This window comes from Lolium perenne, chromosome 4 (assembly GCF_019359855.2).
Source record: "Lolium perenne isolate Kyuss_39 chromosome 4, Kyuss_2.0, whole genome shotgun sequence".
Lineage (NCBI taxonomy): Eukaryota > Viridiplantae > Streptophyta > Magnoliopsida > Poales > Poaceae > Lolium > Lolium perenne.
The window spans coordinates 31,012,741-31,084,829 of NC_067247.2; the positions used below are offsets into that span (position 1 = coordinate 31,012,741).

The following is a 72,089-nucleotide window of genomic DNA, read 5'->3' on the forward strand; positions in this document are numbered from 1 at the left end:
ATGCACACTTTATGTCATATTCGTGCATTTTCTGGAACTAACCTATTAACAAGATGCCGAAGTGCCGATTCTTGTTTCTGCTGTTTTTGGTTTCAGAAATCCTAGTAACGAAATATTCTCGGAATCGGACGAAATCAACGCCTAGGTTCCTATTTTGCCCGGAAGCATCCAGAACACCCGAGAGCCGCCAGAGGGAAGCCCTGGGGGCCCCACACCACACCCTGGCGCGGCCAGAGGGGGGGCCGCGCCGCCCTATGGTATGGTGGCCCCAGGCCCCCTCCGAGGCTGCCCTTCCGCCTATTTAAAGCCTCCGTCGCGAAAACCCTGAGACGTTGGACGAAACCCACAGAAACCTTCCAGAGCCGCCGCCACCGCGACGCCAAGATCTGGGGGACAGGAGTCTCTGTTCCGGCACGCCGCCGGAACGGGGAAGTGCCCCCGGAAGGCTTCTCCATCGACACCGCTGCCATCTCCACCGCCATCTTCATCACCGCTGCTGCTCCCATGAGGAGGGAGTAGTTCTCCATCGAGGCTCGGGGCTGTACCGGTAGCTATGTGGTTCATCTCTCTCCTATGTACTTCAATACAATAATCTCATGAGCTGCCTTACATGATTGAGATTCATATGATGATGCTTGTAATCTAGATGTCGTTATGCTAGTCAAGTGAATTTTAATTATGTGATCTCCGGAGACTCCTTGTCCCACGTGTGTAAAGGTGACAGTGTGTGCACCGTGTGGGTCTCTTAGGCTATATTTCACAGAATACTTATTCACTGTTGAATGGCATAGTGAAGTGCTTATTTATATCTCTTTATGATTGCAATGTGTTTGTATCACAATTTATCTATGTGCTACTCTAGTGATGTTATTAAAGTAGTTTTACTCCTCCTGCACGGTGTAATGGTGACAGTGTGTGCATCCGTGTTAGTACTTGGAGTAGGCTATGATTATGATCTCTTGTAGATTATGAAGTTAACTATTGCTATGATAGTATTGATGTGATCTATGCCTCCTCTCTTAGCATGAAGGTGACAGTGTGCATGCTACGTTAGTACTTGGTTTAGTTGTGTTGATCTATCTTACACTCTAAGGTTATTTAAATATGAACATTGAATTGTGGAGCTTGTTAACTCCGGCATTGAGGGTTCGTGTAATCCTACGCAATGTGTTCATCATCCAACAAGAGTGTAGAGTATGCATTTATCTATTCTGTTATGTGATCAATGTTGAGAGTGTCCAATAGTGAAAGTGTAATCCCTAGGCCTTGTTCCTAAATACTGCTATCACTGCTTGTTTACTGTTTTACTGCGTTACTACTGCTGCAATACTACCACCATCAACTACACGCCAGCAAGTTATTTTCTGGCACCGTTGCTACTGCTTATTCATACCACCTGTATTTCACTATCTCTTCGCCGAACTAGTGCACCTCTTAGGTGTGTTGGGGACACAAGAGACTTCTTGCTTTGTGGTTGCAGGGTTGCATGAGAGGGATATCTTTGACCTCTTCCTCCCTGAGTTCGATAAACCTTGGGTGATCCACTTAAGGGAAAACTTGCTGCTGTTCTACAAACCTCTGCTCTTGGAGGCCCAACACTGTCTACAGGAAAAGGAGGGGGGCGTAGACATCAATGATCACCATGTGGTCCACCAGTTAAGGTTGGGATATAAGCCTAGGTTTGCTTATTAGTTAACTCCCTATAATTTCATGTGGTGAATGATATCTACTTATCTTATTAAGGTTTAACTTATCCTTACATATCTCCAAAGCATGATCATATATTATATATGATCATCTTGTTCTTAATACCTTAACCTCAAGTTCTTTAGGGTTTATGATCATTACACAATTTATAATGATCAAGGTTGGACTTCCTAAGGTATCATTGATGAATTTGGTTTCTCACTTCCAAGATTAAGTGTTGTCTTGATCCACTAAATATAGACTTTCCTTATAGTTTCTTGAATAGACATAGTTATGGTTGACTCAATAATTTATATCCCAGGAGAATGCCTGAGATATTATGTTAGGGTTCTACTTAATTAATGATGATATAATCATCTGGTTGTATATATAGTTCTCTCCCTTAAATTCAAGTGTTGCCTCAACTAACTTGAGTGTAACACCATAGCTTGAGCTCTCTTATATAGGAATAGTTATTATATGGTGTATTCCTAATATCTCCTTAGGTATCTAGGCTAAGGTTCCATTTGTCTAGCTTAGTTGGGTTTGTCTCTTACTTACCTTATCAATTCATGGATATGGTATTATACCATGTGATAATGGGTTATCTCACCACTCCCAAATGAAATGGTTTAACTCCTAATACTTTAGTTCAATGGTGTCCTTGATTCTTAAGTAGATAAAGCTAAGGTTAGCATGAATGGTCTATCTCATTTGGGAAGGAATTCAATGATAACCTAAGGTTAGGCTCCCTAGAGGTTGATGGGATCATCAATATCTAGGTTTAACATAATTAGGTTCTCTCTCTAGGAATTGTCTTGGATAATATCCTAGTGTTTCTCTTAGAGATGATGATTTGAATACTTGGATGTATATCCAAGGTTTAGCTCAAGGTTTGTTATTGCTTCCCTAATAATTATAATGGAACTCTCACCTCTCTAGGTTTGATGCTTAAAAGATTTGGAATAGAGAAGAATATATATTTTTAGAGTTGATCTCCATGTCATGTTTCCAAGAATGAGGTAAATAAATACCATGAGGTTCATGGTAGGTTCATGGATTAGTTTAAGACATGGAAAAGATAAGTCAAGAATGGTTTCTCCATTTATTGTTACTTGATTTCCAAATGGATGTATGTTCATATGTTATTAAGGATTACCATATTATAATCTTGTATCAGATCAAGCATTTGATCATTGAGTAAGGTGTTGTTGTGTTGATTATTAGTTCCATTTGATCTAACCCCCTTAGATCAAATCATCTCTGCCCAAAACAAGGTTTTAGCAAAGTCACATTGAGGTTTATAGCGCTTGTCTTGATGAGCTACTTCAATTCCACCAAGGTCAAGTGAAACTTCAGTTACTGTGACTGTTTTACTTTAAAGCGCGAAAATTCCCCAGATTTTCTATGCATGAATGCAATGCACACATCTGTTTCCTCTATTTTTGTAACCCCATTACCTGGGATATTGCGGTGACCCAGCATACCACTGCATGTTGTAGTATACAAGTCGTTGATATGATCTTTGTGAAGGGGCTTCCTCACAAATTGCCATATCCCTCAGAGTGGTACAACAGAAACATTGCAGGTCATAACACTCCATACTTTATTACAAACATTGTCTTAACAAGTTGGTATTCTCACAGGTCCTATGAGAACACCCTAAGATACTACTTAAGTACGATTACAACTCATAACAAATATAAAGAGCTCAACAACTTATTTAGGTAAGTTCTACGTTGCTCGGCTCTATGATACTAGGGTATGTCACTACTCCTCCACCTCCGTGTCATCTGGTCCGTAGACTATCCCATAGTCTACGCCTTCCACTCCGCCGGTAAGATCAGGTTCATCGTAGACCAACTCGTAGCCTCCTTCTGGTGCTCCATCGTTGATAGCCTCCACTTCAGGATCACAGTCTAGCAAGGGTGTCGAAAGAAAGTGAGTACAGAGGTACTCAGCAAGTTCTAAAAGAATAAAAGGTGTTTGATGCACTAGCTACGACCATTGATCAGGAAATCGCGGGTCAATGCATGTTTTGAAAACATTTCTTCAAAAGGTTGCTTTTATTATGAAAACTATGCCCGTCAGTCTTCACAGGTTGACTAGAACTTCGTGGAGTTCCTTTCCTGCCGCGTTCGCAGTTCCCTTCCCGGAACAAGGAGTGACAGCCACAATTTGATACACTCTGCAGAGGTGCGTTACTTTTCCCACAAGAGATCCCACCCTTTTTGCCATCCGCAGGGACTTGCCCCCGTTCACACTTCCTTTGGTGTGAGGCCAGGTATAAAGATCCAAGCCCACACCGCCTTCTCCGCGACTGCAAACCCACCCTTTTGTCCACCCGCACACCTCCAGTAGACTTTCCCCCGATAATACGGCTTTACTCATGGTGTACTTTGGACAATCCTTCATAGATCGGAAGAGATTAACATCACCAATGGATGGGGATTTAAAAGGATTTCCCAACCTATTGTGGCAGTGCCTCCAGCACCCCACCGTCTCTCCGATCCGTTGGCGTGCAGAAGGGAAAAGATACAGCTGGCTTTTCCAGAGCCATTATAGATCTCATGGTCAACGCGGTTTGTACGGCGCTAGAATCACTGGACGGCATTGGTAATTAATCCTAGGGTGATATAACCCATTGCAATGGAACCTCCACCATATCAACACACACCATGGTTCCATTGCCATCCACATAGTCATATTCATAGTTGGAAAATAATATTTCATTTGCGATGCAGGAATGATAAGTATATAGTTTTGCATTAAAGTAATAGAAAATAATCAAGTTGACATGAGCAAGGGTGAACTTGCCTGTGGACTCGAGATAGTGCAGTTCAATGCGCTTGATGGAACCTGGACCTCGGGTTCTGTAAGAAGCATCATTGTCCGGTAAGGGCAATGTTATAAAAATCCAAATAATGCAATCATGGATGTATTATTTTATGTTGAATCCCTTTACCCCATTGAGTTATTACAAGTTAGGGTTGTATTTAAGATTTATGTCTTTGACGGTAATTTACAATTGATTTAAAAGTGTTAATCATGGTAATTCACACAAAGTACAACAATTTTCAAAGTAAAATGATTTTACTTGATAATTACCTTAGTCATTCCAAAATAATTTGAAATTATAGAGTTACCTCTATAGTTTTTGGAATAAAAAGAAATATAGTAGTTTTCTGGGAAAAATTCCCTTGTTCAAATGAAATGACTTGGAATAATAGAATCCCATTTTGAAATGTTGGAAAATAAGTATTTGAACTTATTTGAGATTTTCCTTGAATTTTAAATACAAGGAAATAATAATTTAAAATTCCAAGTTATTATTTAAATTCTAAAAATTCATGATTTTGAATTTGTTCCATAATTTCATTTCATATTTTATTCTGGTTAAGATTTATTTTTTCATTTATAAATCCAATTTTTATTGGATTTTTAGAGTTGTTTATGATTTATAAAAATTTGATAAAGTTTTGGTCTTTTATTAATTGTAAAATGACCAAAATACCCCCTCGACCCTTATTGGGCCCAGCCCAATTAAACTAACCTGTGGACGGCCCAAATAGGCTGGCCCCCTTTTGGGTTCGGTGGCGCCGAAGCAGCCCACCTCACTCACTCTCACTCGGCCCTCTCCTCACTTGTCTAACCCTAGCCTCTGGCGATCCCGTGGCGATGGCGTCGCCGCCATGGCCGCCGCTCTGCTCCGGCCATCACCGGCCTCCTCCGCCGTAGCCACCTACCGATCTAGAACCGCTCGAGCAGATCTATCGATCTGTCCGAGCAGTTTTCCTCTCTTCGTCTTCTCCAGGCGGATCGCCTCGATCTGGATCCACTGGAGAATCGCCACGGGCGATTGTGAAGTTCCGACGAGCTCTCGCCCTCGCCAACGACGCGAGCGCCACCGAGACCGACCCGGCGCGGTGCCGCTCGCAGCCGCCCGTGCCGTCGTCTCCGTGTCGTGCCGGCCGTGGTGGTGTTCGTCGGCGTAACGCCGGCGACTACCCCGCTTTGCAGCCGCTATGGCCGCGCGGGCACCGCCTCGCCATGCCATAGCTTCGCCTCCAGCGCGGGTAAGGTTCTCTCGTTCCTCCTCCTACTCTCTCGTGCGCCTCCCCTTGTTACCGTGCTTCTTCCTCCTCATGCTATGTCACTCTCTCGGTGATCTTGTGATCATCTAGAGTCATGCTATCGCCGCGCAATCTTGTCGTGCTTCGGTTTCATCGCAAGCTTATGGTCGATTACCGCTATTGGTACCGGCACATGTCGATTTGCTTGCCGTTCATGTTATGCTTGCTTCTCTCGCTACTCCTAGCTTGCTCTATACTTGCCATGCCATGCCGTGCTTGCTTATGGCTTGATATACCCCGCTGTTCATGCTTATAGGCTTGCTATGCTTACCGGTTTATTCATACTTGCTTGTCTAGGTGCACTTGTGATGCATCCGTGACACTTGTGTGTGTGCCAGGGGTGCCCGTGATATAATTCAAGATTAATTCTCGCAAGCCAATGATCCATTGGATCATTTCTTGCTTGTTGGCTAATCCCTCCGTGTAGCTTGGCTTGCTATGATTGATCAATTTGATCAATAGCTTGTCGCTGATTGCTTATCGGCTAATTCTGTGGCTATATGAATCAATTATCTAGTGATGCCGATGCTCAAGCATCACCGTGTGGTTGCTTACTTGTGCTGTTGCTTATTTCTAGCTATCTAGAGTTGCTCTAGTGGCTATGAATTAAGTTGTCTTGCTTAACAAAGATGTCTGCTGTCATGTTTAGCATGGATCTGTAATAAATTCATGCTTGGATTATTTAATTAGGATGAATCGCTTATGCAAAGTGATGATTTAAATGTCTTGCTTGTATATGAGTTTGCTGTTCATGATTCTTTTACAAGCGCTAAAATCTGAATCCATTTCTGGATAGTGATGTGATCTATTTGGCTTTCTTTTAATTGGTGCTAAGTGTGATGTGACCTCGCAGCTTGCTACTGATTGGTTGCTCACATGATTGATTTGATCTTGTTGGCTACTCACTTTGCTTGCATATTTGGGGATCATATTAAGTATGAATGCCAATATGCTTGCCTCGTGAAGAAATCTAGGGTTTCGATGGTTGCTTGCTTAGGATCTTCTCGTGTAGTCTTAGCTGCTAATCTATGCTATCTACTGGTGCTATCTCGTGCATGTGATCTTGCTAGTGTGCATCTGCTCATGCTTTCTAGCCTCTGTGCACATGATCTCGTATCCGGATAGTGTCTATCTTAGTAGCCTTTGATCGCAGTAATCCTTGGTGAAAACCAAGTGATGATCTACCCATATGAGCATCTGCTCATCCCATGCTTATGCATATGATGGATTAGATCCATTGGATCTCTTCCAGGAACTAGGTATACCTTGTTCCAGCTCCTAGAAAGTAATGCTTTGTTGATGCAGTCTTGTGGTTTGTGCAAAGCCCTTCACCTCCAGATCTTGGATGATCTTCTCAGGTCACCATGATTTCTGATGGCTGAGGTTTTGTGTGTTTGTGCTGTTCTTAAGCAAGAACAGGATGAACTATGTGTTGCTCAAACTTCACCCTTACCTGGTGATTCTTATCCTGGTCGACCGTGCACCGGTTCTAGGGTTTGTGATCCTTTTATACCATCTCTTCTTTTACTCGACCATGACACACAAGGCCTGGTCACTTTGTGACTCATCCCTTGCATTGCCTTGTTGTTGCTGCCAAAGACACTTGAGCTGTGTGCTCTCATATGCCGAAACTTGAGCCTACCGCAGCCGCTCGGTTTTGGTCTGCTCGATCCTATCTTGTGTCAGTCCTTGGCTTTGGACAAGCACAAGTGTGTTGTGACTTGGTTCTGTCCAAACTGAATATTGTGTCATTTGCTAACTCTAACATTTTGGCTAGTTTGATTCTTTGTTTTGCAGGTTTATGAAGTTGGACATGGCCAGAAGATATTCTCCAAGTCATATCGTCTAGGTTTTAGATTAGGAATAAACTTGTAATCTTCATTTTCATTTCTGTTTCTTATTTATCAATTCTTGTATCAAGAATATTGTAAAGACTTTGTAATCTGTGTTGTTATCAATAAAGCCCAAGTTTTTGTTTATGAGCTTTTGATGATGTGATATTTATATTCTAGGATAAATATTGTATTTGTGATTCACTTTGAAATTCAAAGTTGTTTGAATTCATAAGTTGTTTGAATTATGAATTCCATTCATATTGTTCATTGTTTATTGTTTAATGTATTGACACTTGTCAAATGAAATCAATTCCCCAAATCAAGCAAGATACAAAAGAGATCATGTCGAAATTTCCCTAACTCACATTGCCTAACCCTAAGTGCAAAATGAGAGAGAACCTCGATCCCTCTTAGGTTTAGTTGCAATAAGGCGCGAAAATTTCCCCGTTTTGCGATGAAATGCACATCCCATTTCTAAATCTACCCTTCGTTGTTCCTATGTTCGGGTTATTACAGCCTCTCCCCTTAACGAAACTTCGTCCCGAAGTTAAGATTGGTACCTGAACATCTCGGGGTAAGACTTCCTGAGTTCTTCTTCCGTCTCCCAAGTGGCTTCTCGCTCAGGGTGATGTTGCCATTGCACTTTACAATATTTGATTGCCCTGTTTCTTAACTTCTTCCATTGTACTTCTAAGATCTTCTCAGGCCTTTCCACATAGGTTAGATCAGATTGCAATTCAATTTCTTCATATGTGATAGGATCATCCCAAGTGCCTTCAAACACTTTCTCGAGTTGTGATACATGAAATACATTATGAATTTGACTTAGTTGTGCCGGTAATTCCAACTCAAAAGCTGTTCCTCGATTCTGACTGAGTATCTTAAATGGTCCGATATATCGAGGGCTTAACTTTCCTTTCACTCCGAACCTCTTAAGTCCTTTCATTGGGCTAACCTTCAGATAAACCATGTCTCCCACTTTTGGTTCCCAATCTCTTCTCTTTAAGTCGGCGTAACTCTTCTGACGACTCTGAGCTATCTTGAGTCTATCCCGGATCACCTCGATGACGTCTTGTCTCTCCTTGATGTAGTCTGGTGTAAACTCCTTGTTTTCTCCGGTTTCAAACCAACAAATTGGTGATCTACACTTCCTTCCGTACATGCTGCTTCGTACGGTGCCATCTCGAATGCTACTCTGATAACTATTGTTATATGAGAACTCCGCTAAAGGTAAATGATCTTCCCATGAGCCTCCAAAGTTCGAGCACAAGCTCTAAGCATGTCCTCAAGTATCTGATTGGTTCTTTCGGTTTGTCCTCCGGTTTGTGGATGATATGTCAGACCGAAATCCAACTTGGATCCCAAAGATTCTTGTAGTTGTTTCCTGCATGCTGATGTGAAAATCGAACCTCTATCCGAGACTATCTTCTTTGGTACTCCATGCTTACTCACAATTTCCTTCACATATATATCCACAAGCTTTTCTGCATTATCTTTTGTGTTTACGGCTATGAAATGAGCACTCTTGGTGAGTCTATCCACTATTACCCATATCATATCCTTCTTCTTATTAGTCATTGGTAAACCAGTAACAAAATTCATTCCTATTTCATCCCATTTCCATTCCGGTATCTCTAGTGGTTTGAGTAATCCCGCAGGACTCTGATGCTCTGCCTTCACTCGTTGACATGTATGACATTCCGAGACATATTGTGCTATTTCTCTCTTCATGTTGTTCCACCCGAACATCTCCTTCAAATCCATATACATCTTCGTACTTCCGGGTGTATGGAATAAGGGGTTTCATGTGCTTCTTTTAATATGATTGACTTCACTTCTTGATCATCGTGTACACAGATCCTTTTCTGGAAGTATAATGAATCAAAATCCCCTAGATGGAATTCCGATGGTCTTCCTTCGCCAATCCTTTTTATCTCCTCTTGGATGAACAAATCATCCGCTTGCTTTCGGATAATCTCATATTTCAAGTCTGAGTACATCTCATCCATTATCCTCATGGTTGCTAAACTTCCTTTGACATCACCTTGAATAAACAAGATCTGAGCATCTTCTAACTCTTTCCAAAGTTCCTTTGGAATTTCCCATTCCGTAGGTTGATTCTCCGTACTCTTCCTACTTAAAGCATCTGCTACTACATTAGCTTTGCCTGGGGTATAGTTGATCTTAAGGTCGTAATCCTTAATCAACTCCAACCATCTCTTCTGTCTCATGTTTAATTCTTTCTGAGTGAAGAAATATTTCAAGCTTTTGTGATCGGTGTATAACTCACACTTGGATCCATATAGAAATTGTCTCCAACTTTTCAAAGCATACACAACTGCCGCTAACTCGAGATCATGTACTGGATAGTTGTGTTCATGTGGTTTCAACTGTCTTGATCCATAAGCTATTACCTTCCGATCTTGCATAAGAACACATCCAAGTCCATTCTTGGAAGCATCACAATACACCGTATAATCCTTTCTAGGTTCAGAACCGCCAATACCGGTGCCGTGGTTAACTTATCTTTGAGTGTTTGGAAGCTGGCTTCACACTCATCACCCACACAAATGGAGCATTTTTCTTGAGTAACTTGGTCATTGGTCCTGCAATCTTCGAAAATCCCTCTATGAATCTTCTATAGTAGCCTCGCCATACCAAGAAATCCTCGTATCTCCTTCGCATTTTTAGGTGATTTCCATTCCAATACGGACTGAACCTTATTTGGATTCACCGCTATGCCTTCTTTGGTTATCACATGTCCAAGAAATTCAACACTATCTAACCAAAACTTGCACTTGCCGAACTTCGCATATAGCTGATGTTCCCTCAAAGTTTGCGTAACTATCTTCAAATGTTTGGCATGTTCTTCTTTATCTTTGGAATAGATTAGAATATCATCTATGAACACTATCACAAACTTGTCCAAGTACTTCATGAATATCTTGTTCATCAAATTCATGAAAATTGCTGGTGCATTTGTTAGTCCAAATGGTACAACCAAGTATTCATGGTGTCCATACCTTGATACGAATGCTGTTTTTGGTACATCTTCCTTCTTGATCTTGATTTGATGGTATCCTCGACCTTAAATCTATCTTTGAGAAGACTCCTGCTCCTTGAACTTGATCAAAAAGATCTTGAATTCTAGGTAAAGGATACTTGTTCTTGATAGTTACATTGTTCAAATTTCTGTAATCTCCACACATTCTCTTTCCTCCATCTCTTTTATCCACAAAAATAACTGGTGTACCCCATGGTGACACACTTTCTTGAATAAATCCCTTCTGTTCCAGTTCATCTATCTGAGCTTTTAGTTCCACTAACTCCTTTGGCCCCATCTTATATGGTGGTTGTGCTATTGGTGCCAGTGCTCGGAATTAGATCGATTGTGAATTCTATCTCTCTATCGGGTGGCATCCCCGGTAGTTCCTTAGGAAATACATCCTTAAACTCATTTACTACAGGAATATCTTCAATTCTCACTTCCTTCAGGCTGTTGAGTTCCAATCCAATCTCCAACTCACTGTACCTATCACCTTGGAACACTATTCTACCTCCGATGGAGTTGCGAAGTGACACTGTTTTGTCTCCACGCTAATCACCGCTCCATTTTCTCGTCAACCAATCCATCCCTAAGATGACCGATATGTCCTTCATGGGTATGATGAATAGGTCCGCGAAATACACACAGTCACATATGGTTAGGACTTGTGCTTCTTTCACGTGGGTTACTAAGATCGTTCCCGCGGATAGGACAGGTTATAGGGGTTTCTAACTTAGAACATCGAGGCCCGAATTTTTCCACACTCTCCAATGCAAGCAATGAGGTGGTTGCTCACGAATCACATACTACTTTGCCAGGATGAGTAAGAATGCTTAGCGTACCTAAGACTGTTTGATCCGACTCTTCCGCTTGTTCCAAAGATGTGCAATTCAGCTTTCCATAAGGCTTTCCCTTCTTGTTGTTGTAGTTGTAGTTGCGGTTGTTGTTGTTGTTGCGGTTGTTGTTGTTGTTGTTGTTGTTTCCACCTCGTCCTCCGTAGCTCGTCCGCTCCAAGATGACTTGTTCGGACACTCCGGCTTGATGTGTCCTTCCTTCCCACAACCATAGCAAGATGATTCTCGGGTTTCGACGATTCCTTCGCAAATGCCCTCTCGTGCCACAACCGTTGCAGATGATCCGGTTAATTGGGTTCGACTCGACCTCCCGGTTATATTGATTACCGTAGTAGGTCGATATCTGGGTTTGAAACTCCGATCAGGTATTGGTTTACTGATTGGGTACTTCCTTGGCTCTATACGAGCTCTCTTCCTCCTGTCCTCCTGGACTTGCCTGTAGTCATCCTCGAAAGTGATTGCCGAGTCAATCAGTTCTTGGAATTCGGCAGTCCGTGCCAACCTCAGTTGCATCTTCATGTATGGATTCATGCCTTTCATGAACCGCTTCTTCCGCTTCTCCTCGGTATCTACATCCTCAGGTGCATACCTGGATAACCTATTGAAATCCCGAACATACCGCATAATTGGTGCGATTCTGTCTTAGTTCTTCAAACTCCCTCTTCTTCAACTCCACCACGCTGTCCGGAACATGAGCATCCCGAAACTTCTTCTTGAACTCCTCCTGTGTGAATACCTTATCCGGAGGGTGTACTGCTACAAGGTTCTCCCACCATGATGCTGCTGGTCCTGACAACAGATACGTGGTGTATCTAATCTTCTCCTCATCGTTGCATCCAACAGTCTTCAACTTCCGTTCCGTATCCATGAGCCAATCTTCAGCGTCCATTGGTTCTGGAGCTGATGTAAATGGTAATGGTCTTGCATTTTGGAAGTCCGATAGTGTTACTCCCTTGCCTTCATTACCCCTATCATTAATGACATGGGTAAAGAAATCCTGCATATTCTTGCTCGCTTTCCGGTAACGCCTCCTATCTTCCTCCATTGACCTCATATATTGTTGGAAGTCTGGGTGCAACATTGGGTGTGGTGGTGGTGGTGCGTTTTCTGCTCTAGCTGCTGCATCTGCTTCCTCTTTCTCTCTGGCTTCCCGCTCTCTGCGAGCCTCTTCGCTTCTACTAACGCCATTTCCCCTAGTCCTGTAACAAAGAGCGATTACTCATAATTACACCATGCAAATGCTTTCTGAGCTCAACTCAATGCCCAGAACTAGTCACACAATGAAATCAAGAAGCAAATCCAAAACAAACATTTATTATGTATATACACCGTATAATACATAACACACTCACAAACTTATATTACATGTGGTACATATAAACCACTTATTTGGCTCAAAGCCCAAGCCAACGGAAATTTAAAATACGTTCTATTACAATACCACCTAGATTACTTTATTCTTCATTGGAACTCTACTCCTCATCGTCTTCATTCGCCTCCGCGTACATCCCCGGGGTCCATCCGCATAACGGTCTGTCCTCCGAAGACCGTCCGGAATGAAAGTTCTTCCCGTAGGTATGTAGTCTGAATCGGACGAAGTGCCGAGACAGAGATCCGTCATGCCAAAGTAACTAGATAAAGACTCGTACATATCCCCAGTGGAATACATCTCCTCTTCCCCAGTCATCCATGGAGGATTCCTATTAACTTGACCCCTCATCTTCTTCTTCTTCTTTTTCTTGGTTCCAGAACTCTCACCTACAACGTACTGGGATGTTTTGGGTAATCCCATCTCCAAATCCAAAGAAATGGAGTTGGTGTCTTTCTCTTTCTGCTCAAAGCTTTGGTTAACATTCGGGTTAACCGCATCACTCTCATCTCCGGTATCACATGGAATTGGCTCCTCCTCATCACCGAAAGGTTCCCCGAAACGCCAACCCGTCGAGTTTTCAATCGGTGACTCCGAGCAATTTATGTTCCATGAGTGGTCTTCCCCATATCCAGTATCATATGATGCTGACACGTGTGGATAGTGCGGGACAAAGTTAGGTGTAAGTGGATCTCTTGTAGGTAGATTTCTCTTGAACCACTGGTCACTCAAATCTACATCACTATCTGGGTTAAAGAAGGGTGTAGTATGTTGTGGTTGTGCCCTCAAATCACGCATCCGAGTTTGGACTTTATCAGGGTCCGTGAACTCAGCTAGCATGTGGTCAATCTCACCTCTCATCTTCATGTGTAAAAGGTACATCGTGGTCAATAAAGACTTACAACTATCCATGTCTTTGTCTTTGCAGCCTTCAGACTTCTGTGTGCTAACACCAAATGATTCAGAGTGGGATCCTCATCTTCCTCGGCATGAGGTATATGAGAAAACTCTGAACATAGCAGTTCTACTGACTTGTGCTGCCTTATCTCAAGGATTGCCTTGAATAGACCCATATGGTAGGCTGTGGTGATAGTTTTGGCTTCTCCGTATGGCATTATACGACTCATCAGCAGCTTTTCCGGTAGTTGGACCGATACTCTGCACTTGGCTAGGATTTCCCCATCATAGTAAGTATACTTGATAACAGGTATCCGTGGATCGCAATGAAGTTCCTTCAAAGATCCCACACAGAGAGCTGTTATTGGTCCATCATAATCACCGAGCCAACCCTCAACTTTCCTCAAAGTCCTCTTAGGAAAAGTGTTCGCCATTATGGCTGTATACAAAAGCAGAATATTAGTGATGATAATGCATCATAATAGCTATAATAAAGAATTATCGCACTAAAATATATGGTTTTGCTATTCTCAAGTGAATAATCACCATACTTCTAGAGAATCCTTTACTATTTCTACTAGACTCCTACGGTTCCTTCCCTATACTAGGTTTTTCCAACCTAAGGTCGCAACATTTGCTCGATACCAGTGCGGTGACCCGACATACCACTGCATGTTGTAGTATACAAGTCGTTGATATGATCTTTGTGAAGGGGCTTCCTCACAAATTGCCATATCCCTCAGAGTGGTACAACAGAAACATTGCAGGTCATAACACTCCATACTTTATTACAAACATTGTCTTAACAAGTTGGTATTCTCACAGGTCCTATGAGAACACCCTAAGATACTACTTAAGTACGATTACAACTCATAACAAATATAAAGAGCTCAACAACTTATTTAGGTAAGTTCTACGTTGCTCGGCTCTATGATACTAGGGTATGTCACTACTCCTCCACCTCCGTGTCATCTGGTCCGTAGACTATCCCATAGTCTACGCCTTCCACTCCGCCGGTAAGATCAGGTTCATCGTAGACCAACTCGTAGCCTCCTTCTGGTGCTCCATCGTTGATAGCCTCCACTTCGGGATCACGGTCTAGCAAGGGTGTCGAAAGAAAGTGAGTACAGAGGTACTCGGCAAGTTCTAAAAGAATAAAAGGTGTTTGATGCACTAGCTACGACCATTGATCAGAAATCGCGGGTCAATGCATGTTTTGAAAACATTTCTTCAAAAGGTTGCTTTTATTATGAAAACTATGCCCGTCGGTCTTCACGGGTTGACTAGAACTTCGTGGAGTTCCTTTCTGCGCGTTCGCAGTTCCCTTCCCGGAACAAGGAGTGACAGCCACAATTTGATACACTCTGCAGAGGTGCGTTACTTTTCCCACAAGAGATCCCACCCTTTTTGCCATCCGCAGGGACTTGCCCCCGTTCACACTTCCTTTGGTGTGAGGCCAGGTATAAAGATCCAAGCCCACACCGCCTTCTCCGCGACTGCAAACCCACCCTTTTGTCCACCCGCACACCTCCAGTAGACTTTCCCCCGATAATACGGCTTTACTCATGGTGTACTTTGGACAATCCTTCATAGATCGGAAGAGATTAACATCACCAATGGATGGGGATTTAAAAGGATTTCCCAACCTATTGTGGCAGTGCCTCCGGCCCCACCGTCTCTCCGATCCGTTGGCGTGCGAAGGGAAAAGATACAATCGGCTTTTCCAGAGCCATTATAGATCTCATGGTCAACGCGGTTTGTACGGCGCTAGAATCACTGGACGGCATTGGTAATTAATCCTAGGGTGATATAACCCATTGCAATGGAACCTCCACCATATCAACACACACCATGGTTCCATTGCCATCCACATAGTCATATTCATAGTTGGAAAATAATATTTCATTTGCGATGCAGGAATGATAAGTATATAGTTTTGCATTAAAGTAATAGAAAATAATCAAGTTGACATGAGCAAGGGTGAACTTGCCTGTGGACTGCGAGATAGTGCAGTTCAATGCAGTTGATGGAACCTGGACCTCGGGTTCTGTAAGAAGCATCATTGTCCGGTAAGGGCAATGTTATAAAAATCCAAATAATGCAATCATGGATGTATTATTTTATGTTGAATCCCTTTACCCCATTGAGTTATTACAAGTTAGGGTTGTATTTAAGATTTATGTCTTTGACGGTAATTTACAATTGATTTAAAAGTGTTAATCATGGTAATTCACACAAAGTACAACAATTTTCAAAGTAAAATGATTTTACTTGATAATTACCTTAGTCATTCCAAAATAATTTGAAATTATAGAGTTACCTCTATAGTTTTTGGAATAAAAAGAAATATAGTAGTTTTCTGGGAAAAATTCCCTTGTTCAAATGAAATGACTTGGAATAATAGAATCCCATTTTGAAATGTTGGAAAATAAGTATTTGAACTTATTTGAGATTTTCCTTGAATTTTAAATACAAGGAAATAATAATTTAAAATTCCAAGTTATTATTTAAATTCTAAAAATTCATGATTTTGAATTTGTTCCATAATTTCATTTCATATTTTATTCTGGTTAAGATTTATTTTTCATTTATAAATCCAATTTTTATTGGATTTTTAGAGTTGTTTATGATTTATAAAAATTTGATAAAGTTTTGGTCTTTTATTAATTGTAAAATGACCAAAATACCCCCTGGACCCTTATTGGGCCCAGCCCAATTAAACTAACCCAGGGACGGCCCAAATAGGCTGGCCCCCTTTTGGGTTCGGTGGCGCCGAAGCAGCCCACCTCACTCACTCTCACTCGGCCCTCTCCTCACTTGTCTAACCCTAGCCTCTGGCGATCCCGTGGCGATGGCGTCGCCGCCATGGCCGCCGCTCTGCTCCGGCCATCACCGGCCTCCTCCGCCGTAGCCACCTACCGATCTAGAACCGCCTCGAGCAGATCTATCGATCTGTCCGAGCAGTTTTCCTCTCTTCGTCTTCTCCTGGCGGATCGCCTCGATCTGGATCCACTGGAGAATCGCCTCGGGCGATTGTGAAGTTCCGACGAGCTCTCGCCCTCGCCATCGACGTGAGCGCCTCCGAGACCGACCTGGCGCGGGTGCTGCTCGCAGCGCCTGTACCGTCGTCTCCGTGCTTTGTCTTCTTTGTGGTGGTGTTCGTCGGCGTAACGCCGGCGACTACCACAACTTTGCAGCTGCTATGGCCGCGCGGGCACTGCCTCGCCATGCCATAGCTTCTGCCTCCAGGCGCGGGTAAGGTTCTCTGTTCCTCCTCCTACTCCTCTGTGCGCCTCCCCTTGTTACTGTGCTTCTTCCTCCTCATGCTATGTCACTCTCTGGTGATCTTGTGATCATCTAGAGTCATGCTACTGCTGCGCAATCTTGCTGTGCTTCGGTTTACTGCAAGCTTATGGTCAGATTACCAGTTATTGGTACTGGCACATGTCGATTTGCTTGCTGTTCATGTTATGCTTGCTTCTCTGCTACTCCTAGCTTGCTCTATACTTGCCATGCCATGCCGTGCTTGCTTATGGCTTGATATACCTGCTGTTCATGCTTATAGGCTTGCTATGCTTCTTGGTTTATTCATACTTGCTTGTCTAGGTGCACTTGGGTTGCATCTGTGACACGGGTGTGTGTGCCAGCGGTGCCCGTGATATAATTCAAGATTAATTCTCGCAAGCCAATGATCCATTGGATCATTTCTTGCTTGTTGGCTAATCCCTCTGTGTAGCTTGGCTTGCTATGATTGATCAATTTGATCAATAGCTTGTCGATGATTGCTTACTGGCTAATTCGTGGCTATATGAATCAATTATCTAGTGATGCCGATGCTCAAGCATCACCGTGTGGTTGCTTACTTGTCTTTGTTGCTTATTTCTAGCTATCTAGAGTTGCTCTAGTGGCTATGAATTAAGTTGTCTTGCTTAACAAGATATCTTTGCTTGTCATGTTTAGCATGGATCTGTAATAAATTCATGCTTGGATTATTTAATTAGGATGAACTGCTTATGCAGTGATGATTTAAATGTCTTGCTTGTATATGAGTTTGCTGTTCATGATTCTTTTACAAGCAGTTAAAATCTGAATCCATTTCTGGATAGTGATGTGATCTATTTGGCTTTCTTTAATTGGTGCTAAGTGTGATGTGACCTCAGTAGCTTGCTACTGATTGGTTGCTCACATGATTGATTTGATCTTGTTGGCTACTCACTTTGCTTGCATATTTGGGGATCATATTAAGTATGAATGCCAATATGCTTGCCTCGTGAAGAAATCTAGGGTTTCTGATGGTTGCTTGCTTAGGATCTTCTCGTGTAGTCTTAGCTGCTAATCTATGCTATCTCTTTGGTGCTATCTGTGCATGTGATCTTGCTAGTGTGCATCTGTTCATGCTTTCTAGCCTCTGTGCACATGATCTGTATCTGGATAGTGTCTATCTTAGTAGCCTTTGACTGGCAGTAATCCTTGGTGAAAACCAAGTGATGATCTACCCATATGAGCATCTGCTCATCCCATGCTTATGCATATGATGGATTAGATCCATTGGATCTCTTCCAGGAACTAGGTATACCTTGTTCCAGCTCCTAGAAAGTAATGCTTTGTTGATGCTGTCTTGTGGTTTGTGCAAAGCCCTTCACCTCCGGATCTTGGATGATCTTCTCGGGTCACCATGATTTCGATGGCTGAGGTTTTGTGTGTTTGTGCTGTTCTTAAGCAAGAACAAGATGAACTATGTGTTGCTCAAACTTCACCCTTACACAGTGATTCTTATCTCGGTCGATCGTGCACCTTGGTTCTAGGGTTTGTGATCCTTTTATACCATCTCTTCTTTTACTCGACCATGACACACAAGGCCTGGTCACTTTGTGACTCATCCCTTGCATTGCCTTCTTTATTGCTGCCTGACACTTGAGCTGTGTGCTCTCATATGCTTTGAAACTTGAGCCTCTGCAGCTCGCTTTTGGTCTGCTGATCCTATCTTGTCTTGTCCTTGGCTTTGGACAAGCACAAGTGTCTTTGTGACTTGGTTCTCATTCCAAACTGAATATTGTGTCATTTGCTAACTCTAACATTTTGGCTAGTTTGATTCTTTGTTTTGCAGGTTTATGAAGTTGGACATGGCCAGAAGATATTCTCCAAGTCATATCGTCTAGGTTTTAGATTAGGAATAAACTTGTAATCTTCATTTTCATTTCTGTTTCTTATTTATCAATTCTTGTATCAAGAATATTGTAAAGACTTTGTAATCTGTGTTGTTATCAATAAAGCCCAAGTTTTTGTTTATGAGCTTTTGATGATGTGATATTTATATTCTAGGATAAATATTGTATTTGTGATTCACTTTGAAATTCAAAGTTGTTTGAATTCATAAGTTGTTTGAATTATGAATTCCATTCATATTGTTCATTGTTTATTGTTTAATGTATTGACACTTGTCAAATGAAATCAATTCCCCAAATCAAGCAAGATACAAAAGAGATCATGTCGAAATTTCCCTAACTCACATTGCCTAACCCTAAGTGCAAAATGAGAGAGAACCTCGATCCCTCTTAGGTTTAGTTGCAATAAGGCGCGAAAATTTCCCCCGTTTTGCGATGAAATGCACATCCCATTTCTAAATCTACCCTTCGTTGTTCCTATGTTCTGGGTTATTACAGATATTACACCTCCCTTCTTAATAATTAGTGTAATGGCCATGATCCGCCCTGAGATCCCCCCCTCTCTCACTCTCTGTCCTCCAAAAACTTTGTAATGAACCATGTACGCTTTGTGTGTTGCTATAAAATGTTCAGGCCGGCGTAAGTCAGCCGTAGTCCAGGTTAAAAAAAAGAAGCCACGGTACATGTGGCCATTATTTACTTTCCTTGTGAGTTGATGTGTTTCCAAATAAACATGCTCACAATTCACTATGGGCTGGTAGTAGACGTGTATGTTAGACCAAAGCTTTGAAACGACGAGATGTTACTTTCATCCTAGCAATAGAGAGCGGAAAACAAATCTTCCTTGTTATTCTCTCATTTTGTGTTCTTGAAACCTCGTTTGATTATTCCTATCTCAATGAAATCGGACAAAGCTTCCATCCATCACACCAAAAATAAGCGAACGAAAGCAAAACATGTTTTTTAAAAGACAAAATAGAGCACAACACGCTTAAGCAGAGAAGTCCCAACAACAGTGGGCAGAGCTAATCCTGCACTTTCGTTTCTCTTTTCCCGTGTGCGAGCGCGACGACAGTTTGCCAGATGGAGAAAAAGAGGATAGTACAGCACTGCTACAGGGGATTTAACATGCATCCGACATATCCAACACAATGCAGATTTGCAGGACTACCTGCTTGCCTGGGAGACTGAAGTGCGCTGCTTGATCACTTTAAGGCATGAAAGACCAAAACTATCGTTGTTGCACCAGAAAACATCACTGGGAAATATACATCTCAGATTACCGAAGAATGGCACACCGTCACTTAGACAGCATTGTTTTCAGAATGTACAGCCAAGCAGAGATTGGCAAAATTAGTTTTCAGTACGAAGTAGTATTGGGCTGGCAACGGAGGAAACAGAATTCTGAGGCCCACGTATGTACTCCAGCCTTTCCGTCCGAACTCGAATAGCGGCCCGCTTCAAAATTCTTGCCCGTCCCTTTCCAGCGGTCTCACCTCCTGCTTCGGTTTAGTCCCACCTCGCCCAGCCGTAGAGGATCGGACGGAAGAGCACGCTATAAGAAGAGGGCCAGGTGCTCCGTTGTTCCATACTTACCTGGACGGGGTCGACGGGGGATCAAGAAGCCTCGTGGCCTAGGCTAGTGGCCCACATTGCACTTGGTGGGTGCGCTGGCTTACCATCTCCCCAAGTGGGAGAGTGGACGTCATAATTTGTGCTAGAGGGGTACGCGTCCGCGCGGCCCCTGCCAATTCTTCGAAATTAAACTTTAGTCCTTGGCCTGTCTTGCTCAAGGCGTTGAAATCAGATTTTTTGTAAGTTCTGGTCCATATTGAAGTCGATCTGATGAGTAAACTTCGTAACTAAATCGAAAAGCTCCAGTTGCTGAAGTGAATACAGTGGCAAACGGTGTCTGTCTCCCTTGCGTCTAGAGACCGGCGCGCCACCGCCGTTCTGGCCATCGCATCGAGCGCCTCCAACTCGCACTCCGGCCCTCGCAGCCCCCGTGTGCCCCACCCTCTCCACCGCGCCGCCAGCGCCACCCACCGTCGGCTCCGAGTACGGCGCACGGCCCCAACACTCACCGATATAGCAAATCCATGCGCCTTCTATTTTCTGGGGCACCATCTGGGTGCGCGGCGGTTCTGACGAGATGGGGGATGATGATGTGCAGGTGCGGACGCACGCACAGGGCGCTGAGGATGCTTCGACGGGCGCCAGAGATCGCGTCGCCGCCGGTAAGCCATTGCATCACCCCATCTATTTCCGTGGGTGTCATTTGGGGATAAATGCATTTCCAGCTCGATTCCAACTTCCAGATCGCGTGGACCAGTCATTTGGAGAACGAAAACCATTCCAGTGCATCGTTGATAGTACCTCCTTTAGTGATCTAGCGCTGCCAGCAGTAATGGAGGAGGATAAACTGCGTTGGAATTAGCAGGATGTAGTGCATTGTACGCAATGTACAACCAGATTTAACAATTCCTCTCCCATGCTGCCCACATATTTAGACTACCAGGACCATGTTGTGCTTGAAGCAGTCATAAAAGTGGCATTGCATAGTTCTGGGTAGTTAGAGTCGCATACAGTTTTGACCCTGTACTACTGTATGTTCCATTTGGGTTTGATCCCATGCTACTTGTCATAGCAATTTTGTTTGGCTTATCGTTTGGAATATAAACATGTAAAGGGACAACTCGAAAGCATGTCGACCTTCAGTACTGATGGGGCAACCGTTCGAAACCAGGTTTGTGTTCCCTGCATTGGGTGGTCTCCTTATAGGATGACATTGCCGCAACTTCAGGAGCGACCATATCTGTGCACGTAAGTCCCAGTTTGCAGTGCAGTGTTCATAATCTCATTCTTAATGTCCCTTTAGATGAAAATTAATATAGTTAATAGACACTCCTTATTTTTCATGGCTACTCTGAACACTATGTTAGCCTTAGTTGCCTGACAGTTCCTCAAATTTACATGGGAATATGGTGGTCTTTGTATGTTAAATTCCTGGGCTGACCTGAATGACTGCATGTTGAGTCCAACAAAATCCAGAAAATTTGCCTGGTGCATGCCGAAGAGGATTCTCCTCGCTTTTACTTCTTTGTGCACTTCGCTTAGCTTTAGCCAAAAGTACTTCTTGTTTTTTTTTCCGCCACCATGGTTTCTCACTTGTTTAAATGTATCTTGTCTTTTTAGGCTGCTCTTGATAGTAGGTGATCTTGTTGATTTATAGAAGAGCTGCAGACGTTTGCATTAATTCATTTATGGCTATCCAGTTCATGTATTCATAACCAGTAATGCTTCTGGCTCAGCTCTGTTTTCACTTAGATATATGCAAATATGTAACACTAGTAGTTATCAATTATTTGAATTATAATAAACCAGCCTACCACTTCTTCAATCTTTCTCAAACTTGCACAACTTGAGGCAAACATGGATTTGATATACTGCTTTGTGGAGGTCAAAAAGCGTATCAGCTTATCCTTCATATGTTCAAATGCTGAAAGTTGCAGGTTTTTAGCAAATACCAGTGCTTCTTTTGGAGCTTTTAACACAAGTAGGTCGGTTGTAAATGACTGAACATGTAAATTTCGGCTAACATTTAGATTGGGTAATGATAATATGGTATAACGAGTACAATTTGTTTGTATGAAAGTGAGACGGCGATACTTGTATAAACATCATATCTGATCCCATTTTAGTAAGCTTCCATCTGTAGATGCAATGACTAATCGAGTTATAGACATTCTGAACTGTTGTTTCTTATTTTTCTGATTGAAAGTAGTCTGCTTGCATGCTTGAATTGATGGGACTGGTACTCGAAAGAAATATTCAGTGCAGTGTTCATATTCTCCTCACCTCCCTCCTGCATTCGCAAATTTTTCACTCACGCCTATTTCCGCAGCCATTGCAGACATGGACAAGTGCAGCGAGAAGCCCTCGCTGCTTCTGTGGGAACACCTAGGATCGGGCACCACTGCAAGTGAATGGCAGCAGAGGCGACGATCTTGTGTGCATCTAGGACCACCTTCGCTGCATCGCTGCCTACCCCGACTTCATGTTGCGTCGCTGTCATGTTAATTAATATTTTCTCCATGTTATTTGTTACAAACCTTCTTTTGGTGTCCACACCTGTCTTGACTGAAATATCGTACAAAGAAGTACATGCCATCGTCATCTTCATCGTCTTCATGATCCAAAGGTACTTTATCTGCTTGCATTTGTCAATTCATTTTCTTACCGGACAAAACAACACTTGTTTTTTTTTTTTTTCGAGGTTGACGGGGGGGCAAAAACCCCACCGCTTGTTGCATTCCATCGAAAGTAGCCTGGCAGGCCCATGATCTTACAATCAGATTAGAGATATTACAGGGGGATACAAGGGAGAAGAAGACAATTAAAAGACAGAAAAGGAAAACAACTAGAAACAGGGGAAACACAAAGGGAAGGGGAGGTTAGCATTCGAAGCCAACTGAACCCCCCGGATGACAGCATCTCAAGGAGCGACAACCACGACTTGGCAAGGCGAGCGACGGGCGAGGACCTGCAAAACCGAGACCAGCACAGTCGAAGGGCGTCGGATAGCCGAGACTGGGGCGACGACACCGGTGTGCCGACCCCGTGGTCGAAGGGCGATGCAGAAACGAGTCCACCACCACAAGGCACGACCAAAAGCAAAGTCGCAACCAGAACACCACCTTGAGTACCTCAAGTCGACAGCCGAGGAGGATCTCCGGTGAGAACCTCAACACCAAAGGCAAGTAGCCCCAGGAATAGGTAGTGGAATACGTGGAGACCGGACAAGAGCACACCAAGAATCGTCACCGGCACGATCGAAGGGCGTCGGATAGCCGAGTCCGTGCGACGACACCGGTGTGCCGTCGGCGAAGCCGAGGGGCGTTGCGCCGCCGAGACCAAACACAGTCGAAGGGCATCGGATAGCCGAGACTGGGGCGACGACACCGGTGTGCCGCCCCCGTAGTCGAAGGGCAGCGCAAGCCGAGGCCACCCCGGGACGTCTAGGCAGCACCGCCTGAGCCACCATGACCACAGCTTCATCCTGCAAGGAAACGAACCGAGGGCCGGCGAGAAGACAAGAGGCGATGCCGCCCGACACAGGTCAGGCTCCAAGACGAAGCTCCAAACAGCGCCATCGCCTGACCCGGAGAAGTCCAGGTCTGGGATTTCTCCCGGAGCACTGACATGAGGAGCACAGATGGTGCTTCCCACTCCGCATCGGAACAGGCCGTCCTCACCACCTCAACAGCACCAAAGTCGCGAAGTAGAGGGCCCTTCCCGAGGCTGAAGGGCAGCCGGCCGGCCCAATCCCGCAAGACGCCCCCGGGGCCAGATCTTCCGCGCGAGATCTTCCGCAGCCGGAGGAGTCCGACAAGGACAAGGAGCCAACCGTCAGCGCACCGGCCAGGGACGCGAGGAGCAGCAGCCACCGGCGCCGAAGCGACCAGCCGTCGCGAGGAAGAGGCGCCGCACGGGAGCGGAGCTCGAGAGGCAGGGGAGGAGGTCGGCGAGGACGAACCGAGGGGCGAGAGCGCCGAGCCGCCGCCGACGATTCACGGACGCGAGGAGCAACCCGGCCGCCAAAGCAGAACAAGGGACGGGAGGTCTCGTTTTTGGATTGTTTGGGGGAAACAGAGAGATGCTCCCCGCCGCCGCCGTCCGCCGTGGGGCGGCCTCCTCCGGCGGTGGCGGGGGCTGCGGGCGAGGTAGGTGGGGGAGGCTGTGGCGGCGGCGCGGGGGGTCGCCTCAGAATCGCCCAGGGGCGACCCGGAGGCGGGTTAGGGTTTCTCCGCAATATAAACTGTTCATTGAGCAAAAAACAACACTTGTCAATTTAGAGTTCTGTCATGACACATATGACATGTAATTTTACACATGGTGTTTGTTATCATTGATAGCTCAGCGGGTAGAGCTTGTAGGAATTTTGGAAAACTCTGCTCCTGAAATAGTTCTTTTGGAGCTATGACAAAGATCCTCGTGATTTTGTTAGTCATGATTCAAATCTAGAATTTTTCTACAGCGGAAGATCCTATATCATCTTTGTACCAAACAATTTTCTACAACTAGTTTTAGTTATTAAGTGTTTTACTGTTTTTCAACAGCCAGCTATTTTTCCATATGCCACATTATATTATAGGGTATGAATTTCTGAAAATGCTCTGTCATTTGGTTCAGGAAATGATCTTGACTTTCCAACCCCATGACCATCGAAGCTTTAGCCCTACAAGATGCTGTTGCTTTTGTGGTTAAGAGGAATTACAATCGTGTTGTGTTTGAGGTGGACTGCGCTGATGTAATGATGTAAAAAGTACAATTTGTTCACCTTCGCTGTGCATCTAGGACCACCTTCGCTGTGCCGCTGCGTACCCCGACTCCAGGTTGCGTCGCCGTCATGTTAACTAATATTTCTCCATGTTATGTGTTACAAACCTTCTTTTGGCGACATAATTCCTACACATGTTTTATATTTAGATTTCGTTTGATGGGCACTAGTCCACACCTGTCTTGACTTGAAATATGGTACAAAGAAGTACATGCCATCGTCATCTTCATCGTCTTCATGATCTAGCGGTACTTTATGTGCTTGCATTTCTTAATTCATTTTTCTTACCGGGCAGAACTGCACTTGTGAATTTAGAGTTCTGTCATGACACATATGACATGTAATTTTTACACATGGTTCAGTGGGCAGGGCTTGTAGAAAAACTCTGCTCCTCAAATTTCTAAAAAATTGACTCTACTGATTTTGGGAAACGGCACAACACAAATAGTTTTAGTTCTTTCCTCATGATTTTGTTAGTCATGATTCAAATCTAGACAATTTCTACAACAGAAGATCCTATAACTTTTTTGTTTAGAGTACCCTACAATTTTCTACAACTAGTTATTATGTGTTTCAACAACACCCATCTATTTTTCCTTATGTTATGTTATATTGTAGGGTATGCATTTCTGAAAATGCTCATTTGGTTCAGGAAATGATCTTGTCTTTGTAAATGGTTCTCTGCCAAAAAAACATACTTGTTCCATTTGTGAGTGCTAAGAAAAATAATTCTCAGGAGCCTGGTGCAAATTTTATCCAGGACTGTCCAACATGTCTAACTGTCGATGTCATTATTCACAAAAATTATGTTCAGTATTAGGTTAGATTAACGGGAGTACTCAAACACCTGTGCATTTGACTAGTAGATGCTTGAATATTTTGTCTTGTGTCATTTCCAGTCTGTCCGCAATGAGAAAGAATGTTCTGGCCCAGTGCTATGGCAGTGACATTACTCGCAAAAGGAAGTTGGTAGAGAAGCAAAATGAAGGGAAGAAGCGCATGAAACGAGTAGGATCCGTCAGTATTCCTCAAGAAGCATTCCATGAGCTACTAAAGGTCTCCAGTTCAAAATACTTGAGCTGTATTTTAGTGTTTTAGCCTCATATAGTCATCTTCTAGAAGGTAAGTTTTCTTATGTGGTTCTGCACATCATGTCTCCAGCTTCCAGAGTATAGCCTGGTCTGCATCATAGTTCACCGGGTATATACTGCTGTTTTGAGTTGAAGAGTGTAGCAGGATGTTGTGCATCACCACTGGTCCACAAGGCTTATTTCATTGTGAGAAATTCCAAATTAGCGATGACAAATAATATGAATTTTCTTTGTGAGAGATGACAGATGTATCATTTTCTTTCCGAGATGACAGATTTGTGAGCTCATAATTAAATTGGTAATACTGATGATGAACCAAATAACGACTTGCATGACTGCCGAGAACATATGGTAATTCATGATCCACTGACTTCTTTTTAAACTCACGAGTACTTGTGCAGTGCAATGGTGGATACTCAATCTTTTCTGCACCTCTCACAAAGTTCTGTGTATCTGATTCCACATTCATGGGAACAACATATGCCTCTGTACCTCTCACGGTCTCACCAAGTTCTGTATGTGTGATATATATCTTGCCATTATTTATTTGCGGGCTTGATTATTGATTGCAAAAACGGTCTGGTACTATTTATATTATGTCTTTGTTCATGTATACATTCTTCTGTTTTCATGAATGTCCATCCTAATACAAATAATTAATAATAGGAAGATGCAAGCTCCTCTGTATCATGTAATACAAACCAGGTCAAGCTCCTTTTATGTTATTTGATTGTCCTTTGTTGTCGACTTATTGTCCTTCATTATCAATACAATGCATCAATCAACACGGGAACGGCATTGGCGTGACAAAATCGTTTGTTTGACAAACAGAAACTTGACCGAGCTTGGAAAAATAATAATTGTATAACGATTATTTTTGATTAGGGTCCTTTTCTGGCTTCTAATTATTCCGAGTCCATTTGATGTTTGAGCTGGAATTTTTTTCTGAATTAGTTGATTTGTTGCATCAATTAAAGGAGGAGTAAAGTCTGTATTAAACCTTGAGTTCGTAGAGCATGTCCGGATCAAACCCTGAACTATCAATCCCTGAAATCAGCACCCTATGCTTATTAATCCTGAGCAATTTAAACCTTGGACCTGTTCGGACTAGTTTGGCGCACCAGAATGAAGACAATCCCGGCAGGGATCGCCCTCCACTCTCCTCCACTCTCGAATCAATTTTACCTTTCCGTTCTCATCTCAAACAATTATCATCAAATTGCAACCGTAGCTAGTCTCCTGGGAGAACAATGGTGAGCTCCCGAAAAAACGAAGACGATCTTGTCGGCGGCGAGATCCTTGAAGTTCCTCTTATAGTAGAGCACCGGTGGTGGGCGTCCAACGGCGCTGCGTCGGACCTCCGCGATAGCTCGGACTCGGAGGCCTCCCTGTCCCCTGCCTCCTCCCGCTTTTCGCACTCGTCGTCCTCCTCCAGCTCCGGTGGCGACGACGACCTTCACGATGTCAATCCCATTTCTCCAGAAACTGCAGCCCCTGACCACAACGACCCTCCCCGCCTCCGCCCCGTCCACCACCGTGACTCCAGCCTTCGGGCGTAGCTACGTACAGGAAACTGAGCCTAACAACGACTTGTTGTTTGTGTGCAGGTTAAGTGTTTGTGTTAATGATAATGGCATGGACAGGGATGATGCTGTTGCAGCAACATCACATCGGCATATTTACTCCAACTTTGACCCAGTAGTGCCATGTCCACCCTCCACTGCTTGCACACAGTCATTGCCTTGTAGCAAAGAACGGCAAAAGGAAAACTTACTCAGGAGCATGGAAAAAAATAGCGCGCTATTTCGGCGCTAATAGCACGCTATAACGTTTTTAGACAGCCCATACTATATCATTTCGCCGCTATAGCGTGCTATAGCGCGCTATTAGCACGCTAATAGCATATTTTTCGGCCGACGCTATTTTGTTATAGCGCGCTATTTTTTTTCCTTGCTCAGGAGTGAAGGGGAGAGAGAAATATATCAAGGAGAGAGATGATCATGACATACGGGCCACATTACTCAGTGATAGTGGATGGTGATCCCGGCCGGGATCAAATCATTTCCGGTGCGCCAAACTAGTCCCAACTGATCCAAGGTTTAAATCGTCCGGGATTGATAAGCACAGGGTGCCGATTTCAGGGATTAAAAATTCAGGGTTCAATTCCGACACCATCTACAAGTTCAAGGTTTAATACAGACTTTACTCATTAAAGGAGGGATTGGGACCAAATGTTAGTGATTAGTCACAACGGGGATAGGGTCAGGGGGCAGGGTGTGGATGAAATCCACTACATACAAGATTAAATCCATTGCAGCTGAACAAATCCTTATGTGATAGGGCAACCGTTTGCTGCCCCAAATTTGCAGCACAAGAGTTCATTTTTTTTTGGGCATGATGCAAAAATATAGGGCATGAATTTTAGGGATAGAGCTGTTTTTAGGCCTTTCGTGTCCTAAAAATCAGTTATTTTACTTTTGCATCTATTGGGACATGACCTAGTTACGAAAATTCGGGTGCAATTTGCTTTTGCCTTTTTTTAAGGGTTAAGTGCATTTTTGGTCCCTTAAATCTTGCGAAAGTCTAGTTTTGGTCTCTCAACTATGTTTTGGTCTAAATCTGCCTCAAACTCTTAATTAAGTCTATTTTTCGTCCCCAACGTCGGTTTAATGATGGTTGACCGAGTTTGACTCTCCTTTTCTGCCATCATGGACATAATTGGCTGGTTTTAATCTACATGTGATCATTTTTCCTTAGCCAATAAATAGAAAAATATACTTGCCCTAACATACATGTGTGCCGCCTCCACCTTTCTCGTTTGGTGCGGCAATCCTCGCCACTTCAGTCGCCTCCGCCTTTCCCCCAAACGTAAAAGCCCTGGCATGTCCACGATTTTGCCTTTCTCGCCCGGCTTATCCACCCTAGTAGTATGAGGCGCCGTCGCTAGGTGTTGTGGAAGAGTTAGGGTTACTACATCAATCAAATGAATAATTATCATGTTCTCACCGCCGAACGTTCAAAAAGCTAATTGCATAACTTATCTCAAGGTGAGACGGTCCTACGTGGACTAAACCTGTTGAAATCATTCCACGGTGATAAAAAAGAGTCAAAAACCGGTCAACCATTGTTAAACCGCTACCAAGAACCAAAATTGGACTTAATTAAGAGTCTGAGGACATGTTTAGACTAAAGCAAAGTTAAGGGATCAAAGTTTGACTTTTGCAACACATGAGAGACCAAAAATACACTTAACCCTTTTTTTAATCAGGCACATCCATTGTTGACGAAGTCGTTCCATGGTTATGTTCTTGGCCTTCTCATGATCAGAAACTTTCAGCTATCAAACGGGTTGATCATTCTTTTGATCTGTTAGCTAGGTGGAGAATGCATTCCAAGCTTTGGCAGCTTCGATCGCCGATGTGTATCCACAGGTTGTTTTTTCTTTCACGGGATACTTCATATTTCTTGTAATTCCGTTTCTAACTATATGTTGAGTGATCATCTCTGTGACCCCCCAAAAACTCGTTAGACCTACGTGCATCCACAAGATGCTCTCTCTTACCCCAAAAATATTTTAGAAGAAAGAAAAGGTAAACTTGTTTTCTGTTAGAGAGGAGAGGAGACACTGCAATGAGTCGAATACAGGAGATAATGGGACTTGGAAAAATACCTCAGCCAGATTGGCACAGCTATCGCAGCTCTTAAGGCCCACGTACGTCGCTGGTAATTTGCGAAGGCCCGCCCAAGCTTGTACAAATGCGAGCCCATCTAACGTACGAGAGGATGCTGCTGTCCCGCACGCGGCTGCTGCGCTTCGGTGGTTTAGTCCCACCTCGCCCAGCCGGACAAGATCGGACGGGAGAGCACGCTATAAAAGGAGGTACAGGTGCGACATTGTTCCATACTTACCTGGACGGGGTCGACGGGGGATCAGGAAGCCTCGTGGCCTAGGCTAGTGGCCCACATTGCACTTGGTGGGTGCGCTGGCTTACCATCTCCCCAAGTGGGAGAGTGGACGTCGTAATTTGTGGTAGAGGGGGTACGCGTCCGCGCGGCCCCTGCCAATTCTCGAAAATTAAATTTTGGTCCTTGACTTGCTTGGTTGATGGGTCCCGAGTTAAGATTTGTCGGTTCATTTGGGCCTTGTTTCGTGAATGAGTTCTCAATTTGGACATTTAATAATGAGGATTGCAAACCCGCGCGGCCAAGCTTTAAGCCTAGGAGAGAATGGCCATGGCGTCCAGCATCTGCCTCCCCTCGCCACTCGCTACGGCCGCCTCCGCCGTCCGCGTCGTCGCCTCGCGCGCTCCCACCTCTAACCCCGGCCGCCGCCTCCGTGGACTCCACTCTCACGCCCGCGCCGCCGCGGGGATGGACGCCTTCCACGTGTCGTCGCCAGGGCGGGACGCCGAGCCGCTGCTCCACCCCGGGGCGGCCGCCACTCACCGTCGGCTCCGAGTACGGCGCACGGCCCCAGTCCTCAAACCGCCCAAATATAGCCAATTCACGCGCGCGCCTTCTATTCTGGGGCGCCACCATCTGGGTGCGCGGCGGGTTCTGACGAGATGGGGGGTGGTGATGTGCAGGTGCGGACGCACGCGCAGGGCGCCGAGGAGGCTTCGGTGGGCGCCGGAGGTGGAGGCGCCGCCGCGGAGGCCGACTACTCGCTGGCGGCCATCATCCTCCCGTAAGTCCATTGCTGGCCCAATCAGTGCCTTGGGGATAATGCATTTGTGGCTCCATTCCACCTTCCAGATCGCGTCAATTTATCAAACCAATTGCCATGTGGAATTAGGGTTCTACCATAGCATAAGTACATGAGCAGAATGCATTGTAAGAAATGCACTACCTTATTCAACATTGTATTCTGTCATGCTGCCCATACTCTGCCAGGATTTTTTTCCATGTTATAAACCATGATCCTTCTGCTTTAAGTAATCATAAAAAGGGAATCGCATAGTTTAGGATAGTCATGTTTCCATATCATTTTGACTACAGACTATGTTGCATCTCGATTTGATCCATTGTTACTCGTCGTAGCAATTCTATCTGGTTTATCAATTGGAAGATAAATATGTAGAGGCACAATTCTCGAGCACGTTGAGCTTCCAATACTAATGGGCCAATGTTCGGAATCTAGGTTTGTGTTCCCTGCATTGGGTGGTCTCCTTTTCGGATATGACATTGGAGCGACTTCAGGAGCGACCATATCTGTGCACGTAAGTCTCAGTTTGGCGGTTCCACAATGTCTTGTCATAGCAATTCTGTTTGGTTTATCGATTTCAGCTTCAGACCATATATCTGACGCTCACTCTCACACGGTTGCTTCCTCATTCTTCAGTCTGCTACTCTCAGTGGTACCACTTGGTTCGGCCTCTCTTCCGTGCAGCTAGGGCTTGTGGTAATCCTTTTGGAAGATTCCTGTGCTTTATAAGCTTTTTCGCTCCGCGTTCGTAATCAAGAACATTCTTGTGCTTAATGAGCTTTATTGTCCTGTTATTTAGGCGAGTGGTTCACTTTATGGTGCTCTTGGCGGATCAATTCTCGCGTACCGCATTGCAGATTTTCTAGGTGATTTGAAACTACGGAGTACTTCAATGTTCCTTACTATGTATAAATTCATTGCACTTGAAACTAAATAACTGCTACTACACATCTTGCTGCAGGCAGAAGAGTAGAATTGATAACGGCAGCTGGATTATATATTTCTGGTGCTTTGGTCACTGGATTTGCTCCTAATTTTGTAGTTCTGATCATAGGCCGTCTCCTTTACGGAATTGGCATTGGTTTGGTGAGTAGCTCTGCAACCATAACTATTTGGTTCAAATGAATATGGGCAGATGAACTTGTGGGTACCAGTACTTAGATATTCAATATACCGACACGTGGAAACTGAGAGGAATATAATTGAAAGGAGCATATCCATGATCAACCTTAGCCTGGAAGAGATATTAAAGCAATCCTGTTCTGTCACTTTATAGTTATGCCACTGAACCGCCATGGTCCTCTATGCCAGGCAATGCATGGTGCTCCTCTTTATATTGCAGAGACATGTCCTCCACAAATACGTGGAACATTGATATCCTTGAAGGAGCTGTTCATTGTATTAGGAATACTGGTAACTCTCTCCTCCTACATTGCCTTAAAAAAACTATGTTCTCTCTTACAGATGTTATAATCACACCTCTGTATACGTTTTAATGCCTAACTGACCATTTATTAATATAACATTTTACAGTTTGGATACCTCGTAGGGAGCCTTGAAATTGATGTTGTAGGAGGATGGCGGTACATGTTTGGTTTTGGTGCTCCGCTGGCAGCTATAATGGCTGTTGGTATGTGGACTCTACCACCTTCACCTAGATGGCTGCTTCTAAGGGCAGTGCAAGGAAAAAGTCCTGTGGAAGACAACAAAAAGAAAGCAATACAAGCCCTGAGAAGACTGAAGGGCCCGTCAGCAAGTGACAAGGTTTTGACAGATGAGGTTGAAAATAATCTCGCCTCAATTAGGGCTGCCTATGCAGATCAGGAATCCGAAGGAAGCATTTTCCAAGTATTCGAGGGAGCAAGCTTGAAGGCCTTCACTATTGGAGGAGGACTGGTTCTCTTCCAACAGGTATTTGTCCTTTCAGCCCCGCTAATAAGCAGATAAACTAAATTTAAAATATGACCATCCTTTCATAATTTTGAAATTATCCGTGCCTTTAAGCTGAAGTCAAAGGTCCTTTGCATCTACCTCGTAATATAAAATAAGTTTTCTTTTGGCTTGAGAGGTTGAATCCATAATGAAAAATTCTAGAATTATTCGTGTATTAATCTCAAACTACTTTGGGCCTACTAACATTCATAATATTGATTAATATATGAACTTAACTTATTGATGACACCAAGTAAGCTAAAGTGCTAAACTCTTACCTGGCAGATAACAGGCCAGCCAAGTGTTCTATACTACGCAACCTCCATTCTTCAGGTACCTCAGTTTTGCCCGGAGCTGTTCAATTGGTTCTTTTGATATTAAACGAAATGGAAGTAGGAGCATTATAGATTGTCGTATTGCTGCATTGCTTTGATGCATACAATATAATTTGTTATCTATGTCTGTCTTCTGTAGACTGCTGGGTTTTCAGCTGCATCTGATGCTGCAAAAGTGTCGATTTTGATTGGGCTGTTCAAGGTAATACTATGGAGCTAGCTCATTACTGTACACCATAGATCATAAAATGTAACAGTTCTATCCTTTTTGCAGTTTCTGATGACAGGTTTTGCGGTGTTTAAAGTCGATGATCTTGGAAGGCGGCCATTGTTGATAGGAGGAGTTAGTGGAATTGTGAGTAACTTTGCTCTTTTCTATGTCTTGTGTAAGCTATATGATTTGGAACAGAAAGCGCCGTCCTCGCTCCTCACCACCTATTTGACTCCTACTAGGCATAGATACTCAACGATAGATTATGAACATAAATCTACCATTATGACTTAGATTGTTAAAAACCTTTGTAACTTCAGTAAGTTTCATCAGACATCTGAACAGCTGTATACATGATATTGTAGGTTCGGAGTGCCTTATCTCTAGTTTCCTTTCTTAGTTCTGAATGTAATCCTTTATGTACTGTATATATGGTTTGGAACAGAAAGTGCCGTCCTCAGTCCTCACCACCTATTTGACTCCTACTAGGCATAGATACTGAACGATAGATTATGAACATAAATCTACAATTTATGATTAGTTTCTAAAAAAAACCTTGTAACTTCGGTAAGTTTGATCCGACATTTGAACAGTTGTATACATGATATTAGTAGGTTCAGAATGCCTTTTCTCTAGTTTTCTTTTAGTTCTGAATGAGTAATCCTTACGCTTTCTTCCTCAACCTGGAAATGCAGACCATCGCACTGTTGCTTCTAGCAGCATACTACAAGATTCTGAATGGCTTCCCTTATGTTGCTGTTGGTGCTTTGCTTCTATACGTTGGCTCTTACCAGGTTGGTATTTTACTTGTGTAGGGGGAGTCTATGAGTGCTAAGTGAGTACAAGACACTGAGTTTTTGTTGCGTTTCAGGTGTCGTTTGGTCCAATAAGCTGGTTGATGGTCTCTGAGATCTTCCCGCTCCGAACAAGGGGACGTGGAATCAGCCTTGCGGTACTTACAAATTTTGGCTCAAATGCTTTGGTGACATTTGCCTTCTCACCTTTGCAGGTAATGTCTACACAAACTCTGTTCTCCTTAGTTATTTTTTCGTCAATTGCTGAACAACCATTTCTACATGTATCCTGTTCTTGCGCTAATCCTGACCCTGTAATGGCACAACCTACATAACCATAGAAAATAGTGTGCAGCCGACAGATGTGTGAACAAACCGAGCACGTGCGCCAACCAAATAACCCGGCTTTTTTATGTTTACAGGGGTACCTTGGCCCAGCCAACATCTTCCTTCTGTTTGCAGCCATATCGGTGCTCGCCCTTGTGTTTGTCATCCTCATCGTTCCAGAGACCAAAGGGCTGAGCCTGGAGGATATCGAGTCTAAGATCCTGAAGTGAAAACACACACGGTGTAAAGCTCTTCATGCTGATTTTGTTTGTGTACGTAGTCCCTCCGTACTAAAATAAGTGTTGCAACTTTATCTAAATACAGATGTATCTATGATTAAAATATCTAGACAAAGTTGCGACACTTACTTTAGAACGGAGGTAGTATGTAAGTTGATATAGCTGTACATGCATCTGTAGTTCTACTACTAGTGACGACCACGCTTACACGGCCTCATGTTCGTTCATGCGTGTAACTCTGATGCTGATGTTAACAGTATATGTGTAAATGTATATCTATCGTCAAAGGGAAAGTCAAATCGCCATCCAGCTGCGTCCACATCGCACTTAACAAAATACACTGTCGCCATTTTAAAAGGACACAAAAATTCATGGAGGTTGAACATTGTAACACTCGTATTCCATTCCATTAGGACACGGCTAAATCACTCGTCGCTTCATGTCAGCTGGGTAGTTTGCCATCCACGTATGGTCGCCGTGAACATAATAGTATATCGACGAACTGTGCTGGCTTAGAGATTGTTTATGCGAGTTATGTTTACCTGTTCTGTTGGTAATCTGACAGCCAAAAGCACGAGCCATGATCAACATCGCTATTAACCGGGGCGTAACGCGTTCGCCCCTAGTCTTGTTTAATCTGACCCACACAAATTAAACACACATATACTATTGCAAGTCAACCTGATCGTCAAGTGAAAATGAGGCGTACAGAGACACCACAATTATTGCCATTGTTTTAAGCATTTAAAATAGGCCCATCCGCAGTATTTGGCGCTTGCTCCTGTTCCTGTCCAGATGATCCGACCTATGTATCTTGCCCGTATCCCGTCCAAGTACATGTGGTCATGGTGTACCGGCGTTATACGTAGGGAGATGCAAAGAGGTAACGCGCACTAAAATAAATCCAGGAAAATACAGTGAGCTTGCCAAATTAGAGACGTGCATTTCTTCCTATATACAGTATGTTTAGTCCATCTCCCCATCCATCAATTTCCTCATCACTGGTTCGAGTGGTTTCGTTCAACAAAATGTACTGTACACAAAAGAAAACATTCTACTCCGTATAAGCCAGGTCAGTCTGATAGGTCGATGGGGATGCGAAGAACAGGTCGGCAGGGCGATCGTACACTGTTGGTGACGCTCAAGGGTTGGGCCGGGCAATTATGTACCGGGCGTCCAACGTCAACACACGCCAAGAGAGAACGAAATGGCACAAAACGCCCATTAGCTCCCACGATTAGCGAAACTAAATTACATAAACAACTGCCCACTGAACTGACGGCGACAATTGCTCAGGATTGTAATTATTGACGTTTTCTTCTGAGCGATTAGTATTTTTTAGGACCATATATGCATCTGGGAAGCTCTCTCTTCGTGGGGAGAAAGGGGAACAGTGACGAGGATAATCGAAAGGAAGGCTTAATCATAACATAATAATGTGATCATGGATCTAACATACGTGCTTATGTCAAAGTGACCACTTTGACTTTGACCTAATTAACATTGTTGAGCAGCTGAGGTAGAGCTATCTACAGCAGTGAGTGGCTGGCTAGCTTGGAATGTAGGGATGCTACTAGCAGTAGTGTCAGTTGTTCGTTGGCAGATTAAGTTTGATACATTCGCACGAGGGCCGCTTGACGTCGTACTAGCTTGTAGTGTGGACGTCGACGACGGACCAAGCGGGGACCGTCTGTAGCAAAACCAGCGTCGACCGGCAGGTAATCAAGGCGCCTTCCGGTCCGGTAGACTGACTATTCTCCACACTACTTTTAGTGGTTCCAAGGGAAATGAACCAAGTTTACGGGTCACTACGGTTATACTACTCCCTCCGTCCCATGAAGTTTGTCTAATATTTGTTAAAATTTAAATGTATGTAGGTGTATTTAGTGTTTAGATATATCTAAATTTTAACAATTCTCAGACAATCTCGGTGGGATAGTGGGACAGAGGGTACCTTTTGTTTCCGGTTTAGGGTTTAGCACATAGCCCGAATGCTCCAAGCTTCCAATTATATATGTACTTACTATCTTCTTTCAATATCGACACAGCCTTGGAGTGCTTTTGTTACTTGAATACCGACACGATCTTGGAGTATTTAAGTGTCATTTTATGTACCGAAGAATGAAGTTTGGTATCTTTTGGACTGCATATATACAAATACACCCTTCCCTTCGATCAGAAATATGTACTCCCTATGGTGTGTAGATACATCCATTTTTTGGGCAATTATTTTAAACTAGAGGGAGTCCAAGCTTTTTTTTTTTTTCCTAAATATCAACGCAATCTTTAAAACTTATAAACTTTGCCACTTAATTCTATGAGATATTCAGGAAAATATAATATTAATACGCTAAAAATCGAATCTTTAGTACATACAAGATCTGGAAATATCAACTTCATGGTGTCGATGATGATTTTTCCGTAGTAATTAATGCTCAAAGTTATGGAAATGTACTAGAAATAGCTCAAATCAAACATTTCCACATGTAATCTTTCCAAATCTTTTGCTATTTCAGTAGTTAATTTGAATTTATTCTTCATCTCGGGGCTGTATGCTCCCAAGAGCCATTTGAATCCTCTTGAGAAGCGAATGAAGGAAGCTCGATGAATACTTGATGATGGGGTACAAGTGGCAACCTCATCGTACACTCTAGGTCTCTTTGATTTAAAGAAATCCCTATCGCCTTGTTTTCTTATAAGAATATAGAAAAAAAGACCTTGGATCAAACTCTTGAAGTGACTCCAATGTTTGTCTACTTTGCTATCACCACATTTGCAATCTGTATTTCTCAGAACACATGAACCATCTTCTCGACACACGAAAAATGCACAGCATAACCGACTGGTTAAGAAGTCATGACTGTTGCTCCTTCTATGATTCACATTAATTTTACAAGAATTTAGAAGATAGAGGAAGGTATACATGCAAGACAAAAAGGAAATCGATACTATTTGATATTTCTAAGATAATGAGAAAAGTTAATGTCCAAGTCAGACAAAATTCCACAAGTGTGAGACCAAATTGCAAAAAAGGTGTTCAGCTTTAGGTGTACAAATGCCCGGTTCCAGTTACATTATAATTATAAAAATTAAAAATTCCCCAGTCAACTACGAAACTGACACCAGCAAGAAAACAAACAAATCCACTGGTTCGTTCATTTCCAACACCGGCCTCTTCATCTTCCCCGTCCAGCCATCCTTGTCAGCTCCGCGGAGGCAACCTCAACCTGTGCTCACCTCAATGCCGTCCACTTCCCGCCAAAGACCACTTCCCTATTCTACCCCTTACTTAGTCACCCACATTCTGCTCCACTGATTGTTAGATCGCGGCCAGTTAATTCGCCATGCTTCTGCATCGGCCGCGGCGCCGGCGGCCGATCGAGCTGGCCCCGGTGATCTTGCTCCTCCTCCTCCTCGCTCGGTATGTCGCTGGCACCGACGAGTTCTTGTACGCGGGGTTCGCCAACGGCAGCGTGATGACAACCGGCGCGGCCGCCGTGCTCGCCCCATCGGACAGCTCTGGTGGTCTCCTGCGGCTCACCAACGACACCAAGGAGGTGTTCGGCCACGGCTTCCACCCTGCGCCCCTCCGCTTCCGGGATGCCACCACCGGCGCGCCTCTCTCCTTCTCGACCACCTTCGTGATCGGCATCGTGCCGCGCTACCCGGACGCACACGGCCACGGCCTGGCCTTCGCGCTCGCGCCGTCGGTCGCCGTCCCGGGCTCCGTCGCCGGCAAGTACCTCGGCCTCTTCAACACGTCGGACAGCCTGGGAAACGGCACGAGCCTCATCGTCGCCGTCGAGTTCGACACGGTTATGGACGCGGAGTTCGGTGACGTGGACGAGAACCACGTCGGCATCGACGTCAACGGGCTGCACTCCGTTCACGCCACCCCCACCGGGTACTGGCGTGACGACGGCGCCGGCGGCGGGAGGTTCGAGAACATCAACCTGAACGGTGCCGAGCCGATTCAGGTGTGGATCGAGTACGACGGCGCCAGCGCGCGCATGGAGGTGACGGTGTCGCCCGCGGGGACCCCCAGGCCGGCCGTGCCGCTTGTGTCGTGCAACCTCAATCTCTCGTCATCCGTCGTGGCCGACGACACGTACGTCGGCTTCTCCGGGGCGAACGGCGCCGCCGCGAGCTCGCACTACGTTCTTGGCTGGAGCTTTCGCCTGGGCGGCGGCCGCGCCCAGGACCTCGACCTCTCGCAGCTCCCGAAGCTCCCGTCGTCCCCGGAATCATCTAACAAGAAATCGCCGCCGCCTCTGCTACTACCCATGACGCTGCTCGTCCTGGCCGTCGTGGTCCTTCTCCTGGCGTCGGCGGTCGCCGGGGCGCTCTATGCGCGGCGGCGCCGGCGGCAGTTCGCCGAAGAGGAAGAAGACTGGGAGAGGCAATATGGCCCGCACAGGATCAGCTACAGAGAGCTGCACGGCGCAACCAATGGCTTCCGCGACGTCATCGGCACCGGGGGCTTCGGCTGTGTGTACCGGGGCGTGCTCCCGAGGTCCGGTGCCGAGGTCGCCGTCAAGGTAGTGTCCCAGGGGTCGCGGCAGGGGCTCCGGGAGTTCGTGTCGGAGATCGCGAGCATGAGCCAGTTGCGCCACCGCAACCTGGTGCAGCTCCTCGGTTACTGCCGGCGGAGCGGCGAACTGGTGCTCGTCTACGACTACATGCCGAACGGCAGCCTGGATCAGCACCTTTATGGTAGGGCCGATCGTCAGGCGGCGGGGCTTAGCTGGGAGCAGCGCGGCAGGATCCTCCGGGACGTCGCGGCCGGGCTGCTGTACCTGCACGAGGGGTGGGAGCAGGTGGTGGTGCACCGGGACATCAAGGCCGGCAACGTGCTCCTCGACGCCGATATGAACGGCAAGCTCAGCGACTTCGGCCTCGCTCGTCTCTACGACCACGGCGGCGAATCGCAGACGACGCGCGTCGTCGGGACTCTCGGGTACATTGCGCCGGAGATGAGCAAGACTGGCAAGGCCACCACGAGCTCCGACGTCTACGCCTTCGGGGCTTTCCTGCTCGAGGTGGCGTGCGGCCGGAGGCCCGTGGTGTTCCACAGATCGGACACCGACGACTCGCCGCCGGGGCTCGTGGAGCTCGTCCTCCAGCACTGGAAGGCCGGGAAGATCAAGGAAGCGAGGGATCCGAGGATGGGCGAGTGCGTCGACGAGGACGACCTCGAGTTGGTCCTCAAGCTTGGGCTGCTGTGCTCGCACCCGGACTCGCTGCGACGGCCGAGCATGAGGCAGGTGGTGAAGATCCTGGAAGGCGCCGCGCCGGCGCCGGAGATGTCGCCGAATGATCTCGGCCAAAGCATAACACTGTTTGAGTACAGCGAGGCGTTCGACGAGTTCGTCGGCATGTCAGGCATATCCTTCCCGGCGTCGTCCGAGATGATCACCATGGCCACGACGCGGACGTCGTCCTCGTCGCCCTCCGCCGACGAGAAACGGCAGCTACTGTTCAATGAGTAGGGATTGATTTCCGTTGGAGTTAGATTCAGCAAATATATTGGGAACAACCTATATACTCTTTTTCAAATGGTGTGACGGCCAGATTTTTCTAGACCTTTAGATCTTTATATCTAGGGCCCCAACTTCATCTCCTTCTATACAGATACTAGAAACAAAAACAAAAAAATAGATGAAAATGCCCAACTTCAACTTCATCTCTCAAGTCTCAATGCCTCAGTAGCCGCCGCCTCCTACCTCTTCAAGAGGATCAAATCAGTTGTTTCCTCTAAACCATTGCGACTCTAGTGAAGCATTGTATGGGACCATGTCTTCTTGCAATATGTGTATGATGATGTAGTTAACTCAAACCTAACACAAGCTTACCCGCAAAAAAAAAAAAAACCTAACACAAGCTCAATCAAAAGGTAATTTGGAGAGATAGTGGTGAGAAAAGCAAAGCAAAAGGATGAGTCAATTAACATAAAAGTTGATTGCGATAGGACCAGAACCCAACCCCCTCCCGACCCTCACCCCAACCCTAACCGCCGCCGCCGGGGCAAAGTCCCTTGGGGCGTGGCGGGGGGGGGCTTTCCTCGCTGTCGTGGGGGACGGCGGACGGCGGACGGGCTCTCCCCTCCTCGACACATACGGCGGAGGCCGGCGCGGATGGTGATGGGAGGCGGCGGCTCTCGCGTTGCGGTCCCTCCCCTCCCCTCCCGTAGGCTTCCACCCGCAGCACACCGGTAGGGGCTGGTGGTGGGCTGCGGCCAGACCCTCGGTCTGCGCCATGCCCCCCCCCCCCCCCCGCCTCTCGTCGGTGCGTGGAGGTGATCTCGGGCTTCTTCCGCGACACGAGGGCGCCCGAGGCAGCAACCTTGGGTTCGACGGAGGAGGTGGCCCTCTTCTTCGCCGGAGAGGGTCGGCCTGCGGTTGGTGGTGGTGGATCTTTTGATCTATCACCGCGATCCGGCGACGAGGTGGAGGTGCTTGGAAGCCGGCGATGGTGTCGCCGGTGGAGGGTTGGTTTGGCCAGTCCGGGATGGTCGCCGACGTGGGGGTCTGACCTGAATAAAGGCGGCGGTCCTAGGGCCTCTCTTGCGTGAAGAGGAGGACCTACCGGAGGCCTGGACTCGTGATCTGGCCGGTGGGTTGAGTTCCGGAAGGCTCCGCCGGTGAATGTAACAGTGCTTTGCCTGGAGTTTGCTGGATCGGAGGTATTCGGTCGTGCGCACCCATGCATTTATTCCGACCGATTGGTTCTAGAGGGAGCGGCGCGAAGCTCTTTTTCTGTGTTGACATCAAGTGACTATGGATCCATGATGAAAGTCGGAAGAAGAGAATTTCATGAAAGCCGGAGGGGAGGACTAGCTAAGGGAGGTTCAAGTCTCCGCTCTGTTGAGGGACTTGCTTGGTGTTCTGGGCTTCACATCAGTGGTATGAAAGTGGGGGCGACAACACAGGTGAAGGGCAGAGTCCTACCTTTCGGGGTGAAAACCCAAGGTCTGGCCTTAACTGGTTGTGCCTGGCAATGACCTTGGTGCAGGCATTGTTTTGAGAGCGGGGACTATCTTCAGGGTGAAAACCTAAGATCTTTGATCGGGCGACGACGGTGTTTGAGCATGTACTGTTCTCTTCTTGGTGGCGTCGTTTTTGGAGAGTCTGTAATTGTTATTTTGGCGGTGGATGTATTGCTGTTGTTAGGCCTGAGATACTGTAGCGGGACTTTTGTTTCTTAGTTTTATTTTCCTTTTTTTGGCTGTGTGCATCCGTAGTGCCATTAGAGTGGTGCGTTGTTGCAGAGGCTGGGTGTAATTGGTATCTCTTGATATTAATATATTCCCTTTATTGAAAAAAGTTGGATGCGATATGGAGGAAGCCCCTTAGCGCTAACCACGGTTAGGAATCTTCGGGATCATGAATGTACACCTCATGAAGATCACACTCGTCCTCAAGTGGCAAAACCGGGAAGTATCTTCCGAATGAACCCAACATCTTCATATGCTGAATCCCAACTTAGAGATTGATCGACTTAATAATCCACTGCACCACAAGCTCATTGTTTCTAGGTATGCTCCTCCAGAGTGTCTTCAATTGACTCACGTGAAATGTAGGGTGCATCTGGCACATAACTTGCACGGGGAGTCATATATATTAGATATGTAATATGGGTACGTATACAATATGGTGTAGTACACCAATTGTATACGTACCAAACTCTGTAATTGCCTTGTGGGGGATGTTTCCACCTATATAACATGCAACCGGTCCCTCGAAAGAGGGTACGACCGTTCCTCCCAAAATCAACATGGTATCAGGCCTCTCCTTTTCCTACGACATCTAGCGCTGCCGCCCTCGGGACTCTCCTTCCCGTCGCCGACGCCAAGCTCCACAGGACATCATCGATGGGCTCCTCCATCGATCTCTACAAACCGCCGGCCAATTCCCTTCCTCAGATCGGTTTGAGCATCCCAAACAACCCTACAACCACAAACCCTAGCCTATACACCGACAAACCCTAGCCTATACCCTCTGCCGCGACAGCAGATTTCATCAAAATTCTACCACGCCAGCCGGCCACGGCAGCGATTTCTGCTGATTCTCTGCCGCACCAAAACTCCGCTCAGATGGCGTCTTCTTCCTCGTCTGGAGGGGTGCCAACTATTGGTGCCCCCTGCCACCAAGAGCTCAGGTTCTGCCCCACCTCCGTGGCGCCCGAGTTATGCGCATGCTTGAAGGTTCTGATCTGCCGCCGCCTGAGTTTGTTGATTCTGAGGATGCTGACAAGAAAAAGGTTCAACTCCCCAACCCTGCCTATGATACCTAGATCACACGGGATCAGCAGGTTGTGAGCTACATTGTTAATTCTCTGTCTGAAGATATCCTCTCTCATGTCTATGGTATGGTCCATGCTGCTGAAATCTGGAGTGCTATCCATGAGCTGTTCTCCTCCCAATCCAAATCTAGGGTTTCCAACATCCGAGGTGCTCTTATTAATACCAAGAAACTGGACATGACAGCTCAGCAGTATATCACCAAGATGAAAGGTTTTGCGTCTGAGTTGGCCACTGCAGGGAAGACTGTTGATGATGATGAACTCAAGGATTATATCATGAATGGACTTGATGGATCTTACAATGTTTTTTTTTGCTGCTCTCAAAGTTGTTCCGTCTACATCTCTCAATGACATGTGCTCTCAACTGCTTTCTTATGAGAACTGTGATGCTATGCTCTCTACCACGGGTCAGACTACTTCGGGGTTTATGTCATCCGTCAATGCTGCACCTCGTGTTTCGAGCACTGGATATGGAGGCGGTCCTCCGCGGCCCTCAGGTCCTGCACCGTACCTGCCTCCACACCTGTCCCATCAGCCGGCCCCTTACATGCCTCCAGCAAATCAGCAGCAGCCGACCCCTTACATGCCTCCGGCACATCAGTACCAGCCGACCCCTTACATGCCTCCGGCGCATCAGTTTCAACCTCCCTCTTACATACCGATGACCCCCCAATATACATCATATCAGCCAGGACCTTATATGCCGCCATATCAGCAGCCGTTTGCTCCTGCTTCATACATGCCGCCATACATGCCTCCCCCACAGCAATAGCCTCGTCCGCCCCGTCCTCCCCAGCAGCAGCAGCGTCCTCGCCAGGACCGTCCCAAGAAAGGAGGCAAGAAGGATCGCCGCACCACACCATGGCAGGAAGGTGTTTTCTGTCAAATCTGCAAGAAGGAAGGGCATCCAGCTAATGAGTGTTGGTGGCGATATGGTGATGATGATGATGATGACAAGCCACCAAAAGAACCTAAAGGTGCTTATGGCATTGATACAAATTGGTACATAGACACAGGTGCCACCAATCATGTCACTGGTCACACTACTAGAAAACAGGCAATCAGTGGCGCACCACTTTTTGCCATCAGTGGCGCACCACTTTTTGCCATCAGTGGCGCACTAGTGGTGCGCCACTACTATCACGCCACTGCTAAGTCTTAGCAGTGGCGCACCACTCAGTGCGCCACTAGTATTTCACTGTAACAATGGCGCACTACATCAATCATCAACATGCGCCACTGCTAAGGTGTTTTGCATTAAAAAAAATAAAAGCTGGCCACCAGGACCACGCACTGCGGGTTGATTTCAAATGTTACTGGGGTCTTGGGCAAAAACGTCAGATTCAGATCTAGATCCACATCAGAAATTTTACAGGGGCCTAATTACAAAATGCCATCTAGATCTAGATCAACCTTTGGCAGCGGTTGGCCGGTTGGTGGTGGCGCCGGTGGCTGGCCGGTTGGTGGTGGCGCCGGCGGCTGGCTGGTTGGTGGAGGCGGCGGCGGCTGGCCAGCACCGTCGCGAGCTCGACAATCTCGAGCGCCTCCACGCCACGCCCCGTCGGATCGCGCCCGCCGACGGCGGTGCTGGACAGGGGACGGCGGTGCTGGACAGGGGACGACGGCGCTGATAGGCACCTGGGGAGTCAGCGCTCGCGATGCTCCACGACCTCGCCGCCGGCACCGTGGGGCTCGTCGCTGCTCGACGTGCTGCTGCTGCCGTCGTTGCTTCAGGGGAGAGGACCAGGCCGGCGATTCGACTTCGCATCCATGGCCGTCGGGGCCGCACGCCTTCGCCGCTCGCCTCCAAGCCTTCGACGGGGGCCGCGAGATGCGGGAGAAGGATCTGGGTGTGGGGAGAGGAACTGGGGCTGGGGGAGATTAGGGACCTGGGGCAGGGTGAGCGGTCCTGGACGCCGGCAGAAGTGGTGGTCTGGCTCGGGGACAGCGCGAGCACGGCGGTGTGGAGGGCGGTGTAGAAGCGGCGGTGAGACAGGGGACATCGCGAGGTCTGGGGAAAGTGCGGACATTCAAAACACCCATCATCTACGAGGTCTGGGGAAGACGTTGCGGTTTGGAGTTGGAGAGAGAGCGGTGGGTGGGTGGAGACTGGAGAGAGAATGTGGATCTGGGGAAAGTGCGGCCGGTAGCATAGTGGCGCAGCACACACAATGCGCTATTGCTATTTCATCACGCAATGCGCTATTGCTAGCATTGGCTAGCAATGGCGCACCTATATGTGGTGCGCCACTGGTAACTCTAGACCTGTTTATAACCCAGTCTCACAATTAGTAGTGGCGCAGCACTATACTAGTGCGCCATTGGTAATAGGTTAGCAGTGGAGCACCACTTTTTAGTGCGCCACTGCTATATAGTAGTGGCGCACCTATTTAGTGGTGCGCCACTGTTAGCAATCTTACGGCTAGGCCTTTTCCTAGTAGTGTCAACTCAACAAGTTAAATGTTCATGAACCATATCAGGGCCGAGATCAAGTCAACAATGCTAGTGGACAAGGTATGGACATTGCACATATTGGTCATTCTGTTTTGCACACCCCTGATAGCTTCATACAACTTTGGAACATTTTACATGTTCCTGAAGCATCCATGAGTCTTCTTTCTGCCCATAAACTTAGTCTCGACAATAATTGTTATATGGAAATTCACCCTTTCTTTTTTTTGATTAAGGATCAGGTAACGAAGTGCACCGTGTTTAGAGGTCCTTGTCATGGTGGCCTATACCCTCTAGTTCCAGTTTCTTCAGACCTCTCCAAGCATGCTCTTGCCACTGTCAAGCCTTCATCCTCCACGTGACATCGTCGCCTAGGCCATCCATCTTCGTTTATTGTTCAGCAAATTCTTAGGAAGCATAAACTTTTACATTCCCCAGATATAAGTCCTTACATATGTGATCCGTGCCAACAGGCTAAGAGTCATCAGTTACCATACCCTGTATCCACTAGTGTGTCTACTGTTCCTTTGGAGCAAATCTTTTCTGATGTATGGGGTCCTGCTCCTCTATCTGTAGGCATAGGCAAACATTCATATTATGTAAGTTTCATTGATGATTATAGCAAGTTTACTTGGATTTATTTGCTTAAGAAACGCTCTGAAGTATATCAAGTTTTTCTTGATTTTCAACAATATGTTGAGCGCCAATTTGGTCGCAAAATTCTCACCATGCAAACTGATTGGGGTGGTGAATATGAGAAATTGAATAGCTTCTTTCAACGTGTTGGTATTGTTCATCATGTCTCATGTCCTCATGCTCATAAAAAAAACGGTTCTGCTGAACGCAAGCACCATCACATTGTTGAAGTTGGCCTTGCTATTCTTGCCAATGCTTCTATGCCTCTCAAGTTTTGGGATGATGCTTTCATCACAACTGTTTTTCTCATCAATATGCTTCCCACAAAAGTCCTTAATTATGAGACCCCTATCGACAAACTTCTCCAAGTTAAACCCAACTATGAGCCTCTTCGTGTTTTTGGCTGTGCGTGTTGGCCCAACCTTCGTCCTTATAACAAACACAAACTCTCTTTCCGCTCTAAACGTTGTGTTTTTCTTGGTTATAGTCCTCGTCATAAAGGTGTTAAATGTCTTGATGTGTCCACCGGGCGTGTATATGTCTCTCGTGATGTTGTCTTTGATGAGAATGTTTTCCCTTTTGCTGAGCTTCATCCTAATGCTGGTCGGCGTCTTCGTGAAGAAATTCTTCTCCTTCCACATGACAACACTCCATTGGCATCTACTGATAGGGGCATGCATACTAATGACCACTATTTGCATATTGTTCCTCCTGATTCTTCTTCACAGGTTGTTGCTGCGGAGACACCAACAAATTCAGATTCACAATCAGCGTCAAATTCTGAAGAAAATGCTGGAAAAAGCACATCAAATGATGCCATATCGCATGCTGAAGCGACAAGTGCTGCTACTGGCGATCCCGAGGCAGATTTGGCATCCTCCTCAGATTGTGCGCTGTCAGGTGCCGCCAGTCCGGCCGCGTCTCCCGCGTCGCCGCGCGGCTCCCCAAGTCCGCGCCAATCTCCGTCCGCCACGCTGCTGGGCGACAGCGCGCTCGCCCGCGTGTCCGACCGCGTGCTTCCCGCCCGGGCCCCGCCATCTGCAGCTGCTCCCCACTCCGCGCTTGCCACGTCGCCGCGACAGCGGTCGCTGTCCCCGCCTCGGGCTGGGGCGCGGTCCCCGCCACCTGCAGCCAATAATTCTCCAATGATTGCAGATTCTCCAATGATTGATGTCAGTGAAATCCATGCAGATTCTTCAGGATCTTCTATGCCTCTTCCACCTGCACCCCCTCCTGTGTCTGGTGTTCAAACTAGACTACAAAAAGGTATAAAAAATCCGAAAAAATATATCGATGGCACAGTACGTTATGCTTTTCTGATAACTACAGGTGAACCCAAGAATCTTTCTGAGGCTCTCATTGATGATAATTGGAAGCAAGCTATGCAAGAAGAATATGATGCTCTTATTGCTAATAATGTTGGAGATATGCCCAAGAGGCAATAATAAAAGTGGTTATTATATATCTTTATGTTTATGATAAATGTTTATATACCATGCTATAATTGTATTAACCGAAACATTGATACATGTGTGTTATGTAAACAAACAATGAGTTCGTAGTAAGCCTCTTAACTAGCTTGTTGATTAATAGATGATTAGTTTCATAATCATGAACATTGGATGTTATTAATAACAAGGTTATATCATTATATGAATGATGTAATGGACACACCCAATTAAGCGTAGCATAAGATCACGTCATTAAGTTATTTGCTATAAGCTTTCGATACATAGTTACCTAGTCCTTTCGACCATGAGATCATGTAAATCACTTATACCGGAAAGGTACTTTGATTACATCAAACGCCACTACGTAAATGGGTGGTTATAAATGTGGGATTAAGTATCCAGAAAGTATGAGTTGAGGCATATGGATCAACAGTGAGATTTGTCCATCCCGATGACGGATAGATATACTCTGGTCCCTCTCGGTGGAATGTCGTCTAAAATAGCTTGCAGGCATATGAATGGTTCATAAGAGACCACATACCACGGTACGAGTAAAGAGTACTTGTCAGGAGACGAGGTTGAACAAGGTATAGAGAGATACCGATGATCAAACCTCGGACAAGTAAAATATCGCGTGACAAAGGGAATCAGTATCATATGTGAATGGTTCATTCGATCACTAAGTCATCGTTGAATATGTGGGAGCCATTATGGATCTCCAGATCCCGCTATTGGTTATTGGTCGGAGAGAGTTCTCAACCATGTCTACATAGTTCGCGAACCGTAGGGTGACACACTTAAGGTTTGATGTCGTATTAGTAGAACTTGAATATGGAATGGAGTTCGAAGTTTTGTTCGGAGTCTCGGATGGGATCCCGGACATCACGAGGAGTTCCGGAATGGTCCGGAGAATAAGATTCATATATAGGAAGTCATTTTATAAGTTTGAAAATAATCCGGTGCATTTATGGAAGGTTCTAGAAGGTTCTAGAAAAGTCCGGAAGAAATCACTTTGGAAGACGGAGTCCCGAAGGGACTCCACCTCCCATGGCCAGCCAACCCTAGAGGGGTGGAGTCCCAGGTGGACTCCACCAAGGGTGGCCGGCCACCCCCCTCATGCACTACAACAGGACAGAGCTTTGGTAACACAGTCTTGTGTTACTACTGGTCCAAAACTATGTTACTAGGCCATGTAGTAACAGATTCCGAAATGTGTTCCATTAGGCCGTGTTACTAAGTGGTGTCCCTAGCCACACATGATAATTGTTACCATATATTGGAAACAATGTTACAATTTATGTTCTAGTAACATGCATATTATGTGTTACGAGATGCGTTAGTAGCACATATTTGTAACTATAGTAACACCATCGGTAACATATTTTCATAGACATAGAATATTGGTAGTAACATAATATTATACCTACAATAACATAATTAGTAACATTTATTAAGCTTCATAACACCACTTGAATGTTACTAGTGCAGCATAACTGATGTATTCTTTTTTATTATTAAACATGTAATTAGGTGCTCAATTTATGAAATATACATTTATTTAATAAAATCATTAAAGATGGTAAGTTAATTAATTGTTTTTATGATGCTTGCCACCATTGAAAAATGAGAGAAACTGAAGCACAAGACATCCACAAATTTCATATTCGTAATAAATATCTTAATATACTAAGATGTTTATTACAATAAATAAATACCAATATTACTAGTGTGAAATAGCACATTGAAGTAAGTAAAACTAACAAATTACAATATTGACAACAAAACAAAATCCGAACAAAAAATTACATAAACTTGTTTTCAATCTTAGTATACATTTCCTTGTATATCTGATCTACTTATACATCAATATCTTCCACATTCTTGAACCAACATTAGCTTTCTCTACGCCTCTACCACAAAGAATTGCCAAGGCCACATAATTTAGTTGATTATTGAAACTATAACCACAACCTTGTCACCTCTGGAAAATTCCCATCAATCTTTCTCGTCACTATAACATCTCTATGAGAGCAGCACAAATACAAAATTGAAACTTTAAAAACATATTAGAAAGCACAAATATGATAAACAAGAAGGAAGAACAATTCTCTCTTGGAATACTCACGCCAATAACAAGTTCATCTGCACGACAATGGTGAACAATGCATACACGAGTTCAATAAATAACAACCATCAAGTTTATGTTATTGATTATGATGCACATGTGTCACAACTTTATTTAAGAGCATTTTATTTGACTGATGCCAATACGTTGATGGTGCAAAACTTTATTTACTACTAACATAACAGAAAAACTGAGAGGGCTGAATACAATGTTGATGAGCACCATTGTCCAAAACGAAGCTGACTACAAAGCTAATAACACAAAATGGTAGATAATTAATTTAACTAAGAAATTGCTAACCTATATAAGATTTGAAGAGTTAATTTGTGTTAGCTGCCAACAGAAAGAACATGCATGTTAATTTAGGAGATCATGTACAACAAGAGCTACCAAAAGAACAATTATAATAAGTAGAACTTAATAAGTGGAAGGTGCTCTTTTTAGCTCCGTAATTTTTTTACCGATTGAAATTTCCAAATCCAATCCCTTATCAGTACATACGAAAATAACACTGGGCATTTGAGATTAAATAAAAGAAGATGAGCAGAACATAGGAATCTAAATATTTTGAGTTGCAACTTACCTGCAAATACCATACTGCACGTTTACAGTGTCTATTAATTTGTAAATATTACATTGTACAATAGAGTGCTGACCAAGGGTCCCGTGGCAAGAAAATAACTTAGAGCAGCCTGCAAAATAGCACAAAGCATAGATAACTTTCAGTGAAATAAATCTCACTATTATTGCAGTCATTGGATATCAATTCTCATGCCTGTTATGTTCAGACTACAATGCCAACAGCCCATTGCCAGTCTCTGACCTAGCAATTACATGCCTACTCAGATCAAAGCAAAGAAAGTAGATGAAAACAGCAAAGTTATTATTGGTCCAGTTTTTAGTGCAGAACATCAAGAAACGTAGACTAATAGGACATGAGGAGTTGGCGATTAGTAGAAAAAATCAAAGAAAGAATACATTTTTTTTTTTGAGAATTCGGCAGGTGAGCTGCTCGATATATTAATAGAAGAAGATTTGGCTCAGTTAATTAGGGAAACCGGGCCCAAAAACCATACAGAGAGGCCGAGTTTATGAGGGAAACCGGCCGAAAAAACCGCACAAAAGTTGGGGCCTCATCGCCCACACGAAACGAGACCACCGACGACCAAACACACACCACCAAACCCGGAGCCGCTGCTCCGACGTCCCCTGCTCGGAGGCGAGCCGCAACGCCGCACGGTGTGGACGACCTGTAGCCCAAGCTACCAAGGCGTCCACCCGCAGACCACGAACGCCGCGCCAAAAGATCCGGGGCCGCCGCCCCGACTTGCCAGCCACACCGACCACCCTGTCGCGTAGGCCGGGCCGACGAGCTCGCTACCCACGCAGCACGAACACGCCACCCATGCCTTGCAAGACCATGACCACACCCCATGGAGTCATCGCTGCAAGACCATCCGAGGCCGCCGCCTCGGCGCACGTCAACCGTCCGGGGCCGCCGCCCCGGCATCCACAACCCTCGACGACAAGGCAACCAAGCACAACTACCACACATCTACCACACCACGAGGACTACGGACTCCAAAAGCGGCGCCTTCAAGAAGGTAACGGCACAGTGTGTCGCCGCCGCCCGCTCCAAAGAGCAGAGGTTTTCACCCGGAGAACGCAAGAACTCGCGACAGCAGGAGACCAAGCTCCCCGATGAAGCCCTCAACAGGGGAAACGGTACCCAAGGGCACCGCCAACATCGGCACCAATGGTGCGAAGCTTTCGCCTGGAGTGTCAACGCTGTCGTCTATCGTCAGGCCCATCGTAGGCCCTGGCAGAAGAGGTGCCCCGCCGAGCAGGGTGCCTTGTTGCCGTCCACCAAGCAGAAAACGGAGCTGGGGGGCGCCCATCGGGGCCCGCAGGGGCCCATCTGAGCCCGCAGGGGCCCATCTGAGCCCACAGGAGCCCGCCCAACAGAGCCCCGCGCGCGAGCGCCGGCGGCGCACTAGGCAGCGCCGTGCCTGGCGGAAACCGCGGCCATCCCAAGCTGCAGAGGCCGCGCCGTGGCCGGACGACGAGCAGCCGTGCAGCGAAGGCCGAAGCCGGCCGGGATCCCGCTGCCAGGGCTGGCGCGCGAGAGACGGCGCGGCGTGGACGACGCACGCGACGAGGACGGCGGCGAGCAGGACGGCGGCAGGCCACGTGCGGGACCAGCGCGGACGACGGCGACCTCCGGGACCGGCATGGTGGCTTCCCTCCGAGACGGCCATGCGGGAGGCCCGAGAGGCATAGATCCTCGCCGCCCCCGTCCTTGGCGGCGCACGGCTTAGCCGGCGGCGGCCTCGGGAGGCGACGAGGGGGCGGGCAGAGGGGGTGGGGAGGTGGCGGCGGGAGGCTAGGGTTGCGCTCGCCCGTCGCCTGGAGGGGGCGACGGAGAGCGAGATGAGGCCAAGAAAGAATACATAATGAGGGAAAATAGAGATGTCGGCCATATATACGAAATTACGCTGCCGTCGGCATCGCCCAACGTCGCCAGCCGCTGGACATCCTCTCCTCCTTGGCGTTGGTCAATGGGCCTTTTATTCAGGATTCAAACAGTTCGGTTGTGCATCTATTAACTGATCAAGCAGTTTGCCCTGCAACTAGAAATTTGAAGTATTCAGAACTTAGAGAGAAATGACAACAAAATGGAACTTGGTAGGATGGCTGTGTGCACCTCATACGTGGTGTTGTTGAAACCTGGTTTCTAGATTTACGACCTGTAACTAATATGTTGGTTGCCAAAGACACCATAATTACCTAACATCTTCATCAACAAAGCTCCTTTTTCTATCTAAAATAGTAAAAGGAACAGGCGGTGCACAGAGATACCGACCTAGCTACATAGGTGGTGTGCAAACGTGACCCACCTTGACATCCATGTCCGTGGACGTGAGCAGGAAGATTACGATACAGAGAGATGAAAAACATATTGCTTCCTATATTCCAACTATCTCGCATCCCAGCAGCAGAAAATCGGAGCAAAACAGAGATTGAAAGCATGCAGACATGCGACAGTAAGAACGCAAGATGGACGACAAGGCAAAATAGGACTTAGATTCACCATAATCCATTAGAGAAAGGTCAAAGGTCTGATGGAGATCTGAATCCCCGTGAGATCTGGGAGTAGATGAAGGCCACCACCGCGTCGCGACCGCTGCCGCCTTCCTCGCCAAGATCCGCTCGCCGGTGCGCCGTCTCTGAGATCCAAGCCACGTCTATTGAGGATGAGGACGAAGAGTTTGGTGGCGCTGCGTTGCTGGGAGAGAAGGGTGACACACCATCGATGACGGATCCAGACGGCAGCGTGCGAATATGCGGGGAAGGAGGCTCGTTGAGGAGTGGGGATGCGGGGCGGCGCACGGAGTGGGAGATCGGGAGGGTTAAGACTTGGCGGCTGATGCGGGGTTAAATCGAGGCGGTGGTCTCCTCCTCCGATGGTGCGGCTCCCGAGGAGCTTCGTCGCGGATCTGCTGCCCTCTTCTCGCTCGACGCTCGGAGGAGCTCTCGGGTGACTTCTCCCCTCGCCGGTGGCCGTGGGACGGCGGTGCCAGTTCGTGTAGATCTCGAAGGTTTGGTTGTGCTTGTCCAAGATCGCCTCGTCGTCTGCGGTGCAAGATGGAGGCACCCTGGTGCCGAGGAGCGTCGACCCCCCGACCGCCTGGGGTCTCCTCCCAGTCCAAGGTTTCATGGAGGAGTGGCGGGAGGCCATGCCGGCGTAGCGTGTTGCCTCACGGAGACGAAGCGGAAGCCTAGAAGGACCTCTTTTGTATTTCTCTTTGTTTTTGGGCTTTTCTGTATGAATCTTGGATAAATGCATTCTGATCCTTTTCGCAAAAAAAAAAAAATCGAGGTGGATCGAAAATTTTGACACCCCGCGTATGGGGCTGCTCCCCGCGCAGTTCCTCCACGCTATATTTTCGCATCTGTATTTTGCACTTCATTGCCTGCTAGTGGGACGTCCATTATGTTGGCCCACGAGACATACAACAGTCAGCGTTTGGTTAGAATAAAAGTAAAAAAACACATAAATGAACCTCTGAAAACCATAGAAAATTCATAGCATAATTTTCGTGACAGACAATAGATTTCATTCATCAATCTTGTGTATATATGACCTAATAACTAAAAATATAAGATTGGGACCTAAAATTACAATCTTGCCAATTTGAATTACAATATTTTTTTTTGTTTTCTTTCAACAATCCCGCCAATTTGAATTACAATACCATTATGTATTTTTCGGACCTAAAATAACATTGGGCGTTTTATGGATTTGTTATTGTCAATGGGAAGAGGTTGTCATGGATTGCACGGTGGGTGAAAGAAAGGAGTGAAAACAATCATATTAGTGTATTTTAAACTTGAATTGGGGTCAAATTAAAATTTTACCATAGTTTTAGGTTGCAAGTCATTAAAAGAATAAAAGTGAAATTATCATTCATGCCGGTGTGGGTTTGCTTTCTTTTCCTATTTTGTGTGATTTTCTTGGTATTTGTATAACACAATAATCATCCAGGATTTTTTGGGATCTCGATACTATTTTATATTTTATTTAATATAAAATTCTCCTTTTAGTTTTTTCTAGAAATAAAAAGTAGTCAGTAACTCATCCACGTTTTGGGGGCTAAATCTCTTACGAAGACACGGAGCCCACATGCATAATCTCTATCCTCTCCTTTACTCTGCTCAGGCCGGTTACAATTTGTACGATTGGCCTAATTGGTGGGAGAAAAGTGATAACGCCGATCGCTATTGTAGGCCGCACACGTGGCCCAACGTTGGAATTTATTTATTATAAAAGGTTAATGTGAAATCATAGAACTAACAGTGGAAAGTAACGATGGTTAAGCTTGTGCAGTGATAATGTTTGGTCATGCGATTCGTAAGACTTGTAACACTAGGTACCAAGCATGATTTTGTGTTCCTGTAATCTACAATTTGTAACATGTTTGGAGTAACACAAAATTATGAGTTACTGCTGTAATATTCTTGTAACACCTTTTCAGATCTGACCAACGAATGTGTTACTCGCCAAACTTGCAACACAAATCATTTGTTACTGCGATTTTACTTGTAACACAATTGTTCATCTGTTACACGACTGTGTTACCAAAGCTATGTTTTCCTGTAGTGATGGAAGGGTGGGAGTCCCACTTGAGGTGGGAATCCCACCTTGGGTAGGTTTCCCTACACATGGAAGGTTTTGGGTTGGGGTCTTATTCGAAGACTTGTAGTCCAACACTTGGGGGTTCCACCTATATAATGAGGGGCAAGGGGAGGGGGCCGACCACCACAAGCCCATAGCTTGGCCGCACCCCTAAGTGGCCGGCCACCCCCTCTCCCCAAACCCTAGCCGCCCCACTCCTCCACCTCTCCCGCAACGCTTAGCGAAGCTCCGCCAGAGATCTCCATCGCCATCGCCACCACGCCGTCGTGCTGCCGGATTCAAGGAGGAGCTACTACTTCCGCTGCCCTCTGGAATAGGGAGAAGGACGTCATCTTCATCAACACCGAACGTGTGACCGAGTACGGAGGTGCTGCCCGATTGTGGCACCGTCAAGATCTTCTACGCGCTTTTGAAAGCGGCAAGTGATCGTCTACCGCAGCAACAAGAGCCTCATCTTGTAGGCTTTGGAAATCTTCAAGGGTGAGTCTCGTTCATCCCCTCGTTGCTCCCGTCTTCTAGATTGCATCTTGGCTTGGATTGTGTTCTCGCGGTAGGAGAATTTTTGTTTTCTATGCAACGAATTCCTACAGTGGTATCAGAGCCGTGTCTATGCATAGATGGTTGCATGAGTAGAACACAATGGTTTTGTGGGCGTTGATGCTTATGTTGTCTTTAGTTTGAGTACTTTGCATCTTTGTGGCATAGTGGGATGAAGCGGCTCGGGCTAACTTTACATGACCGCGTTCATGAGATTTGCTCCACGCTCGACATGCAACTTGTATTGCATAAGTGGATTTGCGGGTGTCTGTCTCTCCTACTATAGTGAAGATTCAATTTACTCTTCTATTGACAACACTAGTATCACCGTTGTGGTTCATGTTCGTAGGTAGATTAGATCTCACTCGAAAACCCTAAACCACGTAAAATATGCAAACCAAATTAGAGACGTCTAACTTGTTTTTGCAGGGTTTGGTGATGTGATATGGCCATAATGTGATGATGAATATGTATGAGATGATCATTATTGTATTGTGGCAACCGGCAGGAGCCTTATGGTTGTCTTTAAATTTCATGTTGAGTAGTATTTCAAAGTAGTTGTAATAGTTGCTACATGGGAGAACAATCATGAAGACAGCGCCATTGACCTTGACGCTACGCCAACGATGATGGAGATCATGCTCGTTGATGATGGAGATCATGTCCGTGCTTTGGAGATGAAGATCAAAGGCGCAAAGACAAAGGGGCCATATCATATCACATATGAACTGCATGTGATGTTAATCCTTTTATGCATCTTATTTTGCTTAGATCGCGACGGTAGCATTATAAGATGATCCCTCTCACTAAAATATCAAGATAATAAAGTGTTCATCCTTAGTAGCACCGTTGCCAAGACTTGTCGTTTCGAAGCATCTCGTGATGATCGGGTGTGATAGAATCAACAAGTGCATACAACGGGTGCAAGTCAGTTTTGCACATGCGGATACTAAGGTGGCCTTGACGAGCCTAGCTTGTACAGACATGGTCTCGAAACACGTGATACCGAAAGGTAGAGCATGAATCATATGATTGATATGATGAACACTTTGAGTGTTCGCCATTGAAGTTACATCTTGTCTCGTGATGATCGGACTTGATGTGGTGGATTTGGTTCATGTGATCACTAAGACAATTCGAGGGATATTGTTTTGAGTGGGAGTTCACCTAGTTTTTAATTTTCTTGAATTAAAATTTGAACTCAATTTGTCATAAACATTAGTCTAAACTATTGCAAATATATGTTGTAGATATGGCGTCCCCAATCAATTTTAACCAGTTCCTAGAGAAAGAAAAGCTTAAGAGCAACGGTAGCAACTTCACCGACTGGTTCCGTCATGTGAGGATTTTCCTCGCTGTTGGAAACCTGCAATATGTGCTTGATGCACCGCTAGGTGACCCTCCTGCAGAAACTGAAACCGATGAAGTAAAGAACGTTTACGAGACTCGGAAAACTCGGTACTCTCAAGTTCAGTGTGCCATCCTATGCATTCTGGAAGCCGATCTTCAAAAAAGTTTTGAGCACCACGATCCTCATGAGTTGGTCAATGAGCTGAAAGCTATCTTTGAAACTCATGCGGCCGTGGAATGCTATGAAGCATCGAAACACTTCTTCAGCTGCATGATGGAAGAAGGCAGCTCCGTTAGTGAGCACATGCTCGCCATGACCGGGCACGCGAAGAAACTCAGTGACTTGGGAATAGTGATTCCTAACAGACTGGGGATTAATCGTGTCCTTCAATCACTGCCACCTAGTTACAAGAACTTTGTGATGAACTACAATATGCAGAACATGAACAAAGAGTTACCTGAACTCTTCGCCATGCTGAAATCTGCTGAGATTGAGATCAAGAAAGAGCACCAAGTGTTTTTGGTCAACAAGACCACCAGTTTCAAGAAACAGGGCAAGTCTAAGGGAAAATTCAAGAAGGGTGGCAAGAAAGCTGCCACGCCTCCTGTGAAACCTAAGAATGGCCCTAAGCCTGATGCTGAGTGCTATTACTGCAAGGAGAAGGGACACTGGAAGCGTAATTGCTCCAAGTATCTGGCTGATCTGAAGAGCGGCCTTGTCAAGAAGAAGAAAGAAGGTATATCTGATATACATGTTATAGATGTTTATCTTACTGGTTCTCGTACTAGTACCTGGGTATTTGATACTGGTTCGGTTGCTCATATTTGTAACTCGAAATAGGAACTAAAGAATAAACAGAGACTATTGAAGGATGAAGTGACGATGTGCGTTAGAAACGGATCCAAAGTCGATGTGATCGCTGTCGGCACACTTCCTCTACATCTACCTTCAGGATTAGTTTTAAACCTCAATAATTGTTATTTTGTACCCGCGTTGAGCATGCACATTATATCTGGATCTTGTTTAATGCAAGACGGTTATTCATTCAAGTCTGAGAATAATAGTTGTTCTATTTTTATGAATAATATCTTTTATGGTCGAGCACCTGAAAATAATGGTTTATTTCTGTTAGATCTCGATAGTAGTGATACACATATTCATAACATTGATGCTAAGCGAATTAAATTGAATGATAATTCTACTTATATGTGGCACTGTCGTCTTGGTCATATTGGAGTGAAACGCATGAAGAAACTCCATACCGATGGATTACTTGAATCACTTGAATTTGAGTCACTTGATAGATGCGAAGCATGTCTAATGGGAAAATGACTAAGACTCCATTCTCTGGTATTATGGAGCGAGCTACAGACTTATTGGAAATCATACGTACTGATGTGTGCGGACCAATGAGTGTAGCCTCGCGCGGTGGTTATCGTTATGTTTTAACCTTCACAGATGATCTGAGTAGATATGGGTATATCTATTTCATGAAACATAAATCCGAAACTTTCGAGAAGTTCAAGGAATTCCAAAGTGAAGTAGAAAATCAACGTAACAAGAAGATTAAATTTCTACGATCTGATCGTGGAGGTGAATATCTGAGTTGTGAGTTTAGCATGCATTTAAAGAAATGCGGAATACTTTCACAATTGACACAGCCGGGAACACCGAACGAAACGGTGTGTCCGAACGTCATAATCGAACTCTCTTAGATATGGTTCGTTCTATGATGTCTCTTACTGATTTGCCGTTATCATTTTGGAGTTATGCATTAGAGACAGCTGCATTCACTTTAAATAGGGCACCATCTAAATCCGTTGAAACGACACCGTATGAATTATGGTTTAATAAGAAACCTAAGCTGTCGTTCCTTAAAGTTTGGGGTTGCGAAGCCTATGTAAAAAGGTTACAGCCGGACAAGCTAGAACCCAAAGCGGAGAAATGCGTCTTCATAGGATACCCTAAGGAAACTATAGGGTACACTTTCTATCACAGATCCGAAGGCAAGATCTTTGTTGCTAAGAACGGAACCTTTCTTGAGAAAGAATTTCTCACTAAAGAAGTGACTGGAAGAAAAGTAGAACTCGACGAGATTATTGAATCTTCACTAGTTGATCAGAGTAGCGCAGTACCGGAAGTTGTTCCTGTGCCGCCTACACCGGCAACAGAGGAAGCTAATGATAATGATCATGAAACTTCGAACGAGATAGCTACTGAACCCCGCAGATCGACAAGGGAACGTGCCACTCCTGATTGGTATGATCCTTGTCTAAATGTCATGATTGTGGACAACAATGATGAAGACCCTGCGACGTATGAAGAAGCGATGATGAGCCCAGATTCCAACAAATGGCAAGAAGCCATGAAATCCAAAATGGGATCCATGTATGATAACAAAGTATGGACTTTGGTAGACTTACCTGATAGCCGCAAGGCTGTCGAGAATAAATGGATCTTCAAGAGAAAAACAGATGCTGATGGTAATATTACTGTCTATAAAGCTCGACTTGTCGCAAAGGGTTTCCGACAAATTCAAGGAGTTGATTACGATGAGACTTTCTCACCTGTAGCGAAGCTAAAATCTGTAAGGATTTTGTTAGCAATAGCTGCATTTTTCGATTATGAGATTTGGCAGATGGATGTCAAAACGGCGTTCCTTAATGGAGACATTGAGGAAGAGTTGTATATGGTACAACCCAAAGGTTTTGTCGATCCTAAAAATGCTGACAAAGTATGCAAACTTCAGCGTTCAATTTATGGACTAAAGCAAGCATCGAGAAGTTGGAACCGACGTTTTGATAAGGTGATCAAAGACTTCGGGTTTATACAGTGTCATGGAGAGGCCTGTATTTACAAGAAAGTGAGTGGGAGCTCTGTAGCGTTCCTGATATTATATGTAGATGACATATTATTGATTGGGAATGATATAGAACTATTAAGTAGTGTAAAAGGTTATTTGAATAATAGTTTTTCAATGAAAGACCTTGGTGAAGCATCGTATATATTAGGCATCAAGATTTATAGAGATAGATCAAGACGCCTAATAGGGCTATCACAGAGTACATACCTGGACAAGATTCTAAATAAGTTTAGAATGGACGAAAGTAAGAAAGGATTCTTACCTATGTTACCAGGCAAGGTCTTGAGTAAGACTCAAGGTCCAGCTACGGCAGAAGAAAGAGAAAGGATGAGTCAGATCCCCTATGCCTCGGCAGTAGGCTCTATCATGTATGCCATGCTATGTACTAGACCGGATATAGCACATGTTGTTAGTTTGACTAGCAGATATCAAAGTGATCCAGGAATGGAACACTGGATAGCGGTCAAGAATATCCTGAAGTACTTGAAAAGAACTAAGGATATGTTTCTTTGTTATGGAGGTGACCAAGAGCTTGTTGTAACAAGTTACACCGATGCAAGTTGGAACACTGATCCTGATGACTCTAAGTCACAGTCTGGGTACGTGTTTATATTGAATGGTGCTGCGATGGTGGGCAAGCTCGAAGCAGTGCACAGTGGCGAAGTCTTCAACAGAATCGGAGTACATAGCGGCTTCAGAGGCTTCATCAGAAGCGGTATGGATGAAGAGGTTCATTGTAGAGCTCGGTGTGGTTCCTAGTGCATTGGACCCACTAGTCATCTACTGTGACAACATGGGTGCCATCGCCAATGCACAAGAACCAAGGTCACACAAGAGGCTGAAGCATATCAAGCTGCGTTATCATTCGATTCACGAGTACATCGAAGATGAAGAAGTAAAGATTTGCAAAGTAAACACTGATCTGAATGTAGCAGATCCATTGACTAAAGCTCTCCCTAGGGCAAAGCATGACCAACACCAGAATGCCATGGGTGTTAGGTACCTTACAATGTAATCTAGATTATTGACTCTAGTGCAAGTGGGAGACTGTTGGAGATATGCCCAAGAGGCAATAATAAAAGTGGTTATTATATATCTTTATGTTTATGATAAATGTTTATATACCATGCTATAATTGTATTAACCAAAACATTGATACATGTGTGTTATGTAAACAAAATGAGTCCCTAGTAAGCCTCTTAACTAGCTTGTTGATTAATAGATGATTAGTTTCATAATCATGAACATTGGATGTTATTAATAACAAGGTTATATCATTATATGAATGATGTAATGGACACACCCAATTAAGCGTAGCATAAGATCACGTCATTAAGTTATTTGCTATAAGCTTTCGATACATAGTTACCTAGTCCTTTCGACCATGAGATCATGTAAATCACTTATACCGGAAAGGTACTTTGATTACATCAAACGCCACTGCGTAAATGGGTGGTTATAAAGGTGGGATTAAGTATCCGGAAAGTATGAGTTGAGGCATATGGATCAACAGTGGGATTTGTCCATCCCGATGATGGATAGATATACTCTGGGCCCTCTCGGTGGAATGTCGTCTAAAATAGCTTGCAAGCATATGAATGGTTCATAAGAGACACATACCACGGTATGAGTAAAGAGTACTTGTCAGGAGACGATGTTGAACAAGGTATAGAGAGATACCGATGATCAAACCTCGGACAAGTAAAATATCGCGTGACAAAGGGAATCGGTATCGTATGTGAATGGTTCATTCGATCACTAAGTCATCGTTGAATATGTGGGAGCCATTATGGATCTCCAGATCCCGCTATTGGTTATTGGTCGGAGAGAGTTCTCAACCATGTCTACATAGTTCGCGAACCGTAGGGTGACACACTTAAGGTTTGATGTCGTATTAGTAGAACTTGAATATGGAATGGAGTTCGAAGTTTTGTTCGGAGTCTCGGATGGGATCCCGGACATCACGAGGAGTTCCGGAATGGTCCGGAGAATAAGATTCATATATAGGAAGTCATTTTATAAGTTTGAAAATGATCCGGTGCATTTATGGAAGGTTCTAGAAAAGTCCGGAAGAAATCACTTTGAAAGACGGAGTCCCGAAGGGACTCCACCTCCCATGGCCGGCCAACCCTAGAGGGGTGGAGTCCCAGGTGGACTCCACCAAGGGTGGCCGGCCACCCCCCTCATGGAAGGGTGGGAGTCCCACTTGAGGTGGGAATCCCACCTTGGGTAGGTTTCCCTACACATGGAAGGTTTTGGGTTGGGGTCTTATTCGAAGACTTGTAGTCCAACACTTGGGGGTTCCACCTATATAATGAGGGGCAAGGGGAGGGGGCCGGCCACCACAAGCCCATAGCTTGGCCGCACCCCTAAGTGGCCGGCCACCCCTCTCCCCAAACCCTAGCCGCCCCACTCCTCCACCTCTCCCGCAATGCTTAGCGAAGCTCCGCCGGAGATCTCCATCGCCACCGCCACCACGCCATCGTGCTGCCGGATTCAAGGAGGAGCTACTACTTCCGCTGCCCGCTGGAACGGGGAGAAGGACGTCGTCTTCATCAACACCGAACGTGTGACCGAGTACGGAGGTGCTACCCGATTGTGGCATCGTCAAGATCTTCTATGCGCTTTTGAAAGCGGCAAGTGATCGTCTACCGCAGCAACAAGAGCCTCATCTTGTAGGCTTTGGAAATCTTCAAGGGTGAGTCTCGTTCATCCCCTCGTTGCTCCCGTCTTCTAGATTGCATCTTGGCTTGGATTGCGTTCTCGCGGTAGGAAATTTTTTGTTTTCTATGCAACGAATCCCTACAAATAACACCTGGCATTTAGTACCTCCCAGCTCTCATAAAAATATCATTGACTGCAAGTGGGTGTATCGCATCAAGAAAAAAGCTGATGGTACTGTGGATCGATACAAAGCACGTCTTGTTGCCAAAGGGTTCAAACAGAGGTATGTCATAGATTATGAAGATACCTTTAGTCTTGTTGTTAAGGCTGCTACTATTAGAATTGTTCTTGCTATCTCAGTATCTCGAGGATGGTGTTTAAGACAGCTAGATATCAAGAACGCGTTTTTACATGATGTTCTGGAAGAGGAGGTTTATATGAAACAACCACCTGGATTTAAGTCTTCCGCTACTCCAGATTATGTTTGCAGGCTTGATAAAAAGCTCTCTATGGTCTGAAACAGGCTCCTCGTGCTTGGTACTCTCGTCTCAGCTCCAAGTTACATTCCCTTGGTTTTATTCCGTCCAAGGCTGATACTTCCCTGTTTCTCTATGATCATAAAGGTCTCATTATATACATGTTGATTTATGTTGATGACATCATTGTTACCAGCTCTTTAGACTCGGCTATTTCAGTTCTTCTTCAGCATTTGAGTTCTGACTTTGCTCTTAAGGATCTTGGGGATCTTCATTATTTTTTAGGTCTTGAGGTTCACAAACAATCACATGGACTCCTCTTGAATCAAGAAAAATATGCTTCTGATCTCTTGACTCGTGTTGGCATGACTCTTTGTACACCCTGTCCAACACCACTTTCCACCACAGACACATTAAATTTGACAGATGGATCACCTCTTGGACCTGAGGATATCACACGATACAAGAGTATTGTTGGGGGTCTACAGTATCTCACATTGACACGCCCTGATCTGTCCTTTTCAGTTAACAAGGTATGTCAGTATCTGCATGCTCCAACTACTGCACATTGGTCTGCTGTTAAGCGCATTTTGAGGTATATTCATGGTACAAGAATAGTTGGTCTTACGTTTCAACTGTCTCGTTCCACTCTTCTTAGTGCCTACTCCGATGCAGATTGGGCAGGTGATTTAGATGACAGACGTTCTACAGGTGGATTTGCTATATTTTTTTGGTCCTAATCTTGTTGAGTGCCAGAAAACAGCCAATTGTCTCCAGGTCAAGTACTGAGGCTGAATACAAAACTCTTGCAAATGCTACTGCTGAACTGATTTGGGTTGAAGCCCTTGTTCGTGAACTTGGTGTTTTTCTTAAGGAGAAGCCATGCTTGTGGTGTGATAATCTTGGCGCCACTTTCTTGTCTGCCAACCCAGTTTTCCATGCACGTACCAAACATATTGAGATAGATTTCTGCTTTGTTCGTGAACGTGTTGCTCGCAAGCAACTGGATGTCAGGTTCATTTCAATCAAGGATCAAATTGCAGATGGTTTCACCAAAACTTTATGTGTAAGAAAATTAGATGAGTTCAAGCGTAATCTAAACCTCTCCCAAGTCTAGATTAAGGGGGGGGGGGGGTATTAGATATGTAATATGGGTACATATACAATATGATGTAGTACACCAATTGTATACGTACCAAACTCTGTAATTGCCTTGTGGAGGCTGTTTCCACCTATATAACATGCAACCGGTCCCTCGAAAGAGGGTACGACCGTTCCTCCCAAAATCAACAATATAATGGTTGAAAATTTGTCATATGCAATGAAGTGTGCTATACCGGTACACCACCATTTACAAGGAGGCACCCAATACTTCTACTTTTATGATTAGAAAAGGTCATGCACCGTAAGTATCCTTCCAATCGCTGATTAAATGTTAGTATATCCATCAGTTTTAGGAGAGCCTTACAATGTTCATGCAAAAAGATATTAGTGAATGCAATGTACCACAATATATAGTGGTACCATGAAAATGTACATTTTGTCAACTTGCTTGACAATATAAGGATAACTCAAGGGTAATAAGTGAGAGTACTTAGAGAACCAGTAAACTAGCTAGTGCAAGAATCACATCCTTCCTCCAGGATTTGGTACTCCCTCTACGAAATCCATGGAAACATGTGTCCATGCCTGGTTAGGTATATTCACAGTCTCTAACAACCCTAAATGAGTGTACTCTACTTGTTATTCTAGCACACAACCCACTCATTCACATGTGCACTTACATCTCTTTTTAAACCAGCCCAATGAACTTATAATTTGTTTATAAGTAGCAGCTTCCCTGAATGTTCTCTTAGAGAAGAAGCTTGCAATGAACTTATAATTTGTTTATTTGAGTTCTGCATTGCTTCCTACACCAATAATTTTCTTGTACCCCAGGACATAGTTTTCGTGTAATTCAATTTAACAGCCTATGACAAGTCAAATTAGCAATAAGATCCTTGCAATATCATTCCTCTTCATAGCTACATTATCTGTTGTAGGGACAAATCTTGAAATAACCATCATGTAATGATTTGGCCAACTTTTGGCAGTGACCAGGAGGTTGTGCACCTCAGTAAGCTTCTGCTCTTGGATGTATTTTAGACTTAATTTTTATATAAATTATAACACTTAATGAAGAACCAACAATGTAGTGTTTCTGCTTTCTAAGTGCTTCAAGTATTAACACAGTCTCCTTGCCATAAGTGGAACAAGACGATGATATAGGTCTAATTGCTTTGCCTAAGTAAACACTATAATTTCTTTTGCATAAGCAAAACATAAATACCTTATCCACTAGCATCTACTACTTAAATATAGATGGCTGATTGTAGTTGGGAAGTGTTAGCTAGATAAGGGTCTTCTGCCACAATGTTGTTTAACTTGCATAATGGTTCATGTTATTCTAGTTCCCATTTCCACAAAAAAAATACTTCTTGAGTGCATGAAAGATCTAGTGGATTGGAAATCACTCCATAATTTCAAATAAACTTCCGAGAGTACCCAGTGAAGAATAGAAAACCCCTGCATTGAGTGACACTGTTGGCTATTGGCCAACTGACCATGACCTCCAGTGTTAGGGGATTTATGGAAACTCCTTTCGAAGTGATGATGTATGTCCTAGATAGGCAAGATTTTTTCTTGAGAGTTATAAATACTTATGTTAAGTGCTTATTGTGTTCTTCTATGGTCTTTTTATATATCAATATGTCACCAGAGAACACCACTACAAGTTCCTCGAAGGTCCATCTAAAAGTTTATGCATGAGTAATTGGTAAGGTGTTGCGGCATTTGTGTGCCCAAAAGGCATTACGACAAACTCATAATGACCATATGTGTGCTAAAAGTTTTCCTTTTGATATTCTATCAATTCTCCTCATCTTGTTGTGATATCCTTATCTTAATTTGACCTCTGAAAAGAATTGAGCACCATGTAACTCATCAAGTAGGTCTTCAATAATTGGGATGATGTATTTGTTTTGATAATGCTCGAGTTGAGTTGCCTATATGCAATGCACATCTTCTAGGTGCAACCCTTCTTTCTCACTAGTATCGCATGAGGAGAAGGGGCTTCTGCTTGACCTAATAACTTTAGACTTGATTAGATGTTCAATTATAGTTTCCATTGCATCCTTATGGTATATGATAGTATCCTACATAACATGATCGATGTTCACTGGTTTTGATCTAGGGTGTAGTGCAAGTTTATGATCACAATCTCTGATATGAGGAAGTTGTTTAGCTTATACGAAAAAATCTCAGAATTTCTCATATACATTATAAAATGCTACACGAGTATGTTTAGCAAAGTGTATCAAATGACCACATGGTGTTGCTCCTAATACTCCTTGTGGCATGAAGTTTTCTAACTTTGCCACTGATATCTCATGGTATGTCTCTTAGACCAAGTTGCATCACTAACACTAAATCACCGTTATCATAATAATTGATAGTTAATTCATCGACATATTAAAGATCTCGACATATATATGTGGGTGAATAATAAACGACTATTGCTTCTCAACTTCTAACAACTTCATTGATTTTAGGGAAGTACGAATAAATGAGAATCTAAAAAATGCAACTATGTGAACAACCTATATGGCAAGATTACTCTAGCAAACGAGATAAAAAAGTTCAGAAGTAGACTCAACGCAAAATAATCAGAGGTGATAGAAATAATCAAATTGGAGGAACACCAAGACACAATGATCTATCCCGAAGTTCAAGTCCTTCGGGGGTGGGGAGGGGGATATCCGTTCGTGTGTGTGTGTGTGGAAAATCAAGTACATAATGATCACAAGAGACCTAGCTTCTTATCCATGAGATCACCAAACAAAGTATGACCTCTTCCACTAGAGTTGTATCTTGAAGCGATCTCCGAGGCCTTTACAAATTTCCTAGGGAAAATCCACAACCTTGGATGCTCCGGAGTTACTCAAACCATCTAGAGCTCCCCCAAAAGGCCAAGAGTAACAAGCACGACACAAACTCAGAGGGAAAATGAAACTTTTCTTGGCAGAATAGCAGAACTAGGTATGGATGCAAGCGGGATCCCGCCAAGACCACTTCTATTTCATTTGTTGATTTTACATCATTTTTTGTCTCAAATTTTAAACTAAAAAATCATCAAAGCAACTACAGGTGAGACGACGGGGGGGGGGGGGGGGGGAAGGTCTCTTCTTTCTTTTCCCTCACTTATATTAAAATTTAGTGGTAGGGGGAGTGAGATCAAGATTTGGAGATTTAACGATGAAAAATCATCTCAGATTCAAATATTTGCCGAAGTTAAACAATGTATAGTTCTCCCATGAGTATAAAGTCACAAAGAGTTAAAAACAAAAAAAAATGCATTTTCTTAGCGGGACGACCAATAAATTGTTGGCCATATTTTGTTTTGGCTCTATGGCCAGCCAAAGCTAATTCATCCAGGTAAATAATTTTCCATCTTTCGAATTTTGGGCATGCATCATTAAGATTTTATTGTTTCAATTGTCCAAACACTCCAGCCGCTAAAGAACAAAGATGATATGCTTATTATTCTTTGTGGACCTACGTAGTTCCAACATGACTGCACAAGGATAATAAAAAAATGCACCAAAATCTCCTCTTCCGAGCAATTAAAAAAGTTACACAATTGTGGTTCTCTCACTTGGTGAAACACAACCCCCTTATATAACTTCTCACAATTTATAATCATTGCGAGTTTTCTGCTCATGTCCGGAACCTTTGGGGAGGTATGGAGTCCTCAAGAAACTTGGATTACGGGTTCTTTCCGATATTTTATCTGGGCCAATCCAGGAGCTTCCTGGACCTACCAAAAATTATTTTTGGAGTTTTCGAGGAAAATCCACTGTAAACAATCACAAATTAAGGAGGGGGGGGGGGGGGAGTCTTGGATTTCTATTGGAAATTCATGAGTGTATATAAAATGTGTTAATATGCATTTTCCTTACTCCGTTCAAACATCAAACACCCCTTAATAGTATTGCTTTCCTATAACTCAAAGGAAGAAAAATGTAAATACGGGATTTACAAACGTAGTCTTCTTTTTAACCTTCTTATGTAGGGAACTATCAACCATCATGATTCTATCATCACAGGGAACTAAATTCTTGCTCTAAAACAACTAGTCCCCTAAATCATTTGGGCATTACCACCAAAATAAACTAAGGGTGAAAATATGTGCTTTCACTTATGTCCATTGTGACATGATTAAGTGTACATATTGAGCATGTTTCCAATATTATGTCATATCATTCGACTGTATAGTAGCATGCAATCATTATAGAAGTCTGTTCTATGAATGGAACAATTTCAGTTGATGCAAAAGGCCCTGTTGTACATTTTCACACCATTGTATACTACAATTTTTCCGGACTTGCATCCATGCTTCAATCCAAATTTATGTCAAAGTAGTTGTTATTGCTACTAGTATCAACAAGAGTTGTATCTCTGTCTCTCTATCATCACAATCAAGAAAAAATGTTTTTTTGTGTGTAACTAGTTCCTTGTACTACATGGACATACAAGTGAACTACCTTTTCATTTTCTACCTCCTTTTCCTGGGTCTACATGATTTCTTCCTCCTCCTCATATTTTAATTTGATCATAACATGTACTTGTATCTTCATTTTACATTGTAGTGTGTGTCTAGATGAACCATACATTTTTTTTATTTCCTATAAAGAACTTGAATCTGGGCAGGAACAATTAACTACTTCCCTTGTTATGAGTGATGACATTGTTAAGTTTTAAAAACTAACTAATATATTTTGTATCCCATAGTTGTTTTCTATAAGCTGGTTTATTCCTTTATGCCCCAATTACAATGATAATTTGTGTTGAAAACTTGAAATGATGAGATATTTACAATCTAACAATCCATTAACCTCCATTTCACGAGTTGAGTCTTTCATTTTTGTCTAATGTTGGTCATATTCTTGTAGTCCAAAACAAAATGTCTAATGTAGTAACCTTAATTCTTTGTTGGGATGAATCCTGCTACGCTGGTGGATAGCTACACACCCCTCTGTCAACTTCTAATTCAAGTCATATAAACCTGCTATAGCATGTTTTCCTAGTAGAACACGAAATTCGAGTGTACAACCGTGGTTTCAGAATTCTAGATTTTTTTTTTTATCAAAGTCAACGCCGAAACACAAACGTCAACGAAAAGCCAACTATGCATGCATTGACTTTCACCCCTAAAAAATCGAAGTAAATTTGAAAACACTTTTGTACACCAGAAATCCGTGTACTGCTAGGAAAACAAGCTAAAACAGGTTTATATGGCTTGAATTGATGACAAACACAAAGGTGCGTAGGTACCATGCATACCAAATCCACTCTCATTCTTTGTTATCTCTCCTCACATGCCTCACCACTTCGTAAAAAAAATTCAATGTAATCATCTATTGAGCTTGTTTTATTTTCAGAGAACGAAAACATTTGATAACATCATGCTCAATTTTTTCAGCAAATATTTCTATAGTTCCTTTTAGCGGAAACTATACCAAGGAGAAAACCATCTATTTCAATTTCCGCACTTTCCAACCATGTGTCATCCTTGCTAGTGGAATATAAAATTTGTATTTCCATCAATGTTCCTCTTTAGTTGTGACATTTTGAAATATTTTTCTGCTTTCATGATCCATGCACTAGTGTGAATGCCATCTTACATGGGAAATTCATACTTGGCCTAACTATGCTGCTCTAGAGTCTAGACTAGCTGCAAGTCCGATGCAAAGAGGTGCACCAGCTTGTCCATGAATAATGGACCAATGAGTTGAAGGTTCTCCAATCTCCCATGTGATTACCAAACACAAACTCCGTATAGGTGATGTGATTTTCTAACTGATCAAAATCCATCCCAAATTCCTCCTTAACACCAGTCTATTGCGGAGACAGTCCCACATGCCCTTTTGCAAAGTCCTCAATTTTCTTTTCTCCCCGCCAAATTGACCCAATTCTCCTTGGTCACAGTCTCACAGAGGTAGAATCACTATCACCATCGCCTTCTGATTGTTTATTCTTCCGCATTGCCCAAAAGGACCCGAGACTCCAAATGTTTGGATTCTACAAGAAAAGCGAAGAGCTTTCCCAACGAACAATTCATATCTAGGATCCAACGCCTCCCACAATACCCCTAGTTTTTCAGTTCTAGCTGGCTACGGAGTTTTACGAGGAAACTAGATCGAAAATCCTTGCCAGGACAACTCTACAATCAAGAACTAAGGCCAAGAACGCGGCTCTAATACCAACTTGTGATGATCTAGTTAACTGAAACCGGACACTAGCCGAGTCATATGTAATCTTCAAATATCGTGGTGAGAAAGCAAAGCAAGAGATGAGTGAACATAAGTTGGATGAGAAATAGGGCTAGTCCACTAGCGCCAACAACAAGGGTTAGTGCTTTGCATAAAACTGAGTGATATAAGAGTTTGATTACAACACATCTGGCTTTATATGGACGCTCAACATCAACTGACAAGTAGATGGGAGAATATTAATTGCAACAATATCGGCGATTCGGATCCATCCGATAACTTAACTGAGATCATTGTTGAATTCTTGAGTTAAATTTAGAAATATTCAAGATCATGGCAGTGTATCGTTTTCAAAACAGAAGCTACATATATACAGAGTACTAAAATGTTAAAAAAAAATCACAATTTTGGTTGTCCATGCAAACATTAGTGAAGGACCTGACTTTATACCATATTAATGTAATTGCCCCATGCAACTGTGCTAAAATGTCTACCACACGAAATTATTAATTTTTCTACAAACTATTTTTGTATCGTACAACTAAAATAGTAACATGGTATTAATGCCACAAAGAATATTGGCAATAATATCATGGTCACAGACATCTGAACTGAGAAGAGCCTTTTAATCCAGAATCAAAGCTAGGAAGAGCATCATTCATCAAGTACAACTCAATTTTGTTTTGATAAATGGAACAAGGCAGGTATAATTCAAAAAATAATTGAAAATGGCACAAGAAAATGAATATATATATAACTCACAATTTTTTTAAGGATAATCATACATGTGATCCTGTGGCGTGAGAGGCCTCCTAGAGCGCCCATTATTGATGTCCCAAATAACAAACAACTTCCCTAATTCACGTGTACTTTGATGAAAGTTCTCTAGACCAAAAGGTTTAGTACTACAAAATGGACAAGTATACGTGTTGTGCTATTACAAGGGAGATGCACCTACGTGAGTGCGCCTTGCTCCATCGCCTTGGATAGCAAGAATGCAGAGTAATAGTTTTGAGCTTCAAGAGTTGCTCGAGCAATGGTGCTCTAGAAAAGAAAGTAATTCCGAGATAATGGTACTGCGGCTGCTGGCTGGCAGCTCAGAACCTCTCCATCAGCAGTAACGGTGTAGGTTTCAGGGTCTACATTTATTTTTGGAAGTGCATCATTGAGTTGCATGTCCAATTTTGTTAAACCGCGAACACCACCAACAGCTTCCACCCTCTTTGCTAGTTTGTACTCTGATGCAACACCAGCTTCTTTAGCAGCCTGCGATCATTCATCACAAGATCAACATACTTATTTCACCAAAGATATCACTACAAATATCTATATTAAGCTCGTCTATAATAACGGAATGTAATGGTGAAAGTTGTATCCAGTTGAGCTAAGTAAACAGTGACACTTTTTCTTGACTGTAGGTGCTATCACCGGATATTACACATCATCCTAAATTTGTCAGAAGAGTTAGTAGTTAGCCTAACCTTGCTCACAAATGCAATCGAGTTAGAACTTCCAGCCTTTCCATATGCGCCAAACATAGGCCGCATCATAACCTGCATCAAGAATGCACCATTCTGCACTGTAAATTTTCAAGCACAACAAACTTGAGTAGGAGAGATATCAATAACAGAGGGAAAATGCATGAGTCTCGTCCGCACATTTCGGTTTCTGCAAATATACATACATAGTTTAAATTTTTGTGGTTTACCACTATACCATCATAATTTAACAACGACAGACCAGACGTCGACATGACCATCTCTACTAC

General features: G+C 44.4%; 3 protein-coding genes, 1 long non-coding RNA gene and 2 other non-coding genes across 8 annotated transcripts in view; 5 read left to right on the forward strand and 1 right to left on the reverse strand.

Annotated features, from left to right (window-relative positions):
* Positions 1–20,573: 20,573 nt before the first annotated feature.
* On the forward strand, positions 20,574–20,732 carry LOC127297724 (U1 spliceosomal RNA). Its single transcript, XR_007849414.1, has one exon. It is a non-coding gene; the product is annotated as a U1 spliceosomal RNA (small nuclear RNA).
* On the forward strand, positions 20,590–26,716 carry LOC127292078 (uncharacterized). 3 transcript variants are annotated; one of them, XR_011742426.1, is made up of 4 exons: positions 20,590–21,222; positions 22,890–23,186; positions 25,178–25,573; positions 26,225–26,716. It is a non-coding gene; the product is annotated as an uncharacterized lncRNA (long non-coding RNA). The 3 variants fall into 3 exon arrangements; XR_011742427.1 differs by having other exon boundaries at positions 25,178–25,380; XR_011742425.1 differs by lacking the exon at positions 26,225–26,716 and having other exon boundaries at positions 20,590–21,043; positions 21,159–21,222; positions 25,178–25,554.
* A 3,601-nt stretch (positions 26,717–30,317) lies between these two features.
* Positions 30,318–30,477, forward strand: LOC127297746 (U1 spliceosomal RNA). Its single transcript, XR_007849436.1, has one exon. It is a non-coding gene; the product is annotated as a U1 spliceosomal RNA (small nuclear RNA).
* LOC127292077 (D-xylose-proton symporter-like 3, chloroplastic) lies at positions 30,334–35,264 on the forward strand. The gene is made up of 14 exons (XM_051321426.1): positions 30,334–30,874; positions 31,003–31,103; positions 31,557–31,635; positions 31,758–31,817; positions 31,921–31,987; positions 32,083–32,207; positions 32,433–32,534; positions 32,655–33,032; positions 33,339–33,386; positions 33,528–33,590; positions 33,663–33,743; positions 34,295–34,393; positions 34,471–34,608; positions 34,816–35,264. Exons 1-14 carry the CDS (start codon positions 30,644–30,646, stop codon positions 34,948–34,950), a joined length of 1,707 nt encoding a protein of 568 aa, XP_051177386.1. The 5' UTR covers positions 30,334–30,643; the 3' UTR covers positions 34,951–35,264.
* A 2,888-nt stretch (positions 35,265–38,152) lies between these two features.
* On the forward strand, positions 38,153–40,642 carry LOC127292079 (L-type lectin-domain containing receptor kinase SIT2). Its single transcript, XM_051321427.2, has one exon. The coding sequence runs from the start codon at positions 38,304–38,306 to the stop codon at positions 40,446–40,448; it is 2,145 nt and encodes a 714-aa protein (XP_051177387.1). The 5' UTR covers positions 38,153–38,303; the 3' UTR covers positions 40,449–40,642.
* A 30,401-nt stretch (positions 40,643–71,043) lies between these two features.
* LOC127292080 (urease) overlaps positions 71,044–72,089 on the reverse strand; it is a 12,324-nt gene continuing 11,278 nt past the window's right edge. Inside the window, exons 18-19 of the mRNA XM_051321428.2 lie at positions 71,803–71,874; positions 71,044–71,587 (exon numbers count right to left, since the gene is read on the reverse strand). Coding sequence (XP_051177388.1) covers positions 71,366–71,587; positions 71,803–71,874 — 294 coding nt within the window. The 3' untranslated portion in view covers positions 71,044–71,365. The remainder of the gene's footprint in view (positions 71,588–71,802; positions 71,875–72,089) is intronic.

Coding starts and splice junctions, on each gene's coding strand:
- LOC127292079 (XM_051321427.2), top strand. CDS start 38,304: ATGCTTCTGCATCGGCCGCGGCGCCGGCGGCCGATCGAGCTGGCCCCG.
- LOC127292077 (XM_051321426.1), top strand. CDS start 30,644: ATGGCCATGGCGTCCAGCATCTGCCTCCCCTCGCCACTCGCTACGGCC. Junction 31,636..31,757: donor GAGCGACCATATCTGTGCAC/GTAAGTCTCAGT, acceptor CTCATTCTTCAG/TCTGCTACTCTCAGTGGTAC. Junction 34,394..34,470: donor TATACGTTGGCTCTTACCAG/GTTGGTATTTTA, acceptor GTTGCGTTTCAG/GTGTCGTTTGGTCCAATAAG.